The 71547-nt window shown below is 42.0% G+C and overlaps 2 protein-coding genes across 4 annotated transcripts; both read left to right on the top strand.

Annotated features, from left to right (window-relative positions):
• The first annotated feature begins 12252 nt into the window (after positions 1-12252).
• On the top strand, positions 12253-15558 carry ABRACL (ABRA C-terminal like). 3 transcript variants are annotated; one of them, XM_031611211.2, is made up of 3 exons: positions 12253-12420; positions 13918-13984; positions 15006-15558. In XM_031611211.2, the coding sequence occupies exons 2-3, from the start codon at positions 13924-13926 to the stop codon at positions 15188-15190; spliced, it is 246 nt and encodes an 81-aa protein (XP_031467071.1). In that variant the 5' UTR covers positions 12253-12420; positions 13918-13923; the 3' UTR covers positions 15191-15558. The 3 variants fall into 3 exon arrangements, with proteins under 3 accessions (XP_031467071.1, XP_031467062.1, XP_031467078.1); XM_031611202.2 differs by having other exon boundaries at positions 12283-12354; XM_031611218.2 differs by lacking the exon at positions 12253-12420 and adding an exon at positions 12448-12549.
• Positions 15559-39804: 24246 nt separating this feature from the next.
• On the top strand, positions 39805-69649 carry HECA (HECA ribonucleoprotein granule regulator). The gene is made up of 4 exons (XM_090135702.1): positions 39805-40082; positions 55714-56754; positions 60270-60424; positions 63281-69649. Exons 1-4 carry the CDS (start codon positions 39857-39859, stop codon positions 63443-63445), a joined length of 1587 nt encoding a protein of 528 aa, XP_089991828.1. The 5' UTR covers positions 39805-39856; the 3' UTR covers positions 63446-69649.
• The last annotated feature ends 1898 nt before the right edge of the window (positions 69650-71547 follow it).

Raw genomic sequence — 71547 nt, 5'->3', positions numbered from 1 at the left:
GCTTTGGCAGGGGGGTTGGACTCGATGATCTCTGGAGGTCCCTTCCAACCCCTACGATTCTGTGATTCTGTGATTCTGTGAAGTCTTGTGTTTGTTTAAGATAGCAATGATCCAGTCTGTTTCCGGTTCTTAAAGTCCTCTATATCAAAACCACCCCAACCTTCTTTTAAATCTGCTTCATTTGTTAACAACCCAGTTATTACGACTTTTCTCTGATCTTTTTGTCACATATAGAAGGAATATTAAGAATGCTGTGTGCTCCATCTGTGGTGACTGTAGGAAAGAGTCTAATAATTAAAGGTCACCCTCCCTCTCTAGCTTTGCTTTAATATCTTTTACAGCCTAATTTCTTCACAAAGCAAGGTGTATAATACATGTACAGAACTGAAACTTTTTTTGCATTGAGTGACTCAAGATGACAGAGACAGAGAAGAAAGATGCAGTTTTCCTTTATAAATAATTCCTAAAGCAAAGCTCTTACCATCACACCTTCCTGCTAAACATGACTCAGTTAGCAAATGCTAATGAGTATACTGTAATGTGAAATCAATGTTTTTTGAACTGATCCTATTATTTGATCAAATGGAAATACTCCTAATTATCACACATCTGAATATTTTAAGGAAATTACATTTCTTTATTTTTGAAACATCATGTTCTGTTCCAGTTATTTTTGAAGGACTATTTTGTAGAATGGGTGTTAAATCTACACAGTGCTAAGGTTCTGAATTGAAGAGGAATTATTGCCAAGTACTTTATTTCTGCCTGTGCCTTCTAGAAAAAGGTTTAGATCTTACAGTTCTTCCAATTAATCATAGAATGAGTACATTAGGAACTGGCAGGATGGAATGGATGTACAGGTATAAATGCAAAGAAACAATTGCATCTTTTCTATCCACACATTTTCTCATTTAACTTCTAATCTCTGTGTGTCCATGTGCATGCTTCCCTCCAAAGTCCTTTGAGAGGACTTTTCTGAGACAGAGGAGGAAACCACCCTGAGCACATGAAGCACATCTCTCTATTCTGCAGGGTGAAATAAGAGGTGAAGAAGCAGCTCTTTGTACCATTCCTCTTCCCAGGTGCCTTTTCATTCAGACTAAGGGCAATTTGGCTCTCTTACAGAGAAAATACTTTCATTTGGAAGGGACTAGAATGTGCCATCAGCTCTCTGATTGAAAGGCTGTGTCTCAAATTGGTATCTCTTCTACACTCTGCAGCAAACTAGACAACTACTGTGCTAAAGGTGAGGCTGCTGCTTTGCAGGAATCCAAGCGCTAGAGCTGTCTGGCTGAGGTGGCAACATTGAGCAGGTTATCTTTAAGAGATGCTACAAAGTGGCACCTTCCAATACAAAGGGTGATGTATTAGCTGTTCAGGTCAGCTCTGCAAAAGGTCTGGGTACTGCCTCTTTTTAGAGGTCTCTTACAAATGGCTGAGAGATTGAGAGAGGAAAAGCCAAGGGTATGATCACTGCAGTTACTTTGTGGAGGATCTTATATAGGCAAAACTAGCACTGGGCAGCAAGCAGGGCCTGTGGGGAGCGTGCCGTGAAATCATGCGTGCTTTCACGACTCTCCAGTTACAGCTCCTAGCTGGGAGAGAGCAGAAATCTCTTGAACCATTTCCCAGCTCATTCCAATGAGAATTGTTGTGCCCTTGGCCAGCAGCCCAGGATGAGGGTAGCCAACAGTGGGCCAAGTGTACTTCATCACTTAGAACTTTCTCTTGTTTGTATTTGATGGTTGTACTCCAAATATACTTCAAATGAAAAAATACTGAGAAAAAAGAACAAAAAAGTAGTTTATTGAGATTTAGGAGACCAGGATATATATTTGTGCATCTTCATCTTTTCTGTCTTGGAAGGGCTAGAACTCATTTTGAGGGAAAAGCTGCAATATTTAATATGGAAGCAAAACAGAAGCAGCAGCTACCTACAGCCTTTATATCAAATGACAGTTCTTCTGATGTAGTCTGTGTAGCACGGGGCCATTTATTTATTATTAAATATCCAAATGCTCTAAATGGAGATGATGCACTCTAAGTGGCTGAGACCTGCTTTTTCAAATGAGGCATAGTGAGACAGGAAACTGTAAGAACAATAGGTCTGGTCCCACTTTCCTCTTCTCTTTATATAGAGATGTTGAAGGAAGTGAAATGGCTCTGTTTCCTCACATCTGACCTGTGAGAAAAATAGCATTTGTGGTCAGTTTTTAGCTTGGGAACACATCCAAACTGCATTTCCCAATAATGAAATAAAAGAGGTATATTCCTTACAAAGTGAATGAAAAAACATCTGCACTTCTTCTCTAGTGAGGTACTAGATTTAGCATATTTTGTTTGACTTCTTCTGTGATGGAAACACTGAGCTATAGGAACTAATTAACAGACATAGCAAGTCTTTATTGATGACAATTTGCTATTGGGAGAAGCTGCTAATACTGAGGATCATCTGTGTATTTTCTTAAGGGATCTTTGGTAATCAATAGAAAGGGATCAACAATATTCAGTTATCACATTATAAGTTATGTTTTACTTAACCAACAACTATGACTAAAGAGCCTTTATTTGTTCCATGTGTCTTTAGCTATCTGAAAGTTAGGAAATAGCTCTAAGCTATTTATCAAAACTCTCTCGATAGTGCTGCTCTTCAGAAGGTGAGATTCATATATTTCTTCTTTGCCATAGTAACACGACTAAATATACATAGAGAGTCAAGTATCTAAATTAAAACAGACACCTTACTTTCAGGCAGCTAGTCTGGTGAGACAGACATTAGTATAGATTTATGCACAGGAAATACAGTTTAAAAGCCTGACTGAAAAACAGGGATCTTTCAATTTCTACCCAAAATCTTAGACACTGTACTTTAGCCAAAGTTTAAATAAGGTTTCCTGAAAAAATCTTGACTTTTCAGGAAGGACATTAGTCGTATGCACTGTGTTCTGTATACATAGACATAGATCTGACATAGAACAAATAATATTTGCTTCAACATATTATGTTACAACACTTTGAGATGTATATATTACTTATGCACATGTAACAGAATTATGTAAGGTGACCATGAATGAAAGAAGATGATTACACTTAATTTTCTTAGCTATGTTTTTAATTTTAATCTCCTCCAGTGCATTAGTGATGCTTGGGGAAAAAAAAAATCCCATGAGTTTTAAAAAAAAAAGGTAAGATTTATCCTAGAAGTTTAGGTTAGATATTAGGAGGAAGTTTTTTAGGAGGAAGCTTTTCACTCAGAGGGTGGTGATGCACTGGAACAGGTTGCCCAAGGAGGTTGTGGATGCCCCATCCCTGGAAGCATTCAAGGCCAGGCTGGATGTGGCTCTGGGCAGCCTGGTCTGGTGGTTGGCGATCCTGCACATAGCAGGGCTTTGAAACTCGATGATCACTGTGATCCTTTTCAATCCAGGCTATTCTATGATTCTATGATACTGTGATTCTAAGTTTTGGATTCACAATTACAATTAACTTTGCAGATAAAAAATTCATGCAAGATCATAAAACTTAGGTGTTAGATGAAGGAAAAAGCTGGTACATCATTAGTAAGCAACACATATGTTATGTTCAAGAGCATAAATTTCATGTTCTCTCAGTGGTAGATATTTTTACACCATTTGAAATCAACACACAGTTTGACAGAAATTCTTCCCAGAATATTAGATCCAGAGATGAGACCATTAGCAGTGCTGTGTGACAAGATGCATTTGGAGCTGGAATTTGATCACAGTTCTGTTTTGTGGTTTCAAACAACATCAGATGATTTTGGACCACATGACTTTCAGCTGCAGTGACAGTGAAATTAATAAAGCTTGAACAGTTGATAACTTGAATGTAAGTTGGTTTTCAGAGCAGGTGTTGCATCTTGAAGCCAAAAAATAATTGTTAAAATGCAGTTTATATATCAACTTGACTTATCCATAAGCAGAAACCAATGAAGTCCTGTAGTTGTCTTCAAAGGATAAATAAAAGTGAAATTGCAGATATTACTGAAGTCCAATGATCTTTCATCCTGTACAGTAAGCACAGTTCTTGAGCTGAGAACCCTGAATATGAACCACCGAAATAGGTTTTATTCATAAAAACAATGCTTATAAATCAGATTATTATATTAAATGATTATTAATTGTCATTAGTACCACCGTGGAGAAAGATGTTGGTTTGTGGATGGTTGGTTGTGGGTTTTTTGGCTTTTTTTTTTTTTTTGGCTGGCTATGAACTTCTACTTCCTTGGCCAGAAGGTCTTGTCATTTCATTAAAAAATTAATGTAGCAACTTCTGCCATGATAAGTTTTCATGTGTTAAATAAATGTAACTTGACAAATGTCAATCCACGGTCCTATTTCAATAAGATTTCCTTCAGGAAATGATTTGATGTCCTTCTGTCATGAGTCATTATAAATGTTTGAGCTTTAGGAAGGAAATTTGTATGAAACTAATAAATAAAGATAATCCACCTAGAGCTGTATTTGAACTGTATGTGAATAGTAATTGTATATTAACGTAACTGTCATCTCTGCTACTGTTAGCTGACAACCTCATGCAAAGCCAGTTTCCTGGAAAAGTCCATGAAATGTCAGTTATGTGTGTATTTCTGTAGAGGGAAGGGGAGGTGAGTTTTTTTCACGATGCATGCTAAACAGGAGAACAAACAACCAGATGATTCAGCTGTTACCATGCTATGTGGACATCAGGAGATGCACCGCTGTTTCCTTGCTACAAGAGCTATTTGGACAAATGGAATCTGAGAAAGTAATTAGCCTTCATGTTGCTCTCTCTCTAATATTCATTTGTTACAGCAAAGAATGCCGTATAACACATGAAACATAGTCAGTTATTAATAAACTTTTTATTCTTGTAAACTGTCTCAAAAACTTTTTTGTACTCTTCTCCCTCAACATATTAGGGATGCTCTGAAAGTAATGCCTATTTTATTATGTTGACATCAGAAGCAGATGTTGGTAATATGGCAGTAGAGGTTGAACTTTCCCACCAATATCCCGTTACGCGTTGTTGCTGTGTGACAGATGGCAGCAGAGGAGCAGTCTGACAAAACGGCATCTGACATGGTGTATGGATATCTTGCTGAATGTTTATGGAGACCAAAGAGTGGACGTAAGCACAGTGAGGTGGTGGGTGGTATGTTTCAGCAACAGCAATGTAAAAGACAAGCCATGTTCTGGACAGCCAAGCACAGCTGTCACACTACAAAATGAAGAGTGTCTCGATCAGCTCATCCATGTGAATTGGCAGATTATGACCAGAGAACTATGTATGGAGCTGAATATCAGCTTCAGTATGTTGGAAACAATGGTGGCAACATCAAACATCACAATGTTTGCACAAAGCGGGTCCTATGAATTCTCACACAGGAGCAGACAAATCATCAACTGACCACTACATCGCAACACTAAGTAAGCTGATGAAGGCTCAGACTTTCAGAGTCAGTCTAGAGAAGACAACCTTTCTCTTACAACATGATTATGCCAGGCTCCATATCTGTTTGAAGTCAATGGAGCACATTACCAATCTTGTCTGGACTGTCCTACCACACCCACCACAGAGTCCAGATTTGGTGCCTTCTGACTTCCATCCAGGCTGTAGGCAACATTTTCTTAGCAATTACACCATCATAGCAGCTGTAAAACACTGGGTCACCTCCGCTGGTGCAAATTTTTACAAGTGTGGTATGAAGGCTCTGGTTCATTGCAGGCAAAAATGCATGGCTAATGGTGATGGCTATGTTGAAAAATGTTTTTCTTTTTTCTTTCTTTTTTTTTTTTTTTTTTGTAGCTTAGAATTTGTTCTATCAAATAGGGTTATTCTGGTCTTTGTATCTGTAGTTTCCATGGAAGTAAATAGGAGGTACTACTTTTGGAGCAACTTACATATTTCTGCACATACTCTTTGCTTCACATCCTCCTGTATAGAATACCATGACCAAGTTCAATATATATCCTGTATTAGTTCTGACTTTGTACATATTTAGAGAGTTATTTGAGCATGCTTTAAGTTCTGTCTTACAGTTCTCAGGTAACTGCTATCAGAAAAATGTCAGGTCATCTTGTAGTTCTTTTTGCAGCTTTTGCTGTAGTGCTAACAGTATGGGTGCAGTGTTTTAACCTGTACTGATTTAACATATTTCTGTCATTCCCCAGAGGTTTACTCTTCAGTTAACTGTAGGGCAAGTCATTTCAGTCATTTATGTCAAGATTTTAAGTACTTCACTTTTCTATTCAACTGTGGTAAAGATTTACATGCTTACTCTAGGGAGAAGAGGCACTGCATTGTTTGAGGCTTCCAGTGGATAAGAAGAAGAGTATGATGTCCTGTGGCCATTTCTGAAATAAGGCCTTAGAGCCAGATACAGGTGAATAATAGCATAAGTGAATCATCCAATTTAACCCCCATGGAAGCATCCATTAGAATGCCAAGACCATCAGTTGTAACTCTGTACAGTCTGTCTTGTTCTGAGGCTGATCTGTTGTGTTTGCTTCGCACTTAAATAAATGCTTCTGTTTTGCTAGGTTAATTTTTCAGCTTGCCAAAAGATTTAAAAAAAAAAAAAGGGAAGTTCTTATTTTGCTTTATTATTGTTTGGTTTATTGTTGTTTGTTTGTTTGTTTGTTTTTCCTTATAGAAGAAGCAAATGTAAGAGCCCAGGGGATTAATGTTTTCAAATTGGACTTTACTGTAGAATTCTTAGAACATTTTAAAGAGAATCACTACGACTTTTGTTTAGGAAAAATAATTTTCTCCCTTGAAACAACTGATAAATTTAAACAGAGAGAAAAGCCAAATAAAAGTCACGATTGGACCAAGAGTGATGGAATTGCTTTGGACCTGGAGTCAGTAAGAGAACATAGTATTATTTTTCTGGTTGACTGGCTTGTCTCAAACAATATAGTTGTTCTTCTGACTGTCCCTAAAAACAGCCACGCTTTCTGACTATTGTTTACTCCCCTCAGATTTCTACGCCAGCATTGAGTTGCTGTGATTGTATCTTTCTCAATGCAGTCAAGGACCCTATCTTGTTCAAAGAAAAGATGTTATTTTTTCTGTGGTGTTACAAAGTCCATGGGAATTAGAAATATAGTCAGTCCTCTGCCACTTGATATCTATACATCATGCGAAAACGCATTTTTAAAGATCTGCTTTAGCAGCCAGGGTGTAAGTAGATTTTCTACTGAGGTTGAGTCACAGCCCTACAGTGGGTTGCAAGGCATGGCACACTCATGTAGAGAAGTGACTCATGACCGGCCAACTGCATAGATATGTGATGGGGCTGGGCTAAGACAAAGCATGTATACATGCTCCTGGTTGAATCACAACACTAGAGCTTTTGTCCAGATTTGGAAACATTAGGGAGAATTTGCAGCACCTTGCACAGGTGTGAGTTGCTGGTATGATAGCAGAAGGATGGGTGGCAGGTGCATCCAGCAGGAACTCATGTCTCTATTGAATCAAGTCAAACAAAAATTTGTTGAAAGAACAAAATGAGACCTAGATTACTCGAGAAGGCACATAACATGATCACTTTTAGCAGTGAAATCTGCAAATTACGGTGTCAGTTCTAGTGTTTTCCAGCTAGTGGCAATCTCAACAGACTTCTGCATGTGTATGTAGTACATGTGTTGGCTTATTCAAAAGTATGATGTATAATGTAATAAAAATTCAAGAGAACAATATTGTACAAAACAAGAACTGTCGAGGCTACCTACTAAAAAGATAGTACCAGTAAAACAAGAATATTTAGTTAATGAATGGTCAAAACCAGACAAAATGACCATTAGTTAGCAAACAACTTTGTCACTCTCTTCTGCATTCCTTTTTCAGCTCAGATTGTGCTGCCTCTCTCTGGAGAAAGCTGTCAAACAACATGTTTACAGCAAGTTTTCTGCAAACACTAAACATTTTTGCAAAACGAATTTGTCACAGGGTAGGAAGACAGGCTCCATTCACGATCAGTAAACACTTCAAATTTAAGAGGAGAGAAACAGAGCTGGTGGCCAATGTTCATGAGAAAGAAATACTGCAAGTACACTTAGCAGTATCTCTGGATTTGTTTTGTTCACTGCTGTCATTGATGACAGAGGAAAAGAAGTGACAAAGTGTGTGTATGATCCTATTTCAAATCACACAGCAGAACAGCCGACAGAACTGAACAATGCGCAGTAATAGAGTGGAGGTGGAATAATCCTAATGATCTGTAACAGAACAATTAATCACTACCACTTTGGAAATATCTTTTGAAATCACTGGGTGGTACTCAGCAGTTTTCAAAAAGGCAAGTGAGATGCAGGAAATTATTAGGACTGAGAACAAAACAGAAAACATCGTTATGTTTTTGTATATACTTTACCCACCCACTGAATAATGCTAGCAATTGCAGTAATTCCATCTCAAAAAAGAAAAAGGAATGATGTGCAAAAATTATACGGAACAACAAGAAGGATCAGCACTTGGGAAGGCATTCATCTTGCAAGAGATTAACTAAAACTGGAAAATAAAATGAATGGTGGGAGAGCTGTAGTCATGAACATGATGGAGAAAGGTGAAGATGGAATAGTTTCCTAGTCATGGTATATGAAATCGGAAGCATTTCATGAGTTCTCAGTAAGAAAAGCAAAAATCAGCAAAATTAATTATTTTTCCACATCATTCCAGCAATAATTGCCATAGAATTATTAAGCAATAATTGCCATAGAATAACATGAAATCAAAAGCTTGAGTTTAAGAAATTAGACAAATTCACAGACAGATGTCCATTTCTGACTCTGAAATGTGATAATTAGGGTGTAACATTCACCTCAGCAATTCCTTAAACTAATCCAGTAAGTACCAGGAGAGAGAAACCAGGGGATCAAATGATATTTATTGTATTTTTTTGCCAAACTTCTGCTCTTGGCCACTTCTCTAGGCACAATACTGGATTAAACTGATTGCTTGTTCAGATCCAGCATATCTGCTTTGGTGTTCACAAGCTATGCTTTAAATCTTGTGTTGTGTATTTCCTTGTTTTAGCTGCTTTAATGTGAAATTGTGAATCTGTGAAAACAAACTGCAGTGAGATGCCAACGAAGATCAAATTAGAATAGTCTGTTTTAAGGCAGAATCTCATGACCTTTGAGGACCATTCTCAGAAACGCAGAAAGGGGAATCTGAATCATTAATCCAGTGATAACATAAGCCAGTGATATGAAATATGCATGAGCAGTATCTCCACGTCTGTGTGCTTGCAAAGGACTACTTCACTCTTTTCTTGTTGTTTGTTTGCATGTTTGTTTTTAAATATAATTCTGTGGGAACAAAGCAAGAAAAAATCTCCATCTCCATCATTTTCACATTTCCTGCTCTCTGCTGCTGCCAGTGTAAAAGCATACTCAGTCACTTGCCCTTATGCTGTTCAGCTCATTTACTTTCCTTGGCAAATCACTGTCACCTTGATTGTTATGATAACATATGCTTTAGATCAATTTACCTCATATGCTTTAGACCAATTTACCTATAATTCTTTTAACATCACATGACAATGAAGAGCCATGAATAAAGTAGCGAAAGCATACCAAGTTTTGGTAGACTCCTGGGGTCTTCTTTAGAGCCAACAGTCCAGCTTACATTGTTTATTTTCAAAAGACAGAATTAAAATAATAATAATAATAATTTTTTACTTTCAGAGTTAAAAGGATTAAGAGAAAATAAGGAATTACATTTCTCTTTTGGTCTCACTCAGATGTAGAGTTGATATACTTCTAATAAGTCAGAGTCTATGATTCAAAAGAATTCTTCTTAGAGGAGAATTTCTAACACGGATTTCACAATAATAATACCTTTGGTATGAAATGTCTGAAACTATTGCCTGATTAAACATAAAACATTCCATACTAACCATTACATTACTCAGTGCAAAGGCCTATGTTATTTGTGTATACATAAAGCTGTTCTGATGACTATGTTTGTGATGCAACTGAAGGCATACTGTTAAAAATAAAAATGTGAAATGAACACTTTTATTTTTTACTGCTCCGTAACTGGAACATTTCCACACTTGCTAACATGATAACTAGATTCTTTTTTAGCAGGATTCTCTTGGATCTTTCTTAAAAGTCTATCAATTTTATTGTAGTAGTTAATACTGTATTGGCCAACAAATTCAAGATCTTTAGAAAAGCAGTATAATATAATAATATAAGCACGTGTGCCAGGATATGCACAGATACAATGGTCTCCTGATAGTACATTTTTCTGATAGCCTACTCCTTTCTTTTGATACAATTTGAACAGATTTACATTTCATTAATGTCTTTATTGAATTTGCAATATAGCCCTTAACTTGTTTACTTGTTTTCTCAATTATCAGTTGTTGTTTTTTTTAAATGACACCTTTGCTGATGCTAAATACAGCCCATCTGTTTGCGATTATGTATTCTGCAGCTACCACCTGTTGAATATATAGATCCTTGTGCAGAAAACATTTATTTTATTTTTATGTATTCTGTTACACGTGAATTGTGGTTTTTCTAATGAAAATATTTTAATAAAAATATCAAATTGCAAAATATCTCTTGAAAAAGGAAGGGGGCATGGTCTCCAGCTTTGCATCCCTGGAGTGATAAAAATGGATCTTCTTGGCATCACTTCCACTGTGCAAATCAATTTATCTTGCTGCAGTTTCTGCCAAATGAACCCTAACAGAGCTTGCCATGGCAGTTTAAAATGCCTTCAGCAATTTATCTTTGCACCAGGGATGAGAGAGCATAGCAATGGACCAGAGCTAGCTGGCACAGCGTGTGTGCTGAGTGAGTATCTCGGTTTCCCCTTTATAGGCTGATGCATGAAATGTGAACTGTAGGAACTGGAGGCAGCCACTGACACCTGCATTGCTCTGGGACAGCTATGCTTGATGAAGAGGTGGGAGAGGCAGCTGGGATGGCTGGGAAAGTAAATGAGAGTTTTCTGGAGAAATTTGGTGTGAACCTGGCCTCTGAGTAGCAGGATGATGGTGGTCTCATTGCTGTAGAGGAGTTCATTTTGCTCCCAGTTTTAATGTCAGTGTACTTGGGAGAAGATGCACCTATTTCTAGGAGCTAAAGAGGATGCAAGGAATTGGAAAAAGCAAATACAGAGATACAAGACAGAAAAAATAAAACTGCACTGTCTCTACAAGGTAGAGTGGAAGGACATGGCACTGAATGAATGACCAGAATATGACATGACTTTATCACAACTAAATGATGTTATCCTAGCTCATTAGTTTTCTCCAGAAAGAGAACTGTTTTTCTGTGTTACGAGAGTTTGGCAACACCATGCTATCAATACAAGCTGGGGGACAAAAGGACAGAGCACAGCCTTTTTGAGGAGGACTTGGGGGTACTGGCGAATGGGAAGCTGGAAATGAGCCAGCAATGTGCCCTTGTGGCCCAGAAAGCCAACATGAAAAAGCCATGCAGCCAAGAGAGCTGCATCAAAAGAAGCGAGTCCAGCAGGGCAAGGGAGGTGATGGCGTCCCTCTATTCTGCACTGGTGAGGCCTCACCTGGAGTACTGCATCCAGAGGTGGAGTCCTCAGTACAGGAGAGACACAGACCTGTTGGAGCAGGTCCAGAGGAGGGCCACAAAAACGATCCAAGGGATGGAACACCTCGCCTGTGAGGACGGGCTGAGAGAGCTGAGGCTGTTCAGCTGTAGGAGAGAAGGTTCCAGGCAGAGCAAAGAGTGGCTTTTCCATATCTAAAAGGGGTCTATAAGAAAGTGGACAGACTTTAGCAGGAACCATCGTGATAGGACAAGGGAAATGGTTTCAAACTAAAACAGAGCAGATTTAGATTGGATATAAATTGGTTTTTTACAGTGAGGGTGGTGAGGCACTGGAACAGGTTGCCTAGTGGTGCAGTGGATGCCCCGTCCCTGCAGGCTGGATGGGGCTCTGAGCACTCTGATCGAGCTGTAGGTGTCCCTGTTCGTTATACGGGGATTGGACTAGATGGCCTTTAAAGGTCCCTTCCAACTCAAGCAATTCTATGATTCTATGATCTTTGCGGGCCCCTTCCAGCTCGGGGTATTCTATCATTCTGTGACTTGCAGGTGACACCATTCTGACTGTAACCAACGAGGCACGCAGCCTTAACGGCCGCCTTCTCGTCACACAGCACCGCACCGCCACCGCGCGCAGCCAGCCGGGCGCGCAGGGAGGGGAGGTCCTGACTCCCGCCGCTCCTCCTCTTCCCCGCTGCCGACCGGGCGGGGCTCAGCCGCGTAACCACCGCCTTCGCCCCGTCCTCGGTGCCGGGCGCTACTTGTGCCTGCGTCTTCCGGCAGTAGAGAGCGGCGGTGGGTGCGGGTGAGTGGCGGAGCCTGGCGGCGGTGGCGGGGTGGGCGTCGTATCGGTACCGGGCGCCCGGCCGAGGTGAACGCTCTGTGGGCGGGAGGTTTGCACGCGGAGCGCTGCGGTGAAGCCGGGCTGCTCCCAGCGGCGGCTGCGGGGCTGTGCGGGCAGCGGGCGGGCTCGGCCGCCGGGTCGCCATCTTCTTTAAACGTTAGTACCTAAATTGACAGAGTATACGCGGTACCGGGGAAAGAGAATAATTTTAAGCTGGTGTGAGTTCGGAGAGCTAAAAGTTACAGGGAAAAAAAAAAAAAAATTACCTTTAAAGGTGTTGAAAGTGCATCGTTAAAAAGCTGGCAGTGCTGTCACAGTGCCAGATTGTAAAATTGGCAGTTTGAGGAAATTTTGGTACGTGGGCCCTATTTTCCCTGGGGACTTAACGGCAGCATCTTTAGTGCTTCGGTTTGTCTGTGGGATTCACCTCCTTCCTGCTTTAACACAGTGCAAAAGTAGCTCTTGTATGAGGAAGAGTCTGTGACGCGTCGGATGCTGATGAGTAACTCCGTGTACTCACCAGGTCTGCACAACAGAGTTGTTTCCTGGAACAATAGAGCTGGTCCCCATAGGCAGCTGCTGTCTGACAGGGGCTCAGGGACTGTCTGAGACCTTTTTGGACCCCGCTGGGCTCCAGCTGCTGTCTCTGCAGCCCTTATTCAAGTGGAAGCTGCTTTTGGTGCTTTGTTTTTTCCATGTCCTTGCTTCGACGTCTGTGTTTGCTGGAAGAGTTGTACATTGTTGTGTTGATGCTTCTTTGTATAGTGTTGGTCCCCAGGTGCCTTCTGAGTGCCTGCAGTTGTTAGCCTGGCATGCTCTGGTAGCTGGTATACAAGTTGTGTGTTTGTGTTGAGAGGTGCTGAGGTGTTAGCACCTTTTGGTTCCCCCACACTTGTTGGGGGTGTAGAGGACCTTTATATCTTCAGGACTGAAATCTCAGATTATTCTCTAATCATAGAATCATAGGATTACTCAGGTTGGAAAAGACCTTAAAGATCATTAAGTCCAACCACAACCTAACCATACTATCCTAACTAACAACCCTCTGCTAAATCATGTCCCTGTGCACCACATCCAAATGGTTTTTAAACACATCGGGGATGGTGACTCAACCACCTCCTTGGGGAGCCTATTCCAGTGCTTAACAACCCTTTCTGTAAAGTTTTTCCTGATATCAAACCTAAACTTACCCTGGTGCAACTTGAGGCCGTTTCCCCTCGTCCTGTCACCAGTGAGAAGAGACCAACCCAGCTCTTGCTGCAATCACCTTTCAGGTATTGGAAGAGAGCAACAAGTTCTCTCCTCAGCCTCCTCTTCCCCAAACTAAAAAGCCCCAATTCCTTCAGTCTATCCTTAGAGGGTATATTCTCCAAGCCCTTCACAAGCCTTGTTGCCCCTCAGGCTGCTGGGTTTTGCAAAATGTTGTGAAGTTCCTGATGAACTGAAAATATGCTGGGATGAATATGTGCAAAGGATATACAGGTCTCCTAATAACTTTGTTAAAAATTGTGTTTTGTGTTTTAGACCACAATGAACGTGGAACATGAAATTAGCCTCTTAGTTGAGGAGATTCGGCGGCTGGGGACCAAAAGTAAGCATTGTAATGTCTCTGATCACACAGATACACTCATGTTATACCTATGAACCTGGCAAATTTAACTAAATGGACTCAGATAATGTGTCATACATATGTTTAATATGGGATTGCATGGTATTCCCTATGACCCACATGTGTTTGGAGCAGAGAGCAAGCAGGCCTGAATTCCTGCCCCCGATAAAATCGACAGCCAAATTGCCTTCTAAGTCCCAAGATATTTGCTGCGACTGTCAAATAAACAGCACCATTACCTTTCACATCCTTCCATGGTAACTTCTGAATTTCACAAGTCACATTCTTCAATTCATCACTGTTGGAAGGAATTCATCCATGTGTCTAAACCTCTAATCAGGAGGTATAGTCCCAGCCTTTGCTTGGATTTGCTTAGAATGTGGACTTCTCTTTTAAGATGGTTCTTCATTGTTAAAACTCGTTTTAACAATTCACAGTAAGTTTCTTTACAAGTATTTATCCAATTTGTGGGTGTGGGACCGGCTCATATATTTTAGTTCTGATACAGTTTCTTTTGTTTTGCAAAACATGATACACGCCTCTTGCATGTTTAAGAATAACTTATCTAACATTAGTATATATTTTAAAATTATTGTTTAAACAAGAACTTTTTAACACTTTAAACATTCCAAAATATTTTGGTTCATTAAAACAATGTTATTCTTTATGCTTTGAAGAAGTAAAATAGCCTGGGTTAGTTGTAGGTTTCAGAAAGTCATCAATAAAAAATAAACATGACAGATACATAGACGCTGATGTGCGCCTAAGAAAAAGGATAAGTCTTAGCAAGCAGAACCTTTGTCTACTACTTTATCTCTGGCTTTCATAGCATGGTTCCCTTTATAAAGTTAAATCTCATGGAATTGATGTCAGACACCAGGTGCTGGTAGCTGGGAAACACCATGGGACTTACCTTCAGTACTCTGTATAACTTCTGTATCCTTGAGAATCTCTGAACTGAAGGAACATCTGCAAATGCTGTCATGTTTTGTCTTTGATTCAGATGCCGATGGACAAGTGAGCGTGAAATTTGGTGTTCTCTTCTCTGATGAAAAGTGTGCCAACCTCTTTGAAGCCCTAGTGGGAACTCTTAAGGCTGCAAAACGACGAAAGATTGTCACTTATCAAGGAGAGCTGCTTTTACAAGGTGTTCATGACAATGTTGATATCATGCTACTGCAAGACTGATGCAATGTGCATTTCAGCAGTGTTAATTGTATTGCTGGAGACGGTAACTTCCAACATCCACTGAATCAGACTGATCATTCTTATGTGTTTTGATGCATTTTCTATATCTTTATAGTTGAAAGGAAATTTTCCTATTTTGGAAAAACATTCCCTTTTGTAATTCTTCCTAAAACAGTACTGTACATGATCAAGGTAAAAAGATGCCAGTTCTTTTTATTCTTTTTTTTTTTTTTTTTTAAATCTCAGGTAATACTTTTTAATGATGGTTATTTTCAACATATGAAGAATGGAACTGGTATTTTAATGTTTACAAGTGAAAACGTGCCATGAAAGTAAAAAATAAAAGAACACACTTCAGTTTATATAATTCTTATTATTTGTTTCTCTCTCTTCTTATTTGCAAGTGGAAATGAAAGCAAACAATTTCTGTAAGCAGCATGGTTAAGTGACAGAAAGCATGGCGGTGAGATAGAAGTGATGTTACTGTGTGATGCAGTCAAAGAATGCCCATTCTTTGGAGCGGGGAACAGCAATGAAAGCATTCTAAGAGCTGGATACGTCAGTCTGTTGTGTACATAGGGTCCTTCAGAGCAACTTTATAAGAATAAATCAAGCACCACTCTTGGAACAAGCAAAAACCAGTACAAATTTGCTTCTGTGTGGAGATCACAGTTTTACTTACCGCATTGCTGAATCTTCTCAACAGAGTTTACTGTAACCACCGACCCTTCCTGTCCCTGTGATGCTTCTCCTCTTTGTGTAAGGAGGAGTGGCTGAAAATTCAGTTGCTGCAGCAACTTCTCATTGCTTTTAGCTTCATCAGAGCAGCTATAATGAGGAATGCAGTTTTAGGGCAGCTGTAGAGCCTCTTCTGCTTGATGAGGGAAAGAGCACATAAATACATACTAAGCACGATCTGGTTTTCCAGCTAAAGTTTCTAAACTCACAGCTTTTTAATTGTAGCTTTTGCTACCGTCTTTATTTTTTTTTTTCATGGAACTCTAAGAGACAAAGTTTTAGCTTTCTCACGTGTCAGAGCTTGTTCAGTAACCAAGTTGTGCACAGAAAACTATGGGTGATAGTGTACCTCATTCATCTCTGGCAGTGTAATACAGGGCTTTTTTGTGCCTTCCAGACTTGTGAAGGAGGTAGGTGAGGAGTTTCCTAAATTCTTTCATGCAGTGTTAGCCAGTAGTCACACAGAGATTCTTGGCTGTGATTATTTCCTTCACAGAAGTCTTATGTTATCTAAGTCAGTCCAGGAGAGGGGGGAAAAGAAGCCATTTTAATTGTTTTCTAGCTTGCGGCAATTTTTTACAAGCACACAAAAATACTCCTTCAACTATAGAGAAGTTGTTGTTGCATAGGCCAAGCTAGCAGCATGCTCCTCCAAGCTGCCTATCCTCTGCTGAAAGATCTGTGAATTTCTTTAGTTGCTTTTTGTATGTGCAAAATGCTTGAAAAAAACTTCATATTGCTTCCAAGTGCAGGGATTGCATGCGTGGTTATGGATTCTCCATGAAGCTGTATAAGCCCAGCTGCTGTCCCTTTCATTTCTGTTTGTTCTGCTTTGTGCAACAGAAAAACAGTTGAGATCCTGTTTGCAAACAGATCTGCCGCCGCCTTTGCCTGCGCTGGCCCCAGCATCTGGAGTGTGTGGGGAAACCGGAGCTGGCTGTGGTCAGAAGCAGCGCTGGCTGCCAGTATGGCTTGCTGGCCACAGCAGTTCTGTTTGCAGGGCTGTGTGTACAAGTGCATACACTGCTGTGCTCCACTGGTGGGAAGGGGAATAGAGGCCAGGCCCTCCCTGCATTTGGGAGGATGTCAGGCCTGCCAGATAACTGCAGTTGTTTTTTCATCTGCTTCTATTTTCCCAGAAGCCTGAGTCATTCTCTGGCTTCATGGGATGGGCAGAATATGCTGACAAAACTGAGTGATGTTTTGGGATGTGAATTTTGGCATGGAGAATTCTAGCCTGCCTTGAGACATAGTCTGTTCGCAGCACCTCTTTAAGCACTGAAGGGACCTTCGTCTTGAAAGCTGAGGTACCACTGGACTCAGGGCTTGGGGTTGGGCTGGAGCTGAGGCAGGACTATAAGAAGATTTTGTGTCTCATTCTGGAGATTTTGTGTATCATTATTCTCTTAACAATGCTGATAAATGTTTTCAGTTCACCTGAGAACACATAGTAGCAAAAGACAGAGGAACTTGGCAGTGGAACAAACCTGGGACAACCTGAGGAGGCCGTGACTGTGTGCTGCCCAGGGGAGCTGAGACTCATGGTCCCTCTGTTTCTGAAAGCAAAAGAAGAGCAGTGTGAACAAGTTTCCAAGAGATTGCCCCCACTGCAGCATGCAGTGTGTTGAGATGTCTCCAGAGGGTTTCTTCAGGCTCTCTGTAAGCACTCGTGGCTTCATTTCTAATATTTCCAGGGAAAATTAAATGCTGAGATTGTTTCATGTGTGTGGGACTACACTTCGTGAGGGAAGTAATTTCTACAGTCAATGGCCTGGACACAAGTTGTGGTTCCTGGAGCACTTGGCACATTAATAGAAAAGCTAAGTATGGGAAAGCTATTACCTATTTTTATGAGCAATAGAAGGACCAGCAGTCCCTAGTGACAGGTGTGAGGGAAATCTGTAGGTCTTCCAGCAACACTAGAGGTCGTATGTATTAATGTTAGGAAATTAGTTTATAAGTGGTTTGACTAATTCAGTCTCCTATCTATGATAAGACCTGGGAGTGTGTTTAGATGTGCTTCTGGCAAGTATAGCTGGTAGAATTTAAGATTTTACTACTGTGTTTCTTGAGCAGGGACAGTTGGAATAACTGTGGAGTGTGTATGCAGATCTCAGCTGTTTCCATGCAAAATTCAGTGTCTGGACACAAACATGCCTTCCAAAGGAGTTTTGAATAAGCTGTGGAGTGGTAACAACTTCAGCTGTCACAATTGTTTCTCATGTAAGCATAGTTTTTTGGTTTTTTTTTGTTTTTTGCTGAGAATTTGAGCGAATGAAGGGTTGAAATGTATGCAATATTATATCTCCCATCCCTATTTCATGTTGGAATGAATGATGAAACTGCATGTTGTTTTTGCTTATTTCTCATCTCCCCCCTGAAGCTTTTCTGGAGGTGTTCTTTCCGCTTCAAGGGATTTCTCTCAGTGACAGCAATGCTGCTTTTGCCATTCAGATCTGTATAAAGCTGCTTGTCTTTGCTTAGTTTCTGTCACAAATAACACTTGAATGAAAGAAGAGTAGGAGGAGCAGGAAGTTCTTGCATGCAAAAAAATGATTATATCACCACTGTTACCAGTTGTATTTACACTCTTACTATGTTGGATGTTAAGAAGGCTGAGGATCTTTAATCTTCCAGCTGCAACAAGTAGCTGTTAAGCAAGCTTACACAGTTGCAGAGCCTTTTTTAAGCCAGTGCAGTGTGAACTGGTGAAAGCCACAGGCCTGGCAGTACCACTCAATATCAGAAGATCAACTAGTAATGATGTTTTTGTATCAGCTCTGTCTGGCATGAAAGAACAGTTCTAAGATTTAGGAATACACAGTGCAAAGTAAGACATGATTAGTGTTGCCTGAAAATCCTGTCTGATTTATATGATGTATGCCTGATGTGTAACAGGAATTGTGGTTTCAAGGACTCAAACAAACAAGCAAAACCTTCAACATGCCTTTCTTTTGGAAGCTGGTGAAGTCAGTAAGGTTGCAAAAGTGTGCATGTTCTTCTCAAGCAAGTATGGCATCAGGACTTTTTTTTCTGTTTGAGTGTAATAAAGAAGTTCATCCTGGTGTCAGCTACGAAGGGTAGACCTAAATATGAACCAAAAAATTTGAGGGAAGTGAGCCTCTAGACCAAAAAAAGGGTTCTGATGTCTGTCAACTATTTGGATCAGCATGTTATCTGTCCATTATGAAAATGAGTTTGATAACCCAGTGACATATTTAAGGCCGAATATCTCTCAGCACAAAAGTCAGTATGGCATAGTTTGTTTTGCAGCCCAAAAGATGATGATATATGCCAAAATACTCTCTCTGTTCTTGCTTTCCTACAGACCAATCATTTTATTTTTTTTTTTAACTTTGGGAACTATCTTCTAAGCTGATGATAAAGACTCAAATTCACCCCTTTGGTGCATTATTGTATACTACAAAAAAAACCCAAACAACTGCAAAGGCAAAGGAATAGTTTAGTACCCCTGAATACATAGAAAAAGGTTTGAATTCAAAACTGTTGATGTTGGAGATTACACTAAAACACAAAGGTATATCTTTGCTCAAAGATACAATACCTGTGCCAACCTAGATCCTCTATGGTTTGATTTTCAAGGCAAGTTATCTTTTGCATTTTGATCTGAAATGGCGTTCTCAAATAAAATCAGCAGCAGGCCAGAGTAGCTCCAGTACAATGATTTCAAAGAATTTGTATAGTCAGTACTTCCAAGTACTCCTTTATTTAATAAGGAGTTGTATGGGTTAGGTAAGGGAAAGGGTTTAACAGTGTCTCTACAAAGCCAGTGCATTTAAGATCTAGTTACGTAAACTACTCAATATGAAGTTGTTCTAATCAAGTTTTCCAGAGGGTGGCAGTTCAGTGTAGTTCTGCCTCTGAGTACAGCTTGAGCCCCAGATATAGAACAAATGCATATTTCAGTGGCTGAAGCTAGGTTCCTGGCAGATGTTTTGAATAAAGCACCAGAAAAAGTGTTATCTTGTGACATACTGCAAATGTCATTGCAGATGATGCTTATCTCTGCCAAAACACCTGAAGAACTTCAGGAGGTCAAGCACCAGGCTGGTATCCATTGAAGGAGCAGTGCCACCTGCACAGGCACCCCAGATTCTTGTCCTATAAGATCCTACATTCTTTCAGATAAACGCTTAGGATCAGACCCAAAAGTTTTCACAAACACCACAGCATTATGTTCATGATACTACTCCTTTTCAAAGCTCATTCCTATACAAACACTGTGTGCTGAAACCTGTTTCCCCAGAGAGAATAATACTATATACCATATATCTGTAAATGCATATTATGCAAATATATTCGTACATGCATTCAAAAACTAAAGGAAAGCGCTCAGTATATATAGTTATGTTTCAACATTGATATAGTGATCTGTATTTACTGACCTAAATCTACTGAATGGTACAGAAGATTACTTTACAGGAATTTAAATGACCTGGATGAAGGATTCAAATGTATACTAGGTAAGTTTGCAGATGACATTAAATTGAGGTGTTGACTGTCTCAAAGGTAGAGAGACCTTGAAGAGAGATCTTCACATACTGAAGGGCTGGACAGTCACCAGCCATATGAAGTTTAGTTTAACAAGAGCAAGTGCCAGATTTTCCACCTGAGACAAGGTAGCAGAGGATATGGTCCAAGAGTCTGGAGAGCTGCCCCATGAAAAGAGCAGCCCCATGGCTGATGACGAGTTGAATGTGAGCAAGCAGTGTGTCCTGGCAGCCAAAAGGGCCAATGTCCTTTGGAAATAACACTGAGCTGTGTCAGGGGAGGGTCAGGCTGGATGTTAGGAAATGGTTCTGCACCAGAGGACTGTGGGCATGGCAAAGGCTTCCAGGGCAGTGGGCACAGCCCAAGTGCTGGAGTTCAAGGGGCATTTGGACAGCACTCTCAGACATAGGGTTTGAATTTGGGGTTTTGCTGGGTGGAGCCAGGGGTTGGACTCAGTGGTCCTTGTGGATCCCTTCCAAATCATGATGTTCTGTCATTCTGTGAACTGAGACTATACCTTGTAGTATTAAGGATTTTGTGAGGCTCTGTTGAAGATAATTTATCATTGCTAGATCTGTATAACAGTCAAGAGGCCCTGGTCTGTCTCTAGAGGTATGTTCTAAATCTTCCTATTTTGGAGCACAGTATGACAGTATGGATTGGATGTTTGCTTTCAGTTTTCTGAGAAAAAATTAAAGAAGATAGAGAGGTCGTTGCAACTGGAGACACGCAACACCATCCCACAGGAGTTCAGCACTGTGTCATGGTAGAGCAGAAGTCAAACATGGAAATAATTGCATTATGGGTACTTTCAGTAACATTCAAGTACTTATATTCAATTATGTTATTCATATAATGCCTATAGGGTACAGAGGCAGCTCCAAAACCACAGGCATCTAAGTTCTGATAGAAAAACTTTGCTGGGAACTTGAAATTGTGTGAGTCTCCATGCCACCAGGGGCACTGTCACCTTTTTTATGCAGGGCATCAGAGTTCCTGTCCCAGGCCGATGTCCTGGAGACATCAGCAAACACTCATACCTGAATTCTCCAGGATCTATTCTGGGAAGCATGGACTTTCAGCCCTGTACAGAAATATCTGGTTTTTTTTATGAGAGTCCACCAAGAGACATTTCATTATCTGGACAAATCCTTCCGATTTGGAGTCAGCAGGAGTGCCTGTAGAGGGTAGCTGTTGGCTCACTGCATTTACCTCCTGTGTGGCACACAGTGTGCTGGAAAACATGTCAGCAGATGGAGAGAGAGCACTTCATAAAAATGTGTGCCTCAGGCTCCTCAGGGAGTTGGTCAGGGCTCCTCCAATAACCGTATCAAAGGGGAACAACTTGCTCAAGCTAACACACACAGCAGGGTGGAGTTCTCCAACCTCTGTCTTACTTTACCTTGCTGAAAACAATGCACACTTCGCTTATTTACATTGGTATTGTGTTATACTTAAACAAGCCCAGCCAGCTGACTAGATGGCAGGAACTGCCATGGTGCAGCTTCTCAGAATTGTTTTCTTCTCTATAAACATTTTGCAACCTGCAGCCCACATCAGCTTGAGTTCCTGTCACATACCTTGCATAGTGAGGAAAAGAGCTCCTAATCATTCTTGGGACGCAATGCACAAATGCATGTCCTAATAAAGGTCTTGACAGTTCCACTGAACATATCAAGTCTCATGAAGAAGGTAGAAAACAAAGGGTTAAAAAGTGATAATGCTACAGTCTCAGTATCATCCCTATGTTTAGACCTATATCCAGCATGTTTCTGTTACATTTTTAATACAGCCAAAGACAGGAGACTCTGCATTTGGGTTTAGGAGTTGCATACCTCCACAAGGCTGCAGCCCGGGCACCATTGGGATGTGCTGGTGCAGGGAAGCTGGGGTAAGACTCAGTGCACTCTACGGTTCTGCAGAAATGAAACCAAAACCAGCTAGTTTCAGCAGAAGGAAGAGGAAATAAGTGGTATCAATGGTGCAGAGTGCACGATACTGCAAATTCTTCCTTCACTGTAACACAGACTGCTATGATTTATAAAAGCGCCTCTTCAAAGCTGCAATGTCGGTCATCTCCATTTTAAAAGGAAAAAGAAACGCAACCAAATCTATCTAGAAAAATCCTGATTTGAGCTGTACTTTGCAAAATGTATGCGTTGCTGTCAAGTCTTGTGACACTCTCCTTTAAATTTAAGAAACAAAACTAATCAACTTTTCTCATCGAGATCATTATTGGTTATAGATGATGGCAACAATCTTGACCAGTTTATGATGTCTTGAGGGTAAAATGCAGACAGCTGGTGTTTCATCTATTTCTAGTTATTTTTAAAATGGCAGTGCCATCCCTTCTCTCCCACTCTACCTCTCCCACACACACAGCATTTTATGAGTCAGGCTGTGAAAATATGGAGAGGCTGGTGTATAGATGAGGTTTTAGAAAGTTCTGTAAAGAATTCCTGAGGCTCTTCTTCTTGGCCATCCTTTTTTTTTTTTTTTTTTCTGGCTGCAAATGGGTTGTTTCTTCAAGCCACAGCCTACAATATGAGGGCAAGGCTTTTAAAATCTAAAACCTGAGGATATTCTGTGATTGAGGTGAAGCCGTAAGAAAAATACATTTAGCATCAGATTTCTAAGAATGTTTCTGGATTTCATAGTTTTGCCAGTGTTTAGCAGACAGTGGGCATGTTGACACGTGATATGTACATGGCTATGGCTATAGAAACAAGGGTCAATCAGAGTGAAAATCACAGATATCATCACTGCACTCATAGTATGTGCATGCTCCCATCCCCAGCACAGGTAGCACGTGAGCCGTTCAAGGCCATTCACAAACACAGCAAAAAGTTATTTTTAAAAGTCCCATATTAGACATCATTTTGCACCAGCACAGTGGTGAGGTGGGAGAGAGCGCTGGAGAGAGACAGACAGGGACAGTGCCAGGTTATTTCTGGATCTCAGTAAGAAAGGCCTGACAACAAATGGCTTAATAAAACAGACATTCTAATGAGACAGAATAATAGGAAGAAAATAAATAGCGAGTAATTTAGATACTAGGCACCCTGTGTTCCTGCAGTACTGGGTGGGCCCCAGATGGGATTTCCCACAGCATGCCCCACAGATCCCATCTATGGGGAGGTTCCTGCCTTTTAGTCTTTTGAGATACTATGGATTTTCTTTACAAGATAAGAACTCTGTTCCTAAACAAATGTTTGCCTGAGAACTTGTTGCTGCACTCCCAGATAAAGGCAAGGCCATGCCAGTGGCATAATCATTAGCAGAGAATGGGAGAAGTCTGTGTGCTCCTGTGCTACTTGGTGGTGGCTGGGTTCATCCCATGGCCCAGGGCTGTGGGCAACACAGCACGGGTCTGGAAGCCATGCATGCACCACTGTGTGCAGCACTGCCCCAGCCTGGAGCTGTAGAGTGGTCCCCTGGTTGGGATCACAGCAGAAATGCTTTCACGTATTTATTTCTTCTAACAAACTGCTAAACAACAGCTACTTGAGTCACCTCTCTAACGAAGTCTTTTATCTTACCAGTGGTAATGGGAAGGAGAACTGGGAAAGTACCTGTCATGTTTTCAAGCAGAGTCATTGGTCTTTCGGAAAACTTGGGTATTTCACATGTTACAGTGAAGTTTAGAAAGTGTCCCATGGGGAATTTTGACAACTGCAAGTTTTCTATTATGGAAGAACTGTATCATATGACATCGATTTGGGGTATTAATAGTTACATAATCCCACTAGGTGCTTTGTCCTGTTTTTGTACCTTTCTATTCTTATGAGAACTCATCCTTGCCTGTTCTTCTACTGCTGCTAGATGCTCCAACATCAGCTCTTATTACACTAACCCTCATGCTTTTTCTCTGCCCTGTCTAACCTATAGACTCACTGTCAGTAAAGCAAAGTGAGGGAGCTGTGGTTATGGTTAGTGAGGAAATCTGTACTAGTGGCAGGGATACAACTTAATTTTATTTTCTAATGTTCACTCATTTTATTCCGTAAGTCATGCTTTCTCATGCTTTTTGCTCTTAGCAGAAATTTCATTTCCTACATGATGGAGCAAATGAAGCAAGCAATGTAATTACTTCCCAGTCTCACTTCTTACCACAGCTCTCACCATATGACTAGCTCCCCCAAAAAAAAAAAAGGAACATTTAATTAAAGGCTATCTCCCATTGCACATATACTAGAAACTGTATGGAAGGTGTCATTTATAATTCTAGCATGTTTAACCTCAGCTTAGAGTACATTATGTAAGTGGTGTGTGTAAGAGCATATATACATATTGATAAGAATTGTTACATATTGATAAGCATATATACATATATGCTTATACACATTCATGCAAACACAGGAAGATACTGAATGCACATGCACTTTCTGAGGATATAAAATGCGTGATGGGCTTCTCTCTCTCAACTTCTGCCTTATGCATTTTGAACTTATCAGCCAATTTCAACCAAATCTGATAGAGCAGTAGACGCCCTGAAGACGTTACATTCCTGCAGATTCTGCAAAAATTGCAGTTTAGGTGAACACTCTTCATCAGTGTCTATGCTGAGAGGCCTTCGGCATGGCTGGAGCTCCTTCTTTTCCTTTCTGTCCCAGGCTGATGGGAATACTTTCTCCTCATGGAGTCCTCCACAAAGGATGCGGCCAAGCAGGGGCTCGCTCTGGATCTGCATGTGAGTTGTTCACAGCAGCAAGCTCCATGCTCCTGCTTTGGCACATGGATGGGCAGAGCCCTTTGGTAGGGGTGACACTGAGTTATTTTGGCAAGTGTTGGGGGTGTAAATGCCAATGACAGAAGGACTGCGGCAACCTAGAAGGCACTGTGCCATCCCAGCTTGAATGGAGCTCTGTGGAAGGCAGGCAGTGTTTGTCATCACTCCACTCCAACTTGCAGGGGCTTGCTACAAGGCAGTGAGAGCAACCCAGCTTCTCCAGAAAGGTCAGAGATATTTTGCAATAGCAATTATTGATCAAGCTGAATATGCAATCCTCATAACCTGCACATACAAGTCCAGTTTGCTCTCTCATATCATTCTAACAGCTGATATGGAAAAAGGCAGGGAAACTTGTTCAGAAGAAGAATGATTTTGATATACTTAGAAATTTGGTAAACTTACTCTTCTCTCTATGAATAAGTGAAGGCTTTTAGGGGTGAGTGGAATTTTTAAGAGTACTGTTACTAATTGCATCATACTGAGCACTGAGCATCAACAATTAACAACTATTTGCTCTTGAATTCTGTTTAGAGCTTTCCTTTCCCAAAATTTCCTATTAGCATGGTATAGCTCTCAGCTAGGGCAGGTTTAACATAAATAATACATGAAGAATTTACAAGCTGTTCTTTCTCTGTATTTAAGACTGACAGTGAGCAAGGTTAGAGGAAAAGAAGATGATGATGCTTACCTGCTCTCCAGCTGATAATGCTAGTAGGGATGAAGCTGCTGTGCTAACATATTTTTTTTCACTTCCATTTTATGTAACTTCACAATTTTGTAGGCAGCCTTCATTTTACCATCTTTTCTGCTTATTATAGCCTGGTAATCTCATGGAAGTGAGAGAAGTGTCACTCCAACTTGTTTCTTCTTACAGAACAAAGCACTCATTTACCATAGCTTTGCACCTATGAAGATGGCAAAATGATGTACAATTATTAGTGGATCAGAAGAGGTGTTTTATGCTCAGTTTGCACAACAGCAAGTGATTATGCCAAGTGCAAACTGCTGTACAATTGGGCCCAGTGCTTCTAAATACTTGCATAGCTAGAAAGGGTAAGTTTTATTGAAAATTTTCCAGCAGAAGATATTTGATCTTACAGCGAGTGCTTTGATGTTTGTTGCACATCTCAATCAGAGCTGTTGAACTGGGCTCAGCATATGCAAAGCAGTTTGACTCTTTCAAGATCATGCCTTTCTTCCATTTCCAAAGCTTGATGGTTTTGAATCATCACATTCCACTGTAGCTGAGGTGATTTATATGTTTCAGCAGTTCTGCAAACTGCAGGCTTCCAACTTGCAGCTCTCCCCGCAAGGTATTAATGCTCCCCAATGGTTTAAAATCACTTTGCACTCTGTAAAAAGGGCTATGTGATTAATACTCTTAAAAACTCCTACGTTTGGCAAAGATTTACATTTAAATCTTAGGCATGCAGAAAGCCAAGCTGATACAAGCTACTGGGTGTATTATTTTGTCCATTTGAATGTGAAAGGTATTTCCCAAGCTTTTTCCTGTCATTCAGCCAAATGTGTTAGAGTCTGTAAAATCATACTCAACCTCCTTACTTAAGCAAGTTTTAGTAATAATGCCAAGAAAAACTGGTGGAAATCTTTTGACATAAATTGCAAATAGTGCCTCTGCTATGTTCTGCTTACCCAAACCATACACTGCCTCAGTTTCTCACTACCCCTTCTTCACTCCTTGTTGTCCCCATGGGCAGGATAGAGTCACCTCTTAAGCATGGGGTGTTGCTTTTGACAGACAAGGAGGTGGGTCAGACACCATACAAACAAGATCTAAAGCTGCATTCAAGGATTAAAATAAATCCCAAGGATTTTTCCCTCCTTCTCTCTTTCTATGATCTGGTGAAATGAAGGGCTATAAAGTAGGAGCATGTGGGGCTGAATCAGTGGGTGTTGGCTGGAAGCAGATGGACCTTGGAGATTTGTTGCCAATGGATACAAAGGTATTTGCACAGGTGAGCTAGGAAGCATCCACTGTGGAAAATCTCCTGTTTCGATTTTTTATTATTACTCTTTTGAAATGTGAGGCAGGATGTCTTTTTACCTCCCAGAAAGAAACAGGGAGAGATGATTGCTTTCCCCAATCAGCTGCAAGCACAAAATGTGTCCCCATTACCTTCAAGCACACAAAAGCCAGGCCTGTCTGGGGATGGAATCCTCAAGCCAGGCTCAAATCCCTCTCTCTCCCTGTTTTCCCTTTGCTGTACCACAGATCTGTTTTCCTGTGCATCTGCAGAATTTTGCCACTGATCTAGTAATATCCACGGAGAACTCCTCCTTGTTATTAGTCCTCCCAAATGTGACAAAATCTGTGTTTGCCTTACCCCATCAAACCAGGGCTAAATTCTGTTGGCACACTGTAGCTGCATTGCTACAGTCAATCACCGCAAGGGTGTTATGGAAGGGCAGCGTCAGCTACATACAATGCAAAGACAGAAGGGTTTTTGTTTTTTTTTTTTAATAAAAATATTCCTTTCTGTGTGTGTGTGTGTCTGGGGGATTTCAGACTGGGATGTCCAAACCCACAACAGTAAACAAGCTGAACTAGATAGTTTTTTTATAGCATGGAGAATTACTGATGTATTAGGATAAATAAACTGTCATCTTCCCCAGATAACCATGTTTAGCCAAGCACTTGTTTTCTCTGGTAAGTTTGATGCTTTTTGTTTATTTATTTATTTATTATATTTTCTTTCTTTGTTCCTTTGCAACAGGGAAGCACTGTAAGCTGCACAATATCTACTGACTTATTTCAAGACAAGTGGTCTCATGGACCTACCTGCAGCAAGTCTACGGGATGAACTGAGTTATAACTAGGGGACAAGAAGTTTGTATTGGTTTGCATTTGAAAAGGACAGGGTTATCTATGGGACCTGTGAAGCATCTTCTGTGATGCCTCTGAGTTGAAAGACAGTCCAGGCTATTTGATTTATTTTCTAATGAGAAGCAGTATTCTGCACCATGTTTGCACGCCCACATGCAAATTAAATTGGAATGAAGTGTTTGCTGTTCTTCACAGAATCACAGAATCGCCAAGGTTGGAAAAGGCCTTCAAGATCATCCAGTCCAACCATCCACCTATCACCAATAGATCTCACTAAACCATGTCCCTCAACACAAAAACCAACTGTTCCTTGAACACCTCCAGGGTCGGTGACTCCACCACCTCCCTGGGCAGCCCATTCCAGTGCCTGACCGCTCTTTCAGAGAAGTAGTATTTCCTAACGTCCAGCCTGAATCTCCCCTGGCACAGCTTGAAGACATTCCCTCTAGTTCTACCACTAGTTACATGAGAGAAGAGGCCAAACCCCCGCTCACTACAACTTCCCTTCAAGTTAGAGAGAGAAATAAGGTCTCCTCTGAGCCTCCTCTTCTCCAGACTGAACAATCCCAGCTCCTTCAGCTGCTCCTTATAAGATCTGTGCTCCAGACCCCTCACCAGCTTAGTTGCCCTTCTTTGAACCCGCTCCAGGGCCTCAATGTCTTTCTTGCAGTGAGGGGCCCAAAACTGGACACAGTACTCCAGGTGCAGCCCCACCAGAGCTGAGTACAGGGGGACAATCACTTCCCTGTTCCTGCTGGCAACACCGTTCCTGATGCAAGCCAGGATGCCAAGTGGCCTTTTTGACCACCTGGGCACACTGCTGGCTCATGTTCAGCCGAGCATCAATCAATACCCCCAGGTCCATTTCCTCTAGGCAGTCTTCCAGTCACTCCGCCCCAAGCCTGTAGTGTTGCTTGGGGTTGTTGTGGCCAAAGTGCAGGACCCAGCATTTGGCCTTGTTGAAACTCATCCCATTGGCTTCAATCCATCCTGTCCAGATCATCTCTGTAGGGCCTTGCTACCCCCAGGCAGATCGACACTTCCAGCCAACTTGGTGTCATCCGCAAACTTATTGAAGGTGCATGAGGTCAGTGCCCTCATCCAGATCATCAATAAAGATATTGAAGAGGACAGGCCCCAGCACTGACCCCTAGGGAACCCCACTTGTGACCGGTCGCCAGCTGGATTTAGCTCAATTCACCACCACTGTCTGGGCCCCACCTTCCGGCCAGTTCCTTATCCAGCCACCAAATGTTAATTTTGAAGTCTCTAGAGCTACTGCATGGAGATGTAAGGCTAAGGAAGGACTTGAGTCATCAAGGGTAGACTCTCATGGAGGTAATCTGTGCCCTACTGTTTTATCTAGAACATCTCATAGAACACTGATGTGATATTGGCCTTTAAGCTCTGCGTTCCTCTCAGCAAATGAAGAACAGTTTACTAGAAGCTAACAGCCAGGAAGTGTAACATGCTTCTGGCAGAGAGAGTGTTTGGGGTTGTTAGTTGACAGCTGGCTGAACATGAGCCAGCAGTGTGCTCAGGTAGCCAAAGAAGCCCAACAGCATCCTAGCTTGTCCTCAGAAATAGTGTTGCTGCACCTCAAGCACTGTGTTCAGTTTTGAACTCCTAACTATAAGAAAGACATTGAGGCACTGGAATGCGTCTAGAAAAGGGCAATAAGGCTGTGAAGGGTCTGGAGCAAAAGTCTTACAGAGAGTGGAAGAGGGAACTGGGATTGTTCAGTGTGGAGAAGAAAAGGCTCAGGGGAGACCTTATAACTCTCTCCAACTGCCTAAAAGGAGGTTGACCTCTTCTCCAAGGAGACAGTGACAGGACAAGAGATAATGGCCTCAAATTGCACCAGGGGAGGTTCAGGTTGGATATTAGGAAAACTTCTCAGAAAAAGCAGTGAGGTACTAGAACATGCTGCCCAGAGAGACGGTGGAGTCACCATCCCTGGAGCTGTTTGTGAAAAGTGGGGATGTGGCACTGAGGGACATGGTTAGCAACCATGGTGGGGATGGGCTGATAGTTGGACTAGATAGTCTTAGAGGTTTTTTCCAACCTGAATGATTCTATGATTGTGTGATTCTGCAGCGTCCTGTCTCCTGGATATTCTGTGGAACATCAGGACACGTTGGCTGACACCTTCTTCTACTGCAGAGGAGTCACTGGAGCCTGACTCCATGTGAAATCAGTTCTGTTGTCTGAGAGAAGCTGGGTGAACGCCAGCAAACTTGAGAGTCTGGATACCTGTTTACCAGTCCTGGCACCAGCCCCAGATCTTTCAGTGATAGCTTGATGACTTGTTTTTCCTTCAGTAAGATGAGGGTAATATCATTTACTTACTTGGCAAGGTGAGATGATGATTAATTGGTCTTTTTACTATCCAATGTGCAGAATGTGATTAGTCATAATGATTGCATGCATCCCACGGGTAGGACATCTTTAGGATGCTACTGGTGGTGTGAGTGGGAACCTGACAGCATCTGGCCTCTATCCTACCTGTGCTGAGGCACTGCAGGCAGAGCTGTCTGCCTTTTCCATCCTCAACTGCACACAAGGGACTGAGTTTACCTTTTGTTTAAAGGCTTAGTGCAGGTGGAGTACACTGTGCTCACCGGCCCTTTGTACAGTGATGGAGATATAGTGGGCGTGAGCTGACAGCTTCTGGTGCCAAATTGTGTTACAGTTTGCCCAGGAATATCATGCTTGCCCTCCAGCTAGGGCAACATCTCCCATGAAGACAAATTTTGATCTAATTGTAACAATATTGTGTGCGTAGAATGAAACAATACCAAAAGACTGTGATGACAACAATATAAATCAGCACAGCAGTTAATGAGAAATCGCTACAGGCCATTGATGCCTACACTCCCATTAACCGTGCTCCATTCTGTGACTTCATTTTTTTCTGTTTCACTGTGGAGGATTTACAGGCCTGGACATTAAATCTATTTGGCTTTTGTAACAGAGCTGAACAACACTGCAATCTAAAACTAAACTCAATACCTGACAGAAGTACTCTTGCTCATTAGAGGTGAGGGAACTTGGAAAAAAAAGCTCAGGTTTTCTAAGAAACCAGCCATCCACAGTGTTTCTGAAGACTGAATGTAGCTTTCACTCCCTCTGATCTTTTGATAATGTGGCTGGGATTATCCTCCAAAAGCTCAAACGGTTAGCATTGCTGGAGCTATGCCAATGTCACTTGGAGAAGTCAAGGAATGACGGCAAATTAGAGAATGAAAAAGATCTCTCAATTTTCTTCTAGCTCCCCCTTACTGACTGGTACCAATGTTTATTGATGATGGAAATTATGGCAGTGGCTCCTATGCAAAGCTGGGTTGCTGCTGGTACCTGCAGGAAGTTTTAACTCAGTGGCATCCCTCCCATGCTGTCTGAATCGCTGCCAAGTCAGCATCCCCAAGAAACCTGCCTGCTTGAGAGCAGGAAGGGGAACAGCAGTTTAAATACACAAGATGTCTCTTGTTCTCTATAATTTCTTTTCCTCCTTACCCCCTACCTGAGGCACCACAGTACAGAATTCACATGAGAATGTAATTATTTTGAAGCCATAATTCCTTGATATTACTGTTGGTTTGGAGGTTTGTTTTGTTTGTTTTTTGTTTTGTTTTGTTTTCTTTGGAACATCCCAGTAGAAGGAAATATTAATCACTTCTGAATTTGTTCTGAGCTAGGCTAAAATTGAAAATAAAAATAAGAAGGCAAATTGTCCATGAACTGGAAATATGACCTTTTCAGATACCTTTATCCAAATTGAACATTCCAGAGTTAATGTATGTGTTTTTATATAGTTTTAGGATAACATTCCGAGGGTCTTAGAAATCTGTGTAAATGCACACTGTTGATGATTTTTCATCTGTGGATTTCAAGGCATTTTAGAAAGGACAGCCACATCACAGTCCTTATTTTACGGATTGGGAGATCTTAAGCTAAAGAGAAAGGCTGGTTTGCTCAACACCATACTGCAAGCACGTGGACTTTCTGGGCACAGAATGCTGATCTTCTGCCCTGAGAACTAGTGCTCGCAAGAAATAGCCAGCAGACCCCACTGCTGAGTCTCGATGTGAACCAACAGTTTAATTGGCCACTCAGTTCTGAGTCCCTAACACAAGGTCTATTGAAACTGAAGCTATTTCTGAGTGGGCTCTTGAAGCCAGTGGTTTCATTTATTTGGGAGTTTTATCACTGTATTTAAGAGTATATCATTTGTTTTTATTTTGTTTAGTCTGTAGAAGAGTGTAATGTGCTACCCGAAAGACACCCAAGTCAACACAAAGAATGACCAGCTACTGGCAGATAAAACTGGAAAAATACAGAATAATAAGCTAGCTTTGGCATCTACTGATCAACTTAGATTAGCAAGGAGAGGGAGAGAAAGATGAAAGTACCATCAAATGCCTTGTCTCAGGTGGGAGAAGCAAATAGAAGTCTGACAAGCAGAAGTATGTCCCTCAGTGGGGAATTTTGACTGATAATAGAAAAGACTGTCAAGAAAAGAAAGAGGGGAAGGGAAATCTCCACTAGTATAAGTTAAATGTAATTGCCACAGCTGTAAGGCTTTATCTCCATTTAATACTCATACAAAAGATTTTGAAATAAAACTATTTGAAAAATTCAATTAACAGCAATTAGTTGGAAGACATCTGTAAATGACACCATAGCTAAATCTATGTCTAAGAAAAGATTTTCCCTGTTTAATCTCTCTCTTTTTTTTTTTTTTTGCATTGTTTTCCTACAGATGCAAATTATATTTCCCCCTCTGCTACAAAATATCTTGTTCAAAGCAGTTTTCTAAAATCTTATGCATAATGTTTTGGTGAGCAGCAGAACTTGAAACCAGAACGAGAAATTCTCTGAAAAGACAGGCTCGTTAGCTTTTTAAATGGAAAAATGGATTGGATGCTCCTGAAAGCAAGCTGCTGAATCTGGATTCTCAATATGGACATCAAAGACCTCATGGCACTTACTATGCCAGTTTTCTCTCCTGTGCCACCAATTCACTATGATCACCTTAACAATAGCACTCTCCCATCTTTTTGGTTGAGTACATGTAACCAGAAGCCTGGATGAGCACTCTAGGGGGCCAGGACCTTGGAGCTGCCTGCTGCAGACCAGGTTCTATACACACAAGCAATTCCAAGGAATGTGTTCCTTCCTGCTCAGGGTCCCTTGCGGGGTTGGGGTGTACCATGCGCTCTTCTTGGCACTTGATTATACCAGGTACTGGGCTTGTGACTCGTGAAATGGAACCCTTAAGCTCACAGACTTACAAGCTATTCTGTGAGAGATTTGAAGTCTGGAATATGCATTCCTCTAAAATATACTTACCCTTCACTATATTTCCAGAACAGGCAGCCTGGATGAGGTCTTAAGATAATATTGAATAAGCAGCAGCAGCCATAGCAGGGCTCTCATCAGGAGGACTTGATCTCAGTGCATGCTGAGGAGAACAGCTGGTGTGGAGAAATGAATGGCCGGGCATTGTCCTTGCACCTGACTGGCAGCAGTGCTCACTGCTAGAGATGATAAGCAGGGAGACCACCAAGGCGACTCGTGTATGTTTATGGAGAGGCATAAATTAAATGACAATTGTGGAAGATATTGTATGATGCGTAAGTATGACACATAAAAGAGATTTGATGAACGTGATCTTTTGATCCCTTCATCAATGATATCTTTTTAGCTCTCTTGGTTTAGGTGCAGACAGCCATACACGTTTATAGGGAGTTGCTTTTATACGAGTGGAAAGGAGGGCAGACAGATCAGGAGATGCAAATGTGTCTCCCAGCTTGCTGGGCTCAACTATAATCCTCATTGTTCTTTGTGGATGCAATGGTGATTTTGATCATTGCTTTTGATAGAAACCTAACTTGTGTATAGGGCCCATCTGTTGGCAGGAGTGAGGCTGTGGGGGAACAGCAAGTGCTGCCCTGCTGCTTGAAAATATACCTCCAGGCAGGGAACATGCCACAGCTGGCAGTGGTTTTCATGTGGGACCTTCCCTCCTGTCGAGGAGCAGGTAAGCCTGCTGATGTTGTGGTGCTCAGGCAAACCCTGTGCCCAGCATGCAGCTCCAGTTGCAATACTGGGAAATGCAACACGGGCATTCTTGGCACAGCCTGAACCTCATGCTCCCCTTTTGCTGGAGCCTGGGCCTTCACTCCTGATCACCAGCACTCAAGCTCATTTGAGCACGAAGTATTACATACAACACCACTTAATTTCATGGAAGGCTCCACAGAGCTCTGCAGTTTCCCTGCCGCAGATGTCTAAACCCATCTTCCCATTCAGTTGAGTAACAGCAATTAGCAACAGCAGAAGCCATCTCCTGAGATCTCATTATAAATCCCCAAACCAAGCTGTTTACATGTAACTATATCAGGAGGCTGACCCTGAGTGTCCCTCTCCTCAGAGCTACAGCCAGCCTATAGGGCTGCTAACGTTGCCCTGCTGCATGTTCTGAAACTCAAGAAGTATACACTATGAGGGTGACTTGAAGACTTCTTCACTTCTACTTCCACCACTGTTGGTGTGGCATCTTCCTACAGAAGAAAGCATTGCTTGGAGCCTTTGTGAAAAATAGAATCTGTTATTCAAGGAATGAGTAACAGCTTAAGGATTACATATTGTGTTTTCTTTTTTTTCTTGGTCAGTAAATGACCAGAAGAAATACTGAAAACTTCTTTGCAGTAAACACTCGTGGAAAATTTTCCAGGTTGTGGATAATTTTATGCTTTGCAATTTCCTACAATAAGGATATATTTCACAGACACGATATTCCCTTGGAAAATCTGTGCACCACCTGTCATCTCAACAACAACTCTGTGAAATTGATATAATTTCCTGTAGCTTTATCACTTTCCCTCTTCTGAATAGTAACAGTAAAGGTAACAGATGCCACCAATTTTCCCCCAATAGTTGCAAAATGTTATAATGTGCAGCTCTGGAGCTGGAGTTCCCAGGACTTAAAAAACACTTGGAGCTTCTCAAGAGACTGCATTCAGTCTGCTTCTACAAATCATTTCTGAGCCAAGGCATTCACATTTTCTGATTAAACCCTTTTTTCCCTGGCAAATTTCACCAACTAACTGCAACTAGAACAGCCTGCTTGCCATTATTCCACATGAAGTGGAAAGATGCTTTGAGAAACCCAGCTATCGTTGTCTTTAAAATTGGAAGGATTTGTATAACACTACTTAGGAGAAACAAGGAGTGGGTTGAGGAACCAGTGTCACTTCCTCACACCCATGTTGCTTTCTGTCTCTCAGCCAAAGCCATGTAGGACTGGGGGCTGTGCCAGATGTTCCTGGGCAGTCAGAAGGTGCTTCAATAACCAGGAATGGGAGATGATGGCAAGCACTGCAGCACTGCAGAGGTCAAAGAATGCATCTATCTTCTGTGAGAAGGTTTTTGAAAGGTAACTAACTGGAGCCCAGAGGCTCCAGCCTGTTTGAGTAACTGGGTGAACAGCATCCTGGTATATGGGTAGAAAGAGTGATAACTGGCGAAAAAATAAAGAGGTCAAATTAGTCTATTTTACCTTTCACAATGGACATTTTCTTTCTAGGAGACCGGATGAGTTAAAATTGGACTTGAACGAGCTTTCTAAAGTTGTGCAGGACAACTGCAGAGGTCTGAGTTTGATTTTTTGCTGTTTTAAACTTAGAATTCCCTCTTTGGCACCTTATGTTTCCATTCAAGTATCTAAATAAAATCTTTATAATACAGTATATTTTTATTGAATATTTCAGGATGATCGTAAAATGATTCACAACCTCTTCCCGCTGGCTCTCTTACTCTTTTTGACAGCCATGGAGAGGCTTCCTCTCCATGTCAGCAATTTAAGTAAAATAGCACTATTTTATCTACTCCCATTCCTTGTCAGTCAAATCTTTTCTCAGAGTATGACCCCGATTTCGAGTGCCTAGTCTGTATCCATTGAGAAAGTCTTGTTTCCTCCTATACCATCATACTGATTAGGCACAGTCATCTATTTCTGTTATTGATGCTTTCAGCTCATTTTTAACCTCAAAAGAGATTATACTAAGTGAAATACTAACCAATACCCATATACCCAAAATATGTATCTTATGGGAATTTTTATTCTCCATAGATACAGGAGGAAATTGAGTCTATTCTGATAAAAGAACTACTGGGAGAATACGATAAATGGAAAAGATTAAAGAGTGAACAGATCTAGCTAAGTTTTTCAAATTTTATGCAAATATAGTAACTGCTTACCTGTTTTTTAATAACATTTTTGACAGTGCAATGGTCACACCTACCCTGTGTAGAACATCCATCATCTATATGAAAAAAGTGTGCTTACTTCTCAGTTATGAAAAACAAAACATTTGCAAAGTGTGGGAATACAAGAAAAACTGTTCAGAACAGAAGCAAGAACTGGAGCAAGATAAACAGCATGAGAACCAAGGAAACCTCTAGAAGAAGAATGAACGTCTCAAGTCTGGTCCCGGTTAACGCTTCCTTGATAACAGCACGCGCAATGGCACTTGCAGAGGCGTTGCTCCCAATGTTAAGGAAGGCGATAACTGGGAATCTAGTCTTCTTGTCGGACTGATAATCCAAGAACAGGAGAGACCTTGTCCCTGGGCAATTCCCCACTGACAGACGTTGGGAACGGTTCTGCACAATGAAACCCATAGACAAGGACTAATCTTTTTCAGTGGATCTAGTGTATCTGCGCCTCTACGCACTATTCTTGTCCTAATGACTAAGGGAAATAATAGTAGAAAGAGGGGGACATGGTAGCATGGCACAGAGAGAGGGGAGATGTGGGCGGTACTCGGTGTGGGTGGTACTCAGGCTACGGTGGGTGGAGATACAGGGGGTGGTTCTGAGTGGTGCTTAATGGGTCATGGGTTCACAGGGTGGTTGCGTGTCACGGTATATAAGCAGATGTTGCACAGCAATAAATTGGCACTTGAGCTACACCCTATGTGTGCGTTTCTCATGCCCTGTGCTGGGTGGGGAGAGGTGCTGGTACCGTGTTGCTGACCGGGCAGGATTGCGTGGAAATTGGCAACACAAAGGATTTAATTGTGGAGAGGGTTGGTATGGACTGATCGCACTTGCCCAAAAGCTGTATCTCCAGTAAAAGCCTCAACTGAAGTCGTGTCAGAAAGACCCATGGACCAAAGCAAAACTGTCTGCATTCAACTGGCTGGAGAACAGGAGGTTTTTGTGGAAATGCTGCTGAAGACCACCTGTCCCCCCCGCCCCAGAGACCACTCACTCAACCTGGAGTGGTCCTCCTGACTCTGCAGAATCCTACTGGACTGGTGCCCATCAGCATGTCCTGGTGTCTGGGGTTGCTCCTTCCCTTGGAAATTTTAACCAGAGGCCTTTAGTCTGATTTCACCCCAAGAGTCTCACCCATTGATGGAACAATGCTCATAAGTAAAAGGGATGACTTGCAAACTGGGGAGCTGAGATTCACATAGCTGATGATAGAAACATCACATTGGTACCTAGTCACGGCATTTCAGCATCTCATAGAATCACATAATTGTTTAAACTGCATGGGACTTTAAAGGCCGTCCAGTCCAACTGTCTTGCAGTGAACAGGAACACCTGCAGCTGGATCAGGTTGCTCAGAGCCCCATCCAACCTGATCTTGAATATCTCCAGGGATGGATCATCCAGCACCTCTCTGGCAACCGTTCCAGTGTTTCATTACCCTTGCAGTAAAAAACCTTTTTCCTTATATCCAGTCATTTGTTACTCCTCCAGCAGCTCTGAGACACCATTAGTAGTTACTTCCTTGCTCAAACTGGAACACTTAGTCTGAAACTCCACACTCTCAGTAGATACAAGAACCAGGCTCCTATTTTGTGTCCATGGGATTTTTATGCTATTATAGCTTTATAGGAACCTGAAGACTTGGAAAGATTTTCTCAACCTCCATCACAGCAGGCAAGCCTATTTATGAGACTGTGAGCACGGCAGCGGGATGGATCCATTTCTTTGTTTTGGAAACCTGAAGAACTAGGGGTGAAATCTGCCCTTGCCAAAATAAATGGAAATTCTGCAATCAAAATGACTGGAATTAGGATTTACCTGAACTTATAGCCTTAGAAATTGGCCACACTTTCCATGTTCCTTTGGTTTCTAGACAGAAATGCAATTTAGAAGTTTCAAAGCTGTGAGATAAGGTACGTAGGACACTTAGCTATAGGAATACAAAATACTGCAAAGCAAATTACTTCAAGTTTCCACTAACACGAGAAACAGCTTTAAAGCCTCTCTAAAATGTTGTTGTCCGCAGGCAAAGAAACTGCCATGTGATGGAAAATTTCATTCAATAGCTGCTTCAAAGGGTGTTTGGAAATACAAGGGTTGGTTTTCCTGGAGAACTCAGGCACCTGCTGCAGGTATGAGGTGTGCCAGGTATGTTCCAGTAAGAGCAGATTTGGGAATTCTTTCAGGCAAACGCTGCAGACACACAGTGACTTATGAACTGCAAGAACATCCCATCAGGCAGACCTCACTCCCTGCAGGTTTTGGCTTACCCATGTTGACCCCACAGCCCATGTAGCCCACATAGGCTGTTCCTTGCAGTCTGGGTCAGGCCCCACCCGCTGGTTGTGTGTCTCCACAAATGCACATTCTGCGCATCTGGGTGCTTCCTCCTGAAGGGAATCATGGAAACTTAATCTGCAGGATTTGGGTCAGAAGGAAAAAAAAGTTAATTTATGTGAAAGGAAAAGCTTGTGAGGATCACAATAACCACGCAGCCTGGCGGCTGGTGTGCTGTTCTCATGAGAGGTTGTATTTTTTATTCTCCAGTGGAATAAGCTGGTCGGTACTGAGGTGAACACATCAGCAGGCGACACTTGAAGTGAGGAGCTGCAGTTTGTCAGCGGTATGCTGCGAGTGCTGCTTGCATCTGGCTGACAGCACCTCCCTGGGCACAGAAATCTTGGCAATATTTGTCACCTAGTTTCTGCAGTGACTCCCACCAAGCCTGCAACCTGGCAGCCGCTCCTCCCAAAGCCTCTGTGAAGGCACAGCCGCTTCCAGCCGTGCATGAACACAGCACTTTGAGTCTCCATCCAACTTGCACCCTGACATCTCACCTCTGCTACCTGTCACTTGCACAGCCATCCCCCAAATAGTGAAACTAATTCTGGAATCACAGGGCTATCATGCCACAAGGCCTGTTCCCTCTTCCAAACACGAGACAACACTATTCGGATACATATTTTTAATATTTCCGCACCTCTGGGTGGTTTCCCAGCCGCTCTCCGCAGGGGAGCTGTCGTGCGGACGCCCACACCGCCGGTACAGCCCAGAGAGGAGCCGGGGCCCCGGCGGGGAGCGCTCAGACGGACCCCCGCGGCTGCCGCCCCGCCTCGCATCCCCTCCCGTTCCCGCCGGGGCCCGCTGCGGCCCACGACGGCGGCCTCCCGGCTGCGAAGCGCACACCGCCCCTCCGCCTCAGCCCCCGTGCCGGCGGGAACGGGGCTCCCCCCTCTCAGCAAGCCCCTCCCGCTCCGCTCGCCGGGCTCAGCCCAGGCTCAGCCCCGTTCCTCCACCCCCCGGGCGCGCTCCGCTTCTCGCCGCCGCCAGCGCCTACTCCAGGAGGAAGCGGGGCGGCGGCGCGGCTGAGCGGGACACGCCTTTCGCCCTCCCCGCCCCGTCCCCCCCGGGCCCCGCCGCCCACAGCGGGCGCGGCGCAGCGCGGCCCCGCCATGAGCCGGAGGTAGCGGCGGCGCCTTCCGCAGCCGCCGCCGCCGCCCGCCCGCCCGCCCGCCCGCCCGCCCGCGCCGCCGCGGCGGCGGCCGGGCCAGCGATGCCGAACCAGAAGGGCGGCAAGGGCAAGAAGAACAAGCGCGCCAACAGCAGCGGCGACGAGCAGGAGAACGGGGCGGCGGCGGGCGGCGGCGCCGCGGCGGCGGGAGGTGGCGGGGCCGCGGCGGGCGGCGGGGCCGGAGCGGCGGCGGCGGGCGGCGGCGCGGGCGGCGGAGCGGGCGGCGCGGCGGCCGCGGGCGGCGCGGCGCCCGGCGACGTCAAAAGCGGTGAGCGACGGGCGGCGGCCCGGGCACCGCGGCCTCCTGCGGTGGCGCAGGCGGCGGGAGGGAGCGGGAGGGCGACGCGGGGGCTCGGGGGCGGGGAGCGGCCGCCGAGCGGGGCGCGGGCGGCGGCCGCGAGTGGCGGGCGCGGGGAGGTGGTGCGGCAGGCCCGGGCGGGAGCGGGAGGAGGAAGGGGCGGGAGGGTAGAGAGAGCGGCGGGACCGGGCTGAGCTCCGAGGGCTTTTCGCGGCCTTTGCGGCTGGAGGGCCGGGGGTGTGCGAGCCGCAGCGGGGCGGGGGCCAGGCAGGTGCCGCGCGGCGATGCTGAAGGCGGGGAGGCGCGGGGCCGCCCGCCCGGGGCTGCGGCGGGGAGAGCGGCAGAGCCCGACGCTGGCCGCCCGCCGTCGCGCCGCCCTCCGCCCGGAGGAACGGGGCTCGGAGCGGTCCCGGCTGCTTTGTGACCCGTCCGTGTGCGTGAGGTGCCTGCGGGGGAGCGGGGGGCTTCGCTGCCAGGCAAGACAGGGCTCCTGGGTTCCAGGGTTTGGAAATTCCAGTGCTTAACAATCCCTACCTTACTTCATCACGATTAAAGATGAAAGCCCTTCTTTTAGCTGCGTTTCGTTTGTCCTGCGGCGGTAGTTGCAAGTTTCATTTTCTGATCAGCCATTCTGTGCAGCCCTTGGTTGGTGCTTTGGTTTCTGGTTCGGAGGAATTTTGGTAAGGTTTTATTTCTTCTGGTTATTTGCTTTGCTGTTCATGTTTGGAGGCGGTCTCCAAACTGCAATATTTCGAGCTAGAACTATAGGTGGGCTGGGATCTCTGTACACTTTTTGCTAATCGAGAAAGAGGAATCTACGTTCTGCCCTTATGCTTACGTTAAGCTGTGTAGAGACCCTCATCTTGACGATTTTTTTTTTTCCCCTTGGAAATTGGCCTTCAGCTATTCACTTCCAGTGTGCTGGAGGAGCAGGGAGGGTGAAGTACAACAGCTTCATGCTTTCTGGCAGTAGCTTTGCCTGGCTCCTGTTACCCAGCAGGAGATCCAAGAGTCTTGCTGCAGTTTTCAAGATGTCCAATTCTCACATATCACTTAATGGAAACTTTTCCTTAGGAATGTTAGCAATTAATTACGAGTCTCTTTAGCTAACAAAGCCTTTGCCATACTACTTTTATGAGATTATTACTTGCTCCAGAGAGTCATGGAGAATTTTTAGAATTTCTCTTTGGTTTGTTTTTTTTTTTTTTTGGCTGTTTGTACTCAGTAAGAGAGGGGAAAAGCCAGAAGGATTAGCAAGAACTGGATAATTTCTTGGACTTCAGTCTGGTTGGTGGGATGTGTGTTTTACAGGTAATACCCTGATGTTGGGGTGTTGGCTAAGCTAGTCGACCTCTTATGAAGTTGAAGCTGCCTGTCCAAGACCTAACCTGAGATGCTGCTTTATTCTCTCCTTCCTTGCTTTCTTGTGATTCCAGTGGTCAGAAACATCCTCTTCTCTGAGCACCCCAGTCCCTTTTTTTGTGTCCTCACAGCAGCGGTATGATGCTGGCTTCAGTATTTACGTGGAGTGCCTGATGAGCATGCCTGCTCTGTGGTTTGTCAGGATCACTGTGTCTGGTCAGATTTTTCATTTCAGGTGCTCCTGGAGGTTGGAGGAGTCTGTGTGGTTCTGAGCTTTATTTTATCTATCCTCCTGCCCATCAGATAACCCTGAGCTGGAAGTTTTGTAAATTGTGTTCTTATTGATACGTCCAGAGCTTTCAACAGGCTTTGTCCAAGGAGTGAACGAAGAAGCATCTCCTGTCCTGCAGCAGAGCTGGGCATACAGTTCTCATGTGCAGGGATTCACAGAATCACTACAGTTTGAAAAGACCACTGTGATCACCTTGTCCAACCGCAGTGCATCCCCACCATGCCACTGACCATGTCCCTCAGAGCCACATCCACACGGTTCTTAAACACTTCCAGGGATGGTGACTCCACCACCTTCCTGGCAGCCTGTTCCATTGCCCAACTGCTCTTCTTGAGAAAAAGATTTTCATAATATCAGACCTGAAAATATCAGATGATGCAAGTAGATTCCCTAGTGTCTTCAAAACCCGAGAATATAAAATGAAGCATCTCAGTGTAGGCCTGGAGATGCTTGGAGGCCTGTGGGGTCCCGTTTCTAGTCCTGAGGTGTTTGTGAGGGGCAGTGTGTTTGAGGTTAATTGGTCACTAAGCACTTTACTGAGGACATGGCCTGGTGCAGTGAGTTGTGAGGTTAATGGAGTTCTGCTGTCTGCAGTCAACTCTCGATTATTCATGGGAGATTATCTGGGTTGCAGATTAAGTGTGCTGGGTGCGGGGAAGCTCCTCCCTGTGCTGCTGCCCAGAGAGATAGCTGCACACTGTGGCTTGTGCTGCCCATGAGCACTGGTCTTCTGCATCCCATGCTCCTGTGCTGCCTGTCACCCATGCTGTGCTGTCTTTGCCTTGGAAAAGCAGTTGATAGTTCTAATAACATAACCTGTTGGGTTTTTTTGGTTTTTTTTTCATTAATGTGACAAGTATATAGAGATGAAAGCAGCAGATTTAATAATTGCAAAATTAAGACTGCAAACCTTGTCTTGGCATCGTGGTGTTGGTTTGACAGTCTAATTACGTAGTCACATCAGGACCTTGTTTCATCCAGGGAAATGATAGTGGCTCAGATTGAAGTCTTCATTGTTCATTATGCGCTCTATGTATTGATTCTGCCCAACATCCAAATGCTGGAATGAAACAGAATTTTTAACTTCCTCTGGGCTTTTCTCTGCAGAGAGGACTAGCGGTGCTGTACTACACAGAGCTGCTGTTACAGTGGAAAGGGGTTAACTTTTTCTTTGATCCTTGCACTGTTTCCCCCCCAGAATATCAGCTAATTTTTCTCCACCTGTTTGTGTTTCGTTTTGGTAGTGTTTTCATTTATGCCTGTTCAGAGGTCCAGCTGCTCTGGGGGGCTCTGGCCTCTGAGTTTGAGGTTCTGGCTTCAGATTGTGAGGTTTTGAGGGCATGGAAAGCGTAGCCACTGACCAGATATGATGGCTTTTCTCCATCTTGCGCTGTAATTTTTTTGCAGATACTGGCATAGCATCCACAAGGAATGTTCATGCTCTGTAGTTGTGCCTTCCATTCCTCCTTTTCCCCTTGCTTCTTTTTCTGTGCCTTCTCACCTCTTTTCATGAAGAGTTCCCGTTCACTGGTAATATGCTGAAACATGTACACCTTCCTTCAGAGGAAGGAGGAGTTCTGTATATAATAGCTCAATCTTTCTTGGCCAAAGTGACATTCATTTTCTATGCTGAGTGAGATGCAGGTCATGGTGTCAGGGGACTAATTTAACTATAATAATGCACAGTGAAAGTGAAATTTGATGTAATAGCCTTATTTCTTAGGTTTTCCGTCTTCAGAGGGACTGAATGATATTCCTTTAAAAAAAAAAAAGTATTTTTCTAGATAATTTTCTATGTTGGTTTTCTTGATAAAATTGGAAAATCTGAGCTATGATTATGTAAAATTATATCAGCAGCTTCATTAGTTTTTGTCCCAGTGCCTTCAGCTCTGTGGATTACTGGAATTCCCAATAGCAATAGTTGGTGATCTCTATATGCAGGCATGAACAGCTTGAGGAATCGAGACATTTTGTGGATCCTTCAATCAGAGTAGCAGCAGAGAAGAGTCCATAGGGTTTACGTGGGATCTGGCAGTTCTGAGTGGCAAATTCCTTTTCTGTTTCTGCGTTCCTGAGCTTGGGCACTTCTTGTAGTAGCCAGTCTACCTTTTATGACTTCTGTCCCAGAAACTTTTTGTTCCAGTGTCCAGATGCAGTTGTTTCTGACTCCAGAGTTCGTTCTTCCATTTACTTTCTGTGCCTTGCATAGAAAGAATGCAAGAATGCAAGAGGAGGACCCAAGTCCTCTTTCTCCTCTTTCTGGTCCCTGTCTTAACATCTTGCTGTTTTGTTGCTCTGGTGTCTTTGTCTCTCTGGTCTCCCCAGCATTGGTACCATGAGAAAAAAGAAGCAGCTAGCTGTCTGTTCTCCGTGTCTGTAGTTTTCCACTTTGACATGGGGTTCATTTTAGACTTTGAAGATAAAGTAACAAAAAATTGCAACATAGCTCTCTCTAAATTGCTGTCTTAAGATGTATTTAAGGCCATACTTTCTCCCCATTGGCATAGGTGAGCCTTTAAACTGCAAAACAGGCAGACCTGAGTGTGTTGGCTGTTGTGGAATTGCCAAAATTCAGGTTTATATAGGATATACCTGGTTGTGAGAATCCTCCAGGGGAGGAAAGGCAGTGTTAGAGCTGTTGGAGGTGGGTGCTTTAGGTCCCACAAGCGGATTGTTCCCTGGCATGGAATTTCTGCTGTGCCAGTGGAAGGGCTGTATGAGTGGTGCCCATACTGATAGGGCTGGGCTGGCTGAGTTGCAGCTGCATGTCTCACCTGAGCTCCTGCCTTGGCTCAGCTGCCTTTAGCAACAGGAACTCCCAGTGGATCATCTCACTGAAGACCAGACCCTGAAAGGACACAGTGAACAACATAATGTGCCTTCCTAGTAAATTAGATGTTCTTGCAACAGGTTCACTTCACACATTGGGAGTATTGGAGTATACATTGGCTCTGTACAGTGTACTCTGTACCAGAGCTTTCTCTCATCAGAGGTATTATGCAATCGTAGAATCTCCCAAGCTGGAAGGAGCCCACGAGGATTATCAATTCCAACTCTTGACTCCACATAGCAGTACCCAAAAATCAGACTATAAAACTGAGAGTGTTGTCCAGACTCATCTTGAACTCCTGCCAACTTGGGACCTTGACCACTGCAGCCTGTTCCATGCCCACCACCCTCTGGTGAAGAACCCCAGCTGCCCCTCCCTGCTCCTTGCCTTTCCCTCGGGCCCTTTCACTGTCACAGGGAACAGAGCTCAGTTCCCTGTGAGGAGCCGCAGCCACCATGAGGGCTTCCCTCAGCTCCTCTGCTCTATGCTGAACACATCCAGGGACCACAGTGACTCCTCATACGCTTTGCCCTCCAGACCTTTCACCATCTTTGTGGCTCTCCTTTGGATGCTCTCTAATGGTTTTATGTCCTTATATTGTGGCACCCACAGTACTCCATTGAGTTGAATGTTTTTAACTTCTCAAATAAAGAGTAATCCAAGAAGCTTAAAAACTGTATCTTAATATCTTCATACTCATGTAAGATTTCTAGAGAACTTAACCATAGTGACCTGACTTTAAAATGGCCTGCTGTTGTTTTGCATACTCTTTATCTGGATTTCACAAGTTTGTAAGTTTTTTCTTTACTTTCAGATGAAGATGTTAACACAGAATAAAAGAATGAAGAAGAAAATCAATCAGTGCAGTGGTGACTTATGTGTTGAAAGCTGTGACGGGACAGCTAGTTAGATTTACAAAAAAAGATTACAGTAGAAAGTCAGTAGATTTGTCAGTGCAAAATTCAATGAAAAATGTATTTTTGAGCACGAATTGCTTTAATATTTAAGCATGGATGAGTATTTGCTGTTGAATATTCCCTGTTGCATATAACATATAATTCTGTTCTGGCCTTGCAGTGAAACTGTTTTTTGGAACTTTGTTAGTATTTAGTTTGAAGACAGGGGTCTCACTGATATCAGTGAAACCACCTAGAATATTGGTTTTCTCTTCTGTTGCAATGAGTCTCAAAATCTAATTCATGTAGACTTTAAGGAAAACCATTTTTCTTTCTAATTCCATTGAGTTCTTCTGACTGCAGCAATCAATTGAATGCAAATTCCACTGTATCAATGCAAATCGGTTTTGAAAGGACTTTCATCTTTCTTTAGAATTTTTAAAACGATGCAGTTACATCCTTTCATGGTAAGTGCAAAGCATGTTCTGCAGATATTCACAAATGGGATCATGTCTGTAGTGTTGCTGAATGAAATAAATATCCTTTGATACAAACAAGTACACACACATTTCATTTTTTATAACAGTTCTTCTTGCTATCAAAGTGGTTATCAAGGCCTGTCTGCATTCTGCGCTGTGATCAGTCACTGGTTCAAGTGTAGTGCTTGCATGAGTAGGGGTTAGGTTTGATGTTTGTTAGATTCCATATGAGGAAATGCAGTTTTTGAACTGATTGCTTTGCCTTGTCTGTACTCATCCCATATTTTCCTCCCAGTGATCTAACACGCAGCGACAAATCAGTTTCTAGTCCTTAGAGACATTTATTAGTTTCCTTCAGCATCACTTACAGCCTTGCATGCTGACACATCCTTTTTTAAAGTAGCATGATTACTGGCAGATATCTTTCCAGAGGAGGGCCACTAAGATGATCAGAGGGCTGGAGCATCTCTTCTGTGGAGAAAGCTTGAGGGAACTGGGCTTGTTCAGCTTGGAGGAGAGAAGGCTCCAGGGAGACCTCATTGTGGCCTTCCAGTACTTGAAGGGAGCATATAAACAGGAGAGGGAACGGCTGTTTACAGGGGTGGATAGTGATAGGACAAGGGGGAATGGTTTTAAACTGAGACAGAGGAGGTTTAGGTTAGATATTAGGAGGAAGTTTTTTACTCAAGTGGTGATGCACTGGAACAGGTTGCCCAAGGAGGCTGTAGATGCCCCATCTCTGGACGCATTCAAGGCCAGGCTGGATGTGGCTCTGGGCAGCCTGGTCTAGTGGCTGGTGACCCTGTCCATGGCAGGGGGGTTGAAACTAGATGATCTTTGAAGTCCTTTTCAATCATTCTGTGATTCTGATTCTCTGCTTCTCTTGGTACAGCATGTGTGTGGAAAAAATAGTGGTAAACCTTGCATCTAGCTCAGGGAAAAATAATCCAGCTAATCTTCAAGGTATCTGAATTAGAACAGCATAAGTAAGGCATGGGCTTTCTTTAAACAGTTTTCACAGAAATTCAGATAATTTCAAACAGGCCTCTTGAAGCAGTAACCTAGTCACTGGAGTGGATAATTCCATTTTGAAAGCTTGCAGGATTTTGAGTGGAGTGCTGGCACTTCCCGGTAGACTTCTGTGACATTTATCTTGAGAGCATTCTAACCTTTATCTTTCTCTTTTGCAATAGCAGAGTCTTTCAGTACTCCTGCTAGGGCTTGAGTGGGGATATTGCTGCTGTTCCTGTCTTGAATGCTTGCTGTGGGAAGAGGTTGCTTCAGTCAGAGCCCGGCTGTTGAGTATGCCTGGTATTCCCCACTCTGCTTCTGTGCTACAGATAAGCATTTTGGGAGCAGTGTACAGTTGAGGCCTCCGTGTGCTGCACAGATGCCAGAGATGGCCTAGAGGCGGGGCAGGAAGCCAGCACAGCATAGTGGGAGAGACATCTATTGGAACCGACAGCTTCAACCTCAGGAGATGTCTTGCAGAGATCCTGGTTACTGCAGCCAGCGCGGCTTCATCCCCAGCTTCCCATCGAGTTTATACCAGCTTCTTTAGCCTTTCACGTGGAAAATAAAAATATTGTTGTACTGAAACTTGGAAAGTGTAGACCAATGATACAAACACCCTTAGACTTGAAACTAAAAAAAAAATGTGCAGATACCATTTGATTCAATCTTTTCTCCTTTTACTGTTCTTTTTCTTGTGCTTTTGAGCAGGGACTCATGGCTGGCTTTTATTCTGAGCAAATCGAGTCCACCATGTTTACTTCAGAGAGTGATTTAGGACACCCACAGTGATTTAGGACACCTTAATTTGCCTTATTGCATTTAGTCCTTTATTCTCAGCATGAGTTAGAATTTACTACTAGAAACTTGCTAAGGCAGGTGAATTGGAATCTGCTTTAGTTATTAGAATATCTTAGATATAAGGATATTTTGAGAGACCAGGGTTAGTTTATTGTAACATGTATGGATATTACAGTTCATTAGGAGGCTACAGTAAGAGAATTTAATGGTAGAAATGCTTTGCTGTGAGAGTGGTTCGCGTGTGGACAAAACCACAGCCAAGGTTTGGAACATACTAATGCCCACCAGTCCTGAAACAGTCATCAGTCTCTGCAGTCACCATGGTAGAGGTCTCTGTAAAAGTCCTTATTTGGCCTGGTGATGTAAACTCGGAATTAATGTGACAGTAGCAGGAATACATTGACATTAATTATGATACTGATAGAAGTAGAGGCATCAGTTTGTTCTCCATGATATGGTGAACTAGTGATGTTTTTACCTTGATTAAGTATATTCAGCATGTCAGGGAAGGATTTCTATGCAGGGAAGTTCTGTACAAAAGGCCACATCCTGAACAAGCTCATGATGGGGTAGTTGTTCTTTGTGTTTTGATGACAGAATGGAAATAAGCAGGCTAGTTTGACTAGAGAATGACAACGTAGATTTTGATGATTTCTGTAAGATTTTATTACCAGCTGAGTTGGCAGAGTTGATTCAGCCTGGAGCACCAGTGGCTGCTGTGTAAGCAAACTGCAAAACTTCTGTATTCATGTAAGTGCCTCCCCTCCTTAGTTTGTACATTTTTGCTCTTGACTTTCTGACTGTTGAGGTGATGACTGAATGGGGTGTAAGTGATTGATCGAGAGCCACAAACAGTACCAACTTTGTATCATGTGCTAATCGTTGATTTCATAAACAAGCATTTGTTCTGGCAGTGCTTCAGGTTAGAAGGCGTCAACGTGACAGGTATGCCTTCATGATTTCCATTGCATCTTCCCACTGCTATGTACCTGTTAGGCTTCTCTCAGCTTTTCTGAGGAAGAGACGCCTTTGAGGGCAAGCACAAAGTCAGCGTAAGTGAAGTTACGTGTAGATGGTTCTAGTGCTGCTGAGCCCTCCAGGGGTCTCATCTCCATGAATTTCTGAGTGAGCCAGAGTTCAGCAACTCTAGATTATCCCAAGTCTTCCCTTAAGGAGGGTGGTCACCTCACCTGACTACTCACACAGTAAAGCTCATGACATCTTGCACATTGGATAAACTGCCAGGTAGAGCTTTTGATCTCTTTAAGTCCCTTCCAAGTGTAAATATTGACCACTGCTACTTGGCTCTTGAGGGTAGGATTCAACTCCCAGCTCAGCACTTAAGTGACAACATGCAAGTGAATAGCTGTGGAAAGCTTTGAGCCGGACTCCCATTGTGATGAGGGCTTATCTGGAGTCAGTGGCTTTTAGGGAGTGAGGCTGGTGGGTCTGCACCAGGGGTCATGTCAGTCTGAGCTGTTCTCCTGCATTGCTTGCTGAAGATGAACTTCTGATGCTGGCTTTTCTTTTCAAGGATGTTTTACTGGGAGTCTCATGACATAAAAGAAGGTTACATTTGGGGTAGTTTAGAAGGTTCTGCTGTCATGTTTCTTCCCCTTCCTTCTAGAGTATGGCTGCAAACTAATCTTCATCAGTATGCATAGATTGCCAGAAGTTTTGGATAGACATCAGACATCATCGAGTGTTATCAGTGTTTTTCTGCTGTTATTTATTGTTGCTTCACTGAACATCTATGCCTGCCTTATCCACTTATGAAATGCTTTTTCCTATTGTATTCTTCCTGTTCCATTTGGTCTCTTAGGAAGGTAACTGATTGTTTCTGCAATGCTATATGGTTTCTGCTGTTTAACTCATTATGCATATGGCAATACTGTGTTATCACTTCTTGGTAATCTTTTACATATCAAATTGTATTCCATTGTTTACAAAGCAAACACACTGGGCAATTAATTTTGTTTTTATTTTTTCCAGTTGCATTACAGTCTTAGCATGGTAGTATCGTCTGACTTCAATTTGAAATAAAGCTATCCTGATGGTGAAGATTCATGGAAATAGTTGGTGGGGAGTAGCCTTCTGCAGAAATAACTCAAGTTCAAGTTGGCAGAGCGAACAGATTCTGGCAGTGTAAGGCTGTGAAGGGAATGCTGTCCGTGTAAAAGTGGTAGTAAAGGTTCGAGTGCAACATACGTGTCGCATAGGTACCTTTTCTGGCCTAGGTAATGTGCTGGCAAGTACAGCGTCCTTGACATGGGTGGTGAGATACTAGAGTGGTGGTAGATCAAACAACTAATAGTAGGTGTCTAGGTGTCTGGCAGCTAAATCAGTGCTGAAACCTTAGGTTTTTTTTGTTTTGTTTTTGTGTTGGTTTTTTTTTTTTTTTTGAACATTTCTGTTTCCAGATCCATAATAACCTACTGTCTTCTCAGAGTTGCTTTAAGATGACAGTAGGGCTGCCTCTTCCAGAACCTCGCTTCTACTTCTTCTGCACCCAGCCTTGCCTTCTTAGTATTACCCTTTGAGCTTTACTAACAGTCCTATGTCTGTGTGGTAAGCTGAAACCTACGCTGGCTAGTACAGGAAATAATTATCTGTTTCTGTTCATTGACTGAAAACCTCTGGTGCTTGCACAATGGATGATGTGGGAACATGGAGAAAAGAGCTAATTTTGCTTTAGGCACCCTCATTTAGGATTTAGAACAAATGAGAACAGTCACGAAACTGAAGCCATGGAGTCATGGCGTTTGGCTTCCTGGTTGCATCTTTGGTTTTCTGATGGGTGTGTAAACAGTAGTAAACAACATTCTCCTCCATTTACTTCATCAGAGAGAAGTTCCTGAGACAGATGTTTTGCTGCTTTCATTCGTGTCATGAAAAGGGAAGGGTGGGTTCATGTGCTGTCTTAGTCTTTCTTTTTTTTGTGTGTGTAGAAACAGGTTAATGTGGTTTATGCTGAAGGAGATTTATCTCATTTGTTTCTGTTCCTGAATTCTACTGATGTTTAAAACTAATGGAAAAACTGAGAACAAGCCAAATGCTTAAACCAGATCGCTTCCTTGCAATCTTCCTTCATGTTCTTGTTTTTGAAAGAAAAATTAATTTTATGGTAGATCTGTCAAAAATATAATCTTGTTTAAACAGTGAGTGATCTTTGCCCAGATGTACATTTACTTGGATTACTACATATTATTTCTATTTTAGAGAATATTTATGAGCTGCCCCTTAAAACTACATTCAAAATTACTGATGATGAAAATCACTATAGTGGAATATGAGAAAACATTTCTTTTTTATGTGGAACCATAAATTCTTGAAAGAGTCAGTGTGCAGCCAGTAGTTCCAAATCAGCAGCCTGCCCATTACAGCTGTGCACTTGGGTCTACACACCAAAGCTGTTCTGCTGCACAAAACTACCTGCTGTCTTGTTTTGTTCTCTTAGGCTATGAGAAAAATCTTGAAACTGAAAGGTAAAATGGAGATACTTTTATGGTCAGTTAGGCTTTCTTTCAGAAGAGCGGATGCTTCTCTGATACCTGTTAGTATTTCATTTTTCCTGTAAGTTATTATTATTTTTTTTAACTTTGGAAGCTAGAAGTCTGATGGCATATTAGCTTCTTGGAATCAGTTTATATTCAGGTGGCAAATCAGCTTTGGTCTGCAGATATGGATGGGTAGTTTGGCTCACCTGAAATTCATTTTACTCCCTTTTTTGTATCTCTTGATGGTGACTGCAATATTGCTACAGTAAAACACAAACATGCTGATCTTATGTCAGTCTTTCTGAAAAACAGTCTTGAAATACATTCCTAATTAATAGGAAATAGAAGGGTTTGATTACAAGAATGTTTAGTTTTGTAATTCTGTAATAAGTGCTTTGTCTTATTTAGAAAATGATGAAATAATGTAAAGCACTCTTGAGGGTGTGATGAGAAGATCTGTTCACAATTGCTAGTGTGGCTCTCCTACTAAGTAATCTGAATGCTGGCATTCTTGCTCATGTGGCACACCCGCTGCTGGTAAAGTTTGCAGAAAAGTTTCTTTTTTTTCCATTGCTCATTTATTTTTTATGTGGGAACATGTGGCATGACTGTGTTTGGATGGAGACATGGATAAAGAGAAGTTTGAGGGGGTATTTTGCCCTTAAGTCTGTTTTGCTCAGATAGACCTGATGAGACTTGTAATATTAGACTGAACTGAATATTGGCTCAGTCATTTTTGTACACTCTTCCGTGAGTGGAGATTTCTGTCTTCTTAACTATGCTGGTGCCACAGAGATGTTAGGGCTTAATGCTGAAGCAACTTTCATTAGCCAGGATAAATGCTCCAGGTTGTTGTGGAAATGCTGCACCATGTTTATCAATGCTCAAAATCAGCAGACTTTATAAAAAGAAACTTCTGTCGATGAAAGCAGCAAAAAAAAAATGTGAGCAGATGATTTGACTAGTGCTACTGTGCTGCAGGACTGTGGCCATGTGGTAGAGACCTGCTGGTTTTTCTAGTCTTTCCTGTGCTCCTGCAGGGATGCCAGTGAAATTTCGCATGAGTTCCCAGAAGAGGTTTGTAAGGAGTAGCTGCTCCTCTTGGTAATGATGTTTTCCAGAGAAACCTCAGTGCCACTGTTTAACAATTGAGTGGAATCTTTTGTGTGAGAATAGACTTTTGTTTGCTCTCTTGCTGTCTTCCAGCTGTCCTAGACCTGCTACTGCTGTGATGATTGATGTGCAGGCAGTTCACACTGAGTAGGTAGATCGGATGAGAAAATGTCTAAAAAAGTTGTTGTCATCTAATTAAGGTAAATAAGAAAAAAAAAAAAAGACGTCATTGTCAAAAACAGAAATCTTTTTCTTCCTCATAGTTAGATTAAGTGGGAAGATCTCAGTAATCTGGCATCTAAGTTCTCAAGGAATAGTTGGAGAAGATCACATTCCACAGTCCTGGAACGTGTAGGTCCAGACTATTGAAAAGAAGAAAAATCTGTTGAAAATCACCTTTAAGAGTCTCTAGAAATACAGAAAATGTTTATAATCAAATAATTATGGATACATTCTGCTGAATACACAGGCTGCTCTGATTTTTTTTTCCTGTATTTCAGACACTTCCTTTATTGACCTCAGTATTTGTCCACGTCATGAAGAGGCAGTAAACTTTGTAGAGAGTTAATGATCATGTACTTTTTCATCTGAAACCAGAACCATGTTTAAAGTCTCATGAGTGAAATACCTTTATTTTCTAGTCAATTAGCATTACCAGTATGGAAAACCAAGTGTATGGTCTTAACTGGAGATCTCTAGACATGTCTGTGCAGTTATGTTCCTGGCTGTCAGCTATAATTACGTGTGCAGCTGTTAGAACATTTACTCTCTGAAACACAGGGGGACCGTAGTGAATTGTTGTTGGCATGTCCTTTCTTCCTGTATTCTGGCAGTGGTGTATAAGAATACGTTCTAGAATGGGTAAATGTAGGAAATGTGTGAGAGGTGTCCGTGGTGGTACCTCCTGCATCTTGCTGCACATGATGATTTGCCTTCATTGGTCTCAGTTTATCTGTTTTATTTTTTTTCTGAGATAAACTGCATCAGATGCTGTAATTGCAAACTATGTTGTCAGTTCCTAAATATGATAAAAGAATGACTGACAATGAAGGAAAACTTTGCAGAGATGCTAGGTGTGACATAGTGTGACTTGAATCAAAGATGACACTGTGAGAACATATGGAAGTTGGTGTGAGTTGGTAGCCTCATAGGGTTTGATTCAGAGCAGATAAGTTACAGTTTCTTTTTGCTCTTAGCTTCCTTCCTTATACTCAATAATATGGAGTAAAAACATGGAGAACAATCAGTCACTGTTTGCCAGTGAAATCCATGGCTCTCAGGTGATAACCTAAAGCCTGCATGTTCTTAGCAGACTTTTCAGTCACGAAGGACAACCAGCAGGGGAAGAATGTCTGCTGTGTAGAAAGAACTCCCAAAGAGACCTGAGGGGATGCTCCTCTTACCTAGCACTGTTCTCTCCAATTTGGTCATCTGCCTTCTTTTCCTTTTTATGACTGAAGAAGGCTTTTTCTGCTTTGGAAGAATGTTCTCCAAAATGTGCCCTTGTTGCAGTTTATAGTTCAGTCCCTGAAGGAAAGGTATTGCGGCAAATTCTCCTTGCATCTGTGCTGTTTCAAGTCTTTGAAGCAGAGGCAGAGAAGCAAGATGAAGGATGTCGCTTGTTCCAGGGAAGAGCTTGGGAAAATCTTGTCCTTTGTGCCCATGTGTTCTGTGTAAATAAGTATGAAGAGCTTCAGCGATGTTGAATTTTCTGAAGGTTATCTTGAAGGTGTTTTGTTTGATTCTAGCATTGTAACAAGTTGTTAGAAAGGGGCAAAACCACTAGCATGCCAATGACCTGTTACTGCAAAATATTTTATGTATTGCTGCTGTGTGGCAGGTGATTATGGGTACTGTGTCTTTTTGAAAGTAAAAGCGAATGTAACTGCATAAAACCCATCACTCCTGTGCAAATTATGTTACGTTACTCAGGCCAGCAATGACAAGAGCTGGATTAAAGGCAATGCAAGCATATATATATATACATATGTATGTATGTATGTATACATATAGGTATATGTATATACATTTTCTTGGCTTATTAGGTAGAAATTTGAAATCTTAGGGAAAAATAGCGAGTCTGCAGCGGGCTGTCGTGATGAGGTATGGTGCATCTCCCTTGGGTTCTGACTGGGACTTGAGAGATCCAGGGAGTCCACTGTGTTGGTTCGTGCTGGGTGAGGCAGCACTTGACTGGGGAAGACTTTAAAGAAGCCTGCAATTACTTGAATTCAGTAGAGCAGAGTTAAAATTGCAGCTTGCCAGCTCTACTGGAATGTTGTTTCTTTTGCTGAAGTAGGAAGTTAAAAAAAAACACCACAACAACAAAAAACAGATTTATGTCATATTTGACTCAGCATCCAAAAACTTCATGATTAGAATCATTCCAGATTCAGTGGAAACTCAACATGAAAATGTCTTGCTTTCCAGCTGCAACTGTGCAGATGGTAATTGGAGTATTCCATAGTCTGTGGTATTTAGGTGAGGGTGGGGAAAAAGATATTGGTCATAAATACAGAACATCTGTGTGTTTGATACTGTTAAAGGAAAAGAATTGAAATACTCTATCCTTTACTCAAGAATATAGCAAAGGCTGCTGCTTTGCTAATAAAAGACCATGTGACATTTGGCTTTTTAACCAGTCTGTGTTGCTAACTGTTTGGTTTGTGAAATTTAGCTGTCACGTTGGTCAGTAATGGCAGTATATCCTCTGTTTGCCTGAAGATGTAATGAAGGCTTTCCTTTCCGTACAAGAAACGTGAACTATTTGTCTTGCTGTTCAAAGTTCTCTGTTTGCCTCCCTATCTCCTGTATCTTGTTCATTCCTAAAGGAAAGATCAGTTTATGCCTTTCCTCGTGACTGCAAAGTCCGCCTGTATTGCCTTCTTATTTTTCAAACCAGCATCTCTGTGTGTTTTTTCTGTGTTGCTTCTCAGGCTTCAAAGCAGTCCTCCAGGAACATTCACAAAGCTTTCTCCTTAAAGCTCGCTTATGTGATGATGTCTGCAGAGCCTGGAGGCGGGCTAACGCTTCTGAGAGATTCTTTGTCTTTGAATACTGAACTATTTGTATTGTCTATTTGCTTCCTTACTATTATTTCCTTTTTTTTTATAGCGTCTTCCATTTACTTAACTTTTTTTTTTTTTTTTTTGGTCAGGAACTGCTTTTGTTCTGACCCAGACCTAACGCTTGTGGGCTCTTTGATAATGTGGAACGTGAGTGAGAATCACATTTGTATTTGGCACAGCATTTAAACTAGCAGTGTGATGAACAGGCCACAAGCAGCCTACATTATTAATGTGTCTGCTTTTGTTCCACAGAAGCCCCTTGTGCTACTCCATTGATCTGTAGCTTTGGAAGGCCAGTGGACCTTGAGAAGGATGACTACCAGAAGGTTATATGCAACAACGAGCACTGCCCTTACAGCACCTGGATGCACCTTCAGTGCTTCTATGAGTGGGAAAGCAGCATTCTTGTCCAGTTCAATTGCATCGGCAGAGCGAGGAGCTGGAATGAGAAGCAGTGTCGCCAGAACATGTGGACAAAGAAGGGATACGACCTCGCTTTTCGCTTCTGCTCCTGTCGGTGTGGGCAGGGTCATTTAAAGAAGGACACTGACTGGTACCAGGTGAAACGAATGCAGGATGACAAGAAGAAGAAATCAGTGTTAGAGAAGAGCACAGGGAGGTCTATGGTGGAATCAGCAGAAGAGGCCAAAAAGGGCAGGCCAGCCAACAAGCCACAGAAGGGCTTAAGTCATGACATCCAGCGAAGGCATTCAGTGGACAGGCAGAACTCCCAAGAGAAGAGTGTTATTGGTGGCAGCTATGCCGTTCGCTCCCCCTGCGTCTCTCCTGGGCAATCCCCACCAACCGGCTACTCGATCCTCGCCCCCACCCACTTCAGCGGCCCCCGCTCATCGCGATACTTAGGAGAGTTTCTGAAGAATGCCATCCACCTGGAGCCACACAAGAAGAACATGGCTGGAGGGGGAATGTTCAGAAATGCGCACTTTGATTATGGGGCAGCTGGTTTGCAAGCACATCGGTCAGGACACTTCGATGCCCCCGTGCAGTTTTTGAGAAGGCTTGACCTATCTGAGCTTCTCACTCACATACCCAGGCATAAATTGAATACTTTTCATGTGCGAATGGAAGATGATGCCCAGGTGGGCCAAGGGGAGGACCTGCGGAAGTTTATTCTTGCTGCTCTTAGTGCCAGCCACAGGAATGTTGTGAACTGTGCACTGTGCCACAGGGCATTGCCAGTGTTTGAACAGTTTCCGCTGGTGGATGGAACCCTATTTCTTAGCCCATCGAGACACGATGAAATTGAATATGATGTTCCCTGTCACCTTCAAGGTACAGGTTGTCTGTCTGTCATGCTAGGTTTCATTTGGTGGTGGGACTGCTTTCCATACCCCACTCCCCATTTTAAATTTTTGTTCTGATTCAGCATTTTTGAGTTGTACTCTAAGGCTTGGAGGCATGTTCAAATTACAGCGTGGGTCAGGTTGAAATTCTTGACAGGAATTACAAAAATACTGTGTAGAAAGATCCATGCCTTGTGGTTTGTTTACAACCAGGAAATATCTTACCAGGTTTCTAGATAAACTATAGGAAGATTTTTCAGCCATCCTGTTGCAGTGTGTGTGTACTGATTTATATGTTGTGAGTTTTCCTCCAAGACATACATCAACCTTTTAAACAGTCTTTTACATTTCAGCATGCTGTGCTGTGGCGTGGATGAAAGTCATATTTGTACTGCCAGCCATGCCTCTCGTCTGCTTTCAGACTAGGGAATATCAGTTTTGTTTTATTGGAGACAATATTTTTTTTGCGTGGCAAGGACTGTAGTCTGGCCTATGTTAGTGCAGGCCTGGCAAGGACAATTTCTGTGGCCTGGAGAGGTTGGACATAGTGAAAATAAACTTTTATTATTCTGGGAAGAAGTGGTGACGGAGTAGTGAGGTGTAGATGTAGTTTCAAATTCCCGCCTCTTTGGCTATCACCCTGACCATGTCCCAGCTCTGTGCTGAGCCGGGGCCAAGGCATGTGTTGTTTTTCTCCTCCCAGAGAAATAAACAAACATGGTCTGGGATGAGCTTTAACTCTTCCTGAAAAGTATGTCTAAAACTGAGTGATAGGGATAGAACACATCTGTCCTGCCGTCTGCTGGCAGCCAGTGTGGCTATCCCAAGTCAGAGAAACTAATACTAGTTTAGTGCTCAAAAACATGAAGTTCTGTGCTGAAAAGTGTAATGGGGATGCATTAGCAGGAGGTATTTTAGCACTTGCTCTCCTTTTGTTAAATTTGTTATATCTCATGCATGGCCATAATATCTGTTATATAATAATGTTCCTTTGCTCAGCAAACTTTGTATTGTTTTCTTTATTTAAATCACTGTGTGCTGAGTCACTGACCTGTATTCATGCTAATATTATTGTTTCTGTCTTACCTAATATACTTTAAAGGGAAAAAGTGATAGGGAAACTTAGAAATTGAAAAATCTCCAAGATAAACAGAATATCCCTCTGTGAGATAACTGCTTATTGGCCATTGTGAGGAGGCATGCACAATCAATCCTAATAGCTGGTCACTTATTAACTTGTTTGCCACTAGGAATGAAGCTCTGCCAAGTGTTGTTTGTTTTTTTTTTTTTATTAATTGCTCCTTACTCATTTGATGGTACACCTGAAAAATTTATTCAGACGAAATGCTGTGACTAATTAATTGTTAAAAATTTTACCTTGTTATCCTGGGTAAAATGGTTTATTATCAGAACTACTGTTCTCAGCTTTGCCATGAAACTATGCTTGCAAGGTGCTGTTCCAGGGTGTTATTTTCTCTTTAGTAAAGAAATCACTTCTTTATTTCAGGCATGTTTAAGATATCAAGAATCTCATTTCCTATGGCATAGGAAGTATCCTGTAGGATCCTGAAAATTAAGTGGTGGGGAAATTCATCATTCTAATATGCAGAAGCAGAACTTAAGGGGATGAGAACTATTTGTCCTCCTGGGCAACACAAAGCTTTAGTGCATGGAGTTATTTGAAAGTCTCCAGTCTCGAGGAACAGAACTTACTGTATTTTCTAAAGCTGAACACTCTGGTGTAACTCAATTTACCAGCTCATACCAACGATTTTTTTTTGTGTATTTATATTTTAAGAAGAATCTGGTTTTCCTTTTCATTTTTTCTAGAATAGTTGGTTTAAAAATAAAACAATTTAAAAGTAATCCATTAATTTTAAAGTATCTGGTATGAACAAATCATAACTTGTTAATATTTTATTTCACTTATGTAGAAAGGCACACGAGTTGCGTGCTCTTTAAATTACAAACTGTGATGTGTCTAGTGCTTTGATGCTAATGAGCACAAATTGCAGTTCAACAAAGCACTGTCTGTATGCAGTCAGTCTTGTTTTGTATTTGATTTGTAACTGCATTACTTCTTAACTTTTTCTTGTGTAGCTGTGCAAAATGTGATGTATTACAGAATTAGTACCCTGTGTAAGTCCACTACTAAACTGCAGATGGATTCAATCCCTGTAAATCAGACTTGTCTAGATTTGAGATCTTTGTAATTTGTATAAGGCTTTTTGTTTCGTGGGAAGAATCATAGAATCATAGAACTGCAAGGTTGGAAACAACCTGCAAGATCATCTAGTCCAACCTCCCTCCCATTACCACTGCTACCACAAGCCTCTAAACCATATCTAGTAGCTCCTCATCCAGACGCCACTTGAACACTGCTGGGAACGGTGACTCCACCACTTCCCTGCGCAGGTCATTGCAGTGCCTGACCACTCTCTGACAGAAAAAGTTCTTCCTTGTGTGCAACCTAAACCTCCTCTGGTACAACTTGTGGCCATTTCCTTGGGTCCTGTTTGTTGCCTCCTCATCACAACCTCCCTTCAGGGAGTTGTAGAGTGCAATCAGGTCTCCTCTGAGCCTCCTCTTCTCCAGACTAATCAATCCCAGCTCCCTCAGCTGCTCCTCATAAGACTTGTGCTCCAGACCCATCACCAGTTTCATTGCCCTTCTCTGGACATGTTCCAGGGCCTCAATGTCCTTTTTGTAGTGAAGCTCACATCTTGGATTTTGCATTGTTGTGTTCAGTGACATTTCTGCAGAGAAGATATTTGTTTTAAAATCTGAACCTCTTGATTTTTGTGGAAGGCTGTATAAATCAGTTTTTGAAAGTCATTGTGTATATGGAGCTTAAGTTCATGGTAGAGCTTGATAAACTTGTAGGTTTGTATAGCACATTAAAATCCGTGTAATATATAATGTTTCTAAATACATTTACTATCAATGAATTGTCAGGAAAGTGTGCAGGAAAGAAAGTTGCTCATCTGGTTGTTGCTTTTTTCCCACAAGGAATGTTAGTTCCTTAGTTCTCTGCTTGCTGGAAAATTTTGGCAAGCTGTTAAATGAGCTTTACCCAGCTTGCTAAAAAGTTTCAACACTTCTACGCTTTCTGTGTCAGATGGGGATGCAGCTAAGGCACAGTCTTCTTGTTGGAAAAACTGCAGCTGATCATATAGCTTAATAACCTGGCATCTGCTCATGTGGTTTAAGCAACTTTTATAAAGTATTTTGCTAAAGTCTACAGCAAATAGAGGAACAAGGGGATCAGAAATGTGCAGAATGTTATCTTATTCCTGAATTTCACATCTATGGAAAATATCTTCAGTCAAGTCTTCTGTATGTTCCATTGAGAAACATTTTTTTTGCTCATCTTTCACTCTTTTAAAAAGTAAGATTTTAATAAGGTATGATTTATATCACTAAAGGGCAAATAACACATTGTGGGAAATGTCTGTTTTAATCTTCTGTTACAGTCTCCTTAAGAAGTGTGTTTCCTGTCCACAGGAAGGCTTATGCATCTCTATGCTGTTTGTGTAGACTGCTTAGAAGGGGTTCACAAAATTATCTGCATTAAGTGCAAGTCCCGATGGGATGGAAGCTGGCATCAACTGGGAACTATGTATACCTATGATATTCTGGCAGCATCTCCTTGTTGTCAGGTCAGTATCGTACGTAAGACTCCTAAGGTGAAATTCCACTAACGATAATAAAGGCTTGTGTTTCTCTTTTCCCATCCCTTCCTTCACCCTTCTTTTGCAGCCTATGAGTGCAGTACAAGAAAGCTGACTGAGTCTCTGTCCCTTGATCTTAACTTACGGAGTACAAAGGCCTATAGCTAGACAAAAGCTAATGTAATGGTCAGTGGTCAATGCTTGTGTTGTTTTGGTTTTTTTTTTTCATATAAATCCCCATAAAATGCATTCACAATTAAAGCTAATGCTTGGGATGATTCCTAGGAAGTATCTGTGGTACATATACAGTTCTAGTAGTACTTGAACATTGTTTAGCAGGTGATTTGTGTATTCAAATTTCTAGTTGCTTGAGGTTTGTTTTATCCTAAGATAAATGTAGTAAAAAAGCCAAGGAAATTGAAAGGTCTTAGGAGTCTTTGTGCATAGAGATACCGTCTCTCCTTAATCTGTTCTGTGACCAACTGTGCTGATGATATCCTGCCACAGCCCAAAGAAGCTTAACTTTCATTAAATGCTCACCTAATTTATGCTTTTGTTAGGAAGGAGTCAAGACTTCAGGTTACTCCAAAGTACACGTGCCTGAAGCAGCAGGGCCATCAGCATCCAAGAGGTCTTCCTTTCTGAGGAGTGGAAACTCAGCAGTTTTGTTGTGGAGGTAGTTGTGGAACTAGAGAAAAGCTAATGTAATGGTGGCTTGGTGGCCATACCCATGAAACCAAAACCAGCCATTGCCTTCAAACATGCAGGATTTGTCACTGACTTAGGGCAGGTGCTTGCCAAGATGTTTGCATTCCACCACTTCATGGTGTTGTGGATGCTTTCCACAAAGCTTTGCAGTCTCTTTGTTTCTTACTACTGCAGAGTTCCAAGCAGTTTCTGAGGGAGGCTCAAAAGGAAGACTACCTCTGGCCTTAAAGATGTGGCAATACAAGAGACAACTACAATATAGTTTTGCCAGTATGTGAAACTCAATTTAATTGTAAATTTAACATTTCTACCAATGCTCAGAAGACAAGTGGAGTTCCTGGAACTGGAAAAAAATGACATTGATTATATTGATATAATGTATAATATTATATCAGTTATATATATATTGATTATAACTTAAGACATTACCTCATTTTTTGTGCTTCTTGAGATTTTAGCTATTTTAAAATAGGGATTTTCAGTTATAAAACATTGATGCTGACTTGCTAGTTCAATAAAATAGAGGAAATTTAAATCTGAATTGCTTCTATTGAACGTTCAAGACAAGAATTAAAGTCTCATTATACATGAATCTTAATTGTATGATTAACGGACAGTGTGACAGTACAAGGTAAGTAATAGAACTGAATATAAAACCATTAGCTTCAGTGTCTGATTGCTGGGTGATATGTATTATTGTTTCACCACGATTGTTACAGATGATTCTGGGCATACAGAGGAATGACATTTAAATATGGTGTATAATTTAACTCTGAATTTCCTTGCTGATGTCTGTTTTGAATAATTTCATACCTTATTTCAAAATATTTAATTGTACTCCATGAATGTGCTTGTAGGATAATGAACAGCCAGCCACTGTCAGGTTGCTTGCAGCTAGCTGATGGGGCTGAACTGTAGCAAGAGGAAAAAGCACACTTTTTAAAAGAAAATACTGTAAATCCATTCCCCATTAGACTGTATTTCTTACAATTTCTGCATTTCAAGCAGGGCAGATATCTGAGGACTTCGTTTTCTTTCTTTTTGAGTCTTGTCTCTACAGCAGTAGTACTGTAATAATTTGTTCCTCCTCCCAAGAAAATGCATTAAGTCAAAGGTGATACAGAAAATCATTTGTTCTTTTCAGTGAAGAGCTGAAGCTCTCACTGGCATATTAGTCTGTGGGGTTAAGCTGTGGTATGTATCAGGCCCTTGCTGCTTGTTTTGTCATCTTTACTCTTAACCTCCTTTGTCATCTTAAGTCTTCTCCATTTCTCCTGAGTGTTTTTGTATTGCCTGCTGAGCTTTCTGTACAGGAAATGGGCTTATTTTCTCAGCTAGATGTCTCCTGTAAACTTTTTTTGTTGTTCTTCGTACTGATCATGAATAGCTCTGCCAGCCCTTACCCTTCATTTTTAATTGTTTCTCCTGTCTACTCAGTTAATGTTGGTCCACCCCGGTTGGGTTTTGTAAAATAGTTTCTATGCTTTAAGTGACCTGCAGTTTATGTAACCTGGTGTGTATTATAAATGTTTAAGTAGATATTTAAAGTGATATAATACTGTGCCATACTGATAAAGTAAATTGAGTTATACATTTGTCAAACCAGAAAGATTAGATTGTTAAACTAAAAGATTAAAGTGCTGATACAACTCATGCTGATACATCAGAATGTAGACCTAAATAGACACACAGTGGGAGCTCTAGGGTAAGGATTGCATGGCACGCGTGTGAAGTTTCTCTCCTCACTTAAGGGCTGCTTTTGTGATTTATTGAGACAGCACTTTGTATGCCAAGGACATGAATTTGTTCTGAGGTGAACAAATGCATATATGAGCTTTGAAACTCTAAACCACCTGTCAGTCACAGTGGATGATATTTGAACTCTAGACTGTATGGGCTATAAATGTTATTTTATGTGGAAAAAAATCAGCATGCCTGTAATTTACTGGTCTGGGTGAAAAATGTCCTTACCGGCAGGTGCCATGGCTGCACGTTTCCTGACTGAAGCTGTTAACTACCAGAAGCCAGGGCAGTGTGTCTCTTGCTGAGGTGAGGAATGGAAGTGAATCTGGTTATTTCAAAAATATTTTTCTTTTTTTCTTTCTTTTCTTTCTTTTTTTTTTTTTTTTTTTTAAGGCTCGACTGAACTGTAAGCACTGTGGGAAGCCAGTAATAGATGTACGGATTGGCATGCAGTATTTCTCCGAATACAGCAACGTCCAGCAGTGTCCTCACTGTGGAAATCTAGACTACCACTTCGTGAAGCCATTTTCTTCATTTAAAGTTTTGGAGGCTTATTGACGAAAGCTTTGCTTTAGTAATAGCTATTTTATGGGTATTTCAACTTTATTACATATCTTTTTATAGAATTCATTCTGTGATGAAATTACTTTCTTTTCTAACTGAAAGAGCAGCTTCTTTGTCTGTGTACATATGAATATGTATATATACATGTTGTTAAATCAGAATCCTCCTGATGAGATCTCTGTCAAGGCTGGAGGCAAGCCAATTTTAATGGCCTTTGAATATATCCCAGGTGTGGGTATAAAATGTTCAGCTATAATTATTTGGTTGTGTTTTGTATTATTGTAATACAGTTGATAGAAGGGTGTGGAGAGTACAGGATGCAGAAATATGTCCAGGTGGCAGGTGGGTAATGGTGTAGGGTTGTTGTCCCTCTAGCATGGTGGAAAAGGGAAATCCTTGGAAAGAAGTTGTCCCATTAGTGTTAAATTCATCAAGTCTCTTGTATCCCAATGGGGGCAGGCGCATAGTATCCCAGACATGTAGTCATTTTTGTGGGCTTTCATTCAGGTTTCCCGAGATGGGGGAAAATTAAGATATTGTGACAGGTGAATGTAAATCTATGCCAGAAAAGGTAATCTTGAATTATTTTCTGGCGTAGTGTCTTCCTGCCATGTATGTTTGGTGTGTGTTACCCACACTGACTGATCGTATGGCAATAGGGCTGCTTCCACCAGTGTTGTAATGTTACCAGTTGGGTCATTTGTTTATACCAAAACAAGCTGAATATCTTAAAATGCTTTATTTAAAGGTATTTCTTCACAGGTATTTTAGAACTTCATGATAAGTGGAAGGAACAGGCTGAACTGAATGGGGATGTTTGTATGTGTCTGCTGGGGCTTTGCTTCCCACTGCTGACTGGTATGACTGATTCGGAAAGAGGACCACGAAGTGGGATCTGGGCTGTCAGACCTGTAAGAGCTGAAAGGCACCTAATATGACACATGGCATTGGTTTTTAAGTCAATGAATTGCTGCACCTTTGTCTTTCAAAAATTAAGTAAGACCAGGGTCTAAAAACTTGGAGACTTTTTAGAAAGTAGACTTAGTTTATTTACTTTCTACATGCCTCTGTGCTGTATATAGTAGTCTGTGCATTAGGCAGTGAATTTGTGTTATAGGGGTTGGCCCTGTAGAATCTGCAGATTTTGTTTTTCACTCCCCATTTTTTCCTTCCATAAATAAAAGTTTTTAAATAGGTTTAATGAAAGTTTTAATAGGTCGCTGGTATTTTACTTGGTTGTTCAAGCCAGCAGGGATGTTTGCAAGGGCTTTCTTTGTTCAGAGTATATTTATGGAATGGTCACTCAAGAGGTGTGGGTTTTGATTCTCTATGAGATGGGATTATGTTTTGTTTCTTCTGAGGTTTTTCGGCTTTCCCCAAATTACTGTCTTAATGTATCTGTAGAAATCACAATCTTGAAAATGGCCCTGATACTCTGCACATCCTGGGAAAGAAAACAAAAAAGTCAGAAGCCAAAAAAGCATTGCATGCACTGGGCAGAGAACTATGCTTTCTGCTACATTAAGAGAATAATGTGCACATAAAACTTGAACTGAATATCCATGTTTCTTTGTGCATAAAAAATGCCAAGTTCACAGTTTTATCCTGGCTGTCTTCTCTGCAGAATTAGCTTTTTTTTTTAGTATTAGGCGCTTCAGATAGTACTCAAGCTCCACAGAGGGCTTATGTTGGCAAAGATCACTTACTCCTAACTTGAGTGGTAATATCCTTAGAAGCAAGCCAACTCAAGCTAATGATTTTCACATCTGGATAGGGCTGGGCTGTCTCATGCAGTTACACTGGTGAGCCAGAACAGCAGTGTTAGTAGGCCGTGCTATCTTACATTGCCGGCTCTCCCTTCGCCCTGTTCTCTCTTCTCGTCCATCTGTATCTGGAGCACATCCTTGGGGTTTTGTGCATTTGTTCCCTAGGAGTGTGTTTTTAAGGTTATGGGAAATCCTGTTTCCTATTTAAGACAAATTGTGGGAAAAATTTTGAGAGAGACTTTTAACACTGTTCTGGTGTGGTTACAAACCCCAGTTACAGCTACTCCGTTTGCACTGGTACCAGAACTATAATTGTTTCCCACAGGAACAGGATCTGGCCCAGGCATACCTGGGCTGGAAGAAGGTGGCGAGCAGATAAAATATTATTAGCTGTGAATTACAGACTTCCCTTATACAGAACAAACAAGTTATAGTTTGAATTAGCAACTTGGGCTATTCAGCTTCAATGGTGTGTTCCCAAAACCCAATGGACTTAGGGTGGTTTGGAGTCACCTTATCTGTCAGTACTGTGAGAACCAGATTAAAAGTGCAAGTACTGGCTGATTCCAGCAGTCTAAAATCACACAGCAAAGACAAAACTCCTGTAATGAGAAAAATTAAAAGATACACATGTAAGTGTTGTGTTTGATCTTGAGTGCTAGTCATTCAAGCCTTGAGCCTACAGTATTAATCCCCACACAGACTACATGGATAACAAAATAGTAGTGTTCTCTACCCATTTTTTTTTTTTTTTTCAAACATTTGGTGAGGAGAGGTGTCACTGTGCAATGCACGCTGTAAGGCAGAAGTGGGATCTGGAGATCTTCTAAATACTTCTTCATTTACTTTCCTTAGAATAGCTTAATTTATAATTTTATTCTTTAAGTACTTAGATGCCTCTCCGGACATGTATGTATGACAATCGAGGTAAGAGCAGAAGTGGAAAAAAGGGAATTTGGCTAATTTTTAAAAATACAAGTGTATGAAAGGTTGTACAGTATATTCAAGTCAAAACCAAGAATGCAGCAGACTGAGAAAGTGGGAATAGAAATGCCTATTTAAATTCTTAACAGTGAGAAGTTATGTACAAATCTATCAAAGAAAACAATTTTTTTTCCCGTCTTTTCATTTTAATTTTGCTATTAAGTGAGTCTTTGCTGCCGCTAGTGGAAATGCCTGTTTTCTTGCAAAGCATATCTCTCAGCTGGAGGTTAGCAGCAGATGTAGAATGGCAAAAATGATCCTTGGTGGAAACTAGCTGAACAACAAAGATTCTCTGAACTTTTCCTCAAAAGTAAATTGTCCCAGTTTGTAGAGAATGCTTTCTCTGCTTCTTGCTAATACGGAAATCTGGTCATGGGTTACTGCAAAATGTCAGTAAGATTTTGTTTTGCATCAGATTCTGATCAGGCAGTCAGGCCTACCCTTTTGGCTGGGCGGTGCATAAGCACAAGGGCAAAGCTAACTTCTTTGAGACTTAATAGCTACTTAAGAGGTACTGGACAGCACTTGGTTTGCTATCTATCACAATGACCATTGGAAAGAGTCAGTGAGATTTTAGACTTGTCAAAAGGGAAATTATTTGTCTAGGGAAGGAGCTGCTTGCTTTGCTTGTTTGGCTGAAGATTACTCTTCACTACCTTTCATTTTTCTGATGCTCTGTGTTCTTTTTAGTCTGGCCTGTGGTCAGATTAAACTGTGCCTGAAGTATGTTTTGTAAATGAGAATACAGTCCTCTGGATTTGGAGGTACATTCTACTCTTCTGAAATGCACGATACTCCTTGTGATAGTAATAGGAGTTGCATGTGCAAATGCTTTTCTTTCCAGTAGTTAACAATGTTTTCCATAGGAGAGGCTTGCATTTAGCTAGACTTACTATTTTGGATGTGTAAATGAATTCATCCATCAGTAGTACATTTTAAAGTAAATTTTGATAACCGTAACTAACAAAATGGACGTCTTTTACATGCTGACACGTAATTTGACATCTACCAAGGTGAAAAGGCCGAAATTCTTGTTCTGTCTAATGCCGCAGAGTCATGAAAACTACAGTGTTCTGTAGCCCATAGACTATTCTACAGTCTATTTGCATTAATGTGTCCAGTAGTGAGCAGTGTATTCATAATGAATTTAGTTGGGAAAATAGGGAATATTCCTACAAGAGAGGCATCTAACACAGTTTTGTTTTGTTTTCATGTACTCTTCATTTTGCTGTACCAGGTAACTGAGGACAAACATGTTGTTGTGAGGCCACTGGTGAGAAAACCCCTCAAAAATACACTTGTCCGTAAAGGTTTCTTGTTGAGACATTCTTGGATTGCACTTTTGCAGATGGAAGAATATGTACATAGCAAATGAATGTTGATGAAATTAAAATAATTGGTTATGATATCATTTGCGTGTGTTGTTAGAGAATATTTTGTTGTGACTTCTCTGTATTAAAAAAGTAATAAATACCAGACAGCTAATAGTGTGGGTTCTTCTTTCCCTGCTCTTCTGTCAGCTGCTTTCTTACACGTGCCCTGTACAGAGAGATGTAATATATTCACCTCAGATATTAAAAGAAAACAGTTTTTTAGTGTCATTTGAAATGAAGCTCTGGTGTGTGACGTGTCCCTCGGCACAACGGCGGTCTGTTCACTCTGTTGGCATTTGAAATGCTCTTCTTGCAGCCTAGTGTGGTTTGGGAGCTGTGTCCCTGGAGCGCCTGTGTGCTGTCAGGAGGGATGAATAGAGGGCAGAGTGCTGAATCCTTTGTGTTTTGTTGAATCCTCTTCATAGAAATGTGCCCTCTGGTGCCTGAGACATCTCAGAAGGGATTCAGAGAGGGTGAGTACAGTACAGCAGTACTTGGCAAAGAGGCTTTCCGTGTTACAAGTGAACTTTTCATCTCTGAAGCCCTGTTGCAGGGGAAGGAGCTTCACATCCCTGCTGCCTGTGTGAACTTCTCAGCAGTCTGACTAATTGTCATGTGTTTTAGCAGAGCTTTCTACATATGCTTACAGCAAGATTTTCCAGCCTTTGCATTCTACCACAGAGATACGAAGGATGGAGGCAATCCAGACTTAGAAAAGGTAAAGCAAATACTGCCATGGGTGAATGAGTGCCGCAGCTCAGACGAGATGATGTGTGTGATGAGGAGGCTGGAAGTGCTCTGTAAAGAGCAAGCCCTAGCTGTTCAGGTTTAATTTTGGAAGTGGGTGCTGTGACTGGCCTGAACAGTGTTCAGATTGAATAACTGTGTGTTGTGTTGATGGTGGAAAGTGCTATGGATATCTGCACAAAAGCCTGTTTATGAGGTGGAAATGTAAACAAGCCACAATCAAGAAAGTGCAAGTAAATGCAGTGTTTCCACATTGGTATTTTCCTACAGGGATCTTAGGTCATGGTTAACCCTGACTGGTAAAACAATGGGAAAGAACATGAAGGGGAGACTGTCCCTAGATTAATTACTGCTGTCTTTGCCATGTTTAGAGAGGCACATGGTATTGAACATTAAATTGCAGAACCTCAGGTTTGATCTGGAATGGTAATTACTCTGTTGCTAAAAGAAACTGAATATCACTGGAGAACATGAAGAGGAAAAAAAAGACTGAAAAAAACCCAAACTTTTCAAGCTGTTACATGATATAGCATGTAGTTAAATAGGGGAGGCACAGGCAAGTTGGATCAGAAGCATGCCTGGGCTCCTGTGCCTGCTGAAGGCATCCCTAATTGTATCTGAGATGGGAAAGGAGCTATTCAGGCTGCATATGTGTGTGGGTGTGTACCTAAAAATGTATGTCCAGGTTTCTCACAGCTATGTTCACATTTGTTTTCTATTCTGATGCAGTTCTCTGAAACAACTTCTGTTCATTCTGATGCTACTAAAACCTGGTCATATAAAACAAAACCTGATTTCCTGTTACAGCTGCAGCTGCTGTGTTGTCACTGAGTTGATACAGTAGTATTTTTTTGGCATTAAATACATGTATTAGTCACTGGGTTTGCTGAATATTCTCTTTTCATTCAGTGATGTCCAACTAACATCAGTGGGTTATGCAGAGAAATTACAGCTGCTGGCACGGCTCACTGACCCAGCAACAGCCTGATGCTCATGTGAGCAAATCTTGTGGGGCTAAGCCAACTGTGGTGGCATTCAGGAGCAGCCATCAACCTGTGCTTCAAAAAGAAATTTCTTCCTTCCTCCCATGAATAATAAGGCTTCCTTTTTCTAGTGGACCTGCCTGGAGAGCTGTATATTCAAGAGTTTACATCTGGCTCCATTATGTAATGTAACCCTGAAGCTACTCCCTTTTGTTAAACATGCACTGCATTTGTTTTCTTGTGAGAAAAACACGTGTGCAGATCACATCTATCCTACTGCTTCAGTGTCCCGTTTTCCTGGTTACATACACATTTAACAAGCATTTGGGAAAAAAAAAAAAAATGAAAAGCTCCAGCAGGATCTTTTCAAAATAAAAATCTCCCTGGTTATCCAGATAGAGAATAACAAATCAATGCTGTGCTTTGTGTAATGCCTGCATGACTCTTACTAATACAAGAGTCATGACTGTGGAATGGAATTTTTGGAGATGGAAGGTAATCTGGCTGTAAAATGAAGAAGACTTAAATAATAATATAGAGTTTCCAAATGCTTCCATCTTCTCATTTTATTTTCAGTCCCTAAGGTTTTGAATAACTTTGGCTCCAGACTAAATAATAGCTACTTTCGAATGTGATTAATATTAGGCTTGTTTAATTGTTTTAGCCTTGTAAGAAACATCACTGCTAGCCGATTACTGTTGTGTGATGTTCACAAACCTCTGAATCCCTGTGTGACAATCTGATCCTTTTGTATTCGTATGTTTAGGAAGTATAATTCTATTAGCACATGGCACAAATACTAACTGAGGCATTCGGTGGCTCTGAGCTGAGCTATAAAACCCGAAGGCAGACAGCACCTCTGAGACTTGGGACAATAAGAAGATCAAGGAGCTGAATCAGAATCAAAGATCAGCATTTTAATAACAAGAGAATTTTTTTTTCCCTTTCAAGCTTTGTTTAAATGATTGCTATGGTTACAAGCCTTGTAACTAGGATACTCTACTTACACAAATAGTAATTGAGTTTAGCTTGCCTTTAATCTCAGTTTTCTGCCAAAGAATATATTGAACGGTGTGGGAGTCTCCTCAGCATCAGGCAGCTTTTCTGCTCAGTGCAGTCAGGGTGGTGTTGGCTGGCAGCAGAATAGGAGCAGGCTGAAGACCTTGGTGTACCTTCATGAAGGGCGTGAGAAGCTAATGGCCAGTAGCAGTGTACTACCTCAGCTGTGATTTGCTGTTTAAGTCAGTGTAGCAGCCAGATTTGTTGGAAGTGCAAATCAAACTCTGTTCCTAACGTTTTGATAAGCAGTCCTCACTTAAAAATGGGTAGTGTTTGTACTTTGTTGGATTCAACTTCCCATTGGTAGTTCATGTGGAAGGTTATCTGCTCCCCTGCTGCACCTCTTCCCTCCCACTGGGGATGGCTCATGCCCAGCTCTGCAGGGCTGCAGTGATGCTCACAGGTGGGACAGAAAGACGTGGTCCACCAGACTGATTGCATTGGTCCAGCATCTGTGCTTGCAGCTCCTGGGTGCAGTGCAGAGGCGTGGAAACTGGCACTGGTGAGCATTAGCATGGGTGTGACTGAGCTGGATTATTTTGCCTCTCTGTTTTCTCTTCCTCACCAGTGACTTTCTTCTGAGGACTATTTATCTAAAAGTTTGTGTGGAAAATGAAGGAAGAAAAGAACTCACTGGCCCATGCTGCCACATGCCTGTTGCCCAGGGGTACACAAAGCATTCCCTGAACAGCGAAGCTTTCTCATGAGGTTTCTTGCTTTCTTAGTCATGCACTGGACAGATGTAATTTTCACAAATTGCCCATTTTTGGCTGAAGGAAATGAAAAAGGTGCAGCTTGCAGCAGTGCCAGGAAGCAAGGGAGCTGCCCTCCATCTTCTGAATTCTCTGGAAGTGATTGTGTGACTGCTGATGCCAGAAGAGAGTTTCTACCAGTGCTGGACATTCTAACTGCTGGGCATCAATAATTCAGAGCATAGACATTGCAGAGAATGAGCACTGTATAAATTAGTCAAGTGTTTGGGAGATTTCTTATTAACAAAGAATTCTTAATAAGAACTATAATGTTATTAATGAGGAGCTACACTCATAAGTCCCTTTCGTGGGAATGAGATAATCAGAAGTCTCATTCATAAAGCCAGGTGAAGACATTTGGCTGAAGGCTTGCTGAATGAAAGAGGTGATGGAAGAATTAACATTCCAGTCGCCCTTCTGGGCAGTGTACAG

Source organism: Phasianus colchicus, chromosome 2 (genome assembly GCF_987193195.1).
Source record: "Phasianus colchicus chromosome 2, bPhaCol1.hap1.1, whole genome shotgun sequence".
Lineage (NCBI taxonomy): Eukaryota > Metazoa > Chordata > Aves > Galliformes > Phasianidae > Phasianus > Phasianus colchicus.
Note: the sequence above shows the minus strand (reverse complement) of the source record. Positions and strands in the feature narration are given on the sequence as shown.

Bases quoted from the DNA above. Each gene is read 5' to 3' on its own strand.
- HECA (XM_090135702.1), top strand. From the start codon at position 39,857: ATGCCGAACCAGAAGGGCGGCAAGGGCAAGAAGAACAAGCGCGCCAAC. The intron at 40,083-55,713 runs GTGAGCGACGGG...TTTGTTCCACAG, and splicing joins GCCCGGCGACGTCAAAAGCG to AAGCCCCTTGTGCTACTCCA. The intron at 60,425-63,280 runs GTCAGTATCGTA...TTTTTTTTTAAG, and splicing joins CAGCATCTCCTTGTTGTCAG to GCTCGACTGAACTGTAAGCA.
- ABRACL (XM_031611211.2), top strand. From the start codon at position 13,924: ATGAACGTGGAACATGAAATTAGCCTCTTAGTTGAGGAGATTCGGCGG. The intron at 13,985-15,005 runs GTAAGCATTGTA...TCTTTGATTCAG, and splicing joins TCGGCGGCTGGGGACCAAAA to ATGCCGATGGACAAGTGAGC.